Genomic DNA, 67,434 nt, shown 5'->3' with positions numbered 1-67,434 from the left:
GATATGGACGAAGGCTGTTTCGATCGATTTCATTTGTTTCCGCTCCTTCTCTCTCTCTCTCTCTCTCTCTCACTGCCTTCCCTCCTCCTCCCCCTCCCCTCATCTCTTTCAGATAAAACATCAGATATCACACAGTTTGTGGATTTGAATGCATCCTTTTAGGAATACTTCCCGGTGAAAGGGACACACTCTGGCAGGCATTCAGTCCTGACAAATGGCAGGTACTTTTCCCCTTTGGACAATATGCCCAGCTCTGAGAGCCACGGGTCATGTTACCCGGGGACATCCACAGCAGCAACTTCCCTGTGGCCTATTCTCTGAGGGACCACTATGGGAAATAAAGGGTGCCAGGCCACACGAGAAGGGGTAAAAAACATGCCCTCTTTGTTTGTTTTCTTGTTTTGTTTCTTGGTTGATTCACAGAAGTGGTGATGACCAAATGTATAGGCGAGCTGCCACGGCACATGTTCTCACGAATGTGAATAAGAAATAAAGCAATAATTCTGGGAACGTGGTTTGTATTATGCCTATTGTGCTTGGCTTCACATGATCACCACCGGGCATTGGCACGACTCGAGGAGGAGAAGAAGCCGGCCGGGGTGGGGGAGAAGGTCCCAGGCACACTTGGTTTGAGTGGCCCAATGCCCAGGCGCTGGTAGCCATGAGCTGTGCTAGGATTCCTTGTCCTTGTTTGTGAATCCATAGATTTTATTTTCAATCTTGTATGCCATCTAGCCTTTCTCTGTGATATTTAGGATTGCTTTTGTCGGTCTTGGTTAAATAGTTCGGAGTTTAAATTTTCAATAACGAAAGATATTTTTGAAATGCCTTTATTACTGAAAATCCTGCAAGAAAAATAATTTAGTTACGGTGAGTAAGACAGCTTCTAGCTTTTTTTTTTTAACCATCAAAACAATTCTTTTTTAATTTTGTTTTTGATGACCTGAGGCTTCTTAGGAATGCCGTTATAGCTTTGTTGCAAAATAAAGTGTACTGTGAAATCTCAGTTAACCAGATGTCATTTTCTTTTTAAGCAAGTGTTCAATGTACTATATGTACAGAGGACTGGGCTAAGGGTCAGGACACCTGACAATTAGGGCACCACTGCCGATGGAAATATTCCTTGCAGAGACTCTGTCCCTTTTGTTCTAATTCTCTGTACATCAAGTCACCACCTGCCCTTCTCTTTAGCACACCAGGATCCGCCCACTGGGAGGAAGGGCCTTGGGCAAATGACTGGCCCTGATTTTTAAGCCATGTTCCTTCAGTGAGAAATAATTAATTTCATGGAGAGATAGTCCCAATATATTGTCAACTAAAATATCAGTTTGGAAAACAGTAAAAAAAAAAAAATTGTAACAGGTACACCCTAGCCCCAGGATTGGATCAGGGAAGGAGGCTTGGTGACAAAAGGAGAAAGTACAATTGACAGTCACAACTATCCAGAGATGAAGGTGGCTGGGACCAGCACACTGAAGAGAGTGGGAAGTACACAAATTAATTGGATTTTGATTAGTTGGCTTACAGGTCATTGAGATTTTAATGAAGGTTTTAGTAAAAACCCTATTTGGCCTCAAGCACCCCACCTATTCCCATGCATGGACTAGATTCTATCCATCAATATAAGAAGGGGGGGAAGTCGGAGGGGGAGACGAACCATGAGAGACGATGGACTCTGAGAAACAAACTGAGGGTTCTAGCGGGGAGGGTGGTGGGAGGATGGGTTAGCCTGGTGATGGGTATTAAAGAGGGCACGTTCTGCATGGAGCACTGGGTGTTATGCACAAACAATGAATCATGGAACACTACATCAAAAACTAACGATGTACTGTATGGTGATTAACATAACATAATAAAATAAAATTTAAAAAAAAAAGGAGTGGCCAGTTTATTGTATCAGTCAGGATAGGCAAGGTTATATACCTAACAACCAAGCCCATCACCTCTGTTGATTCAAGAGGAAGCTTATTTCCCTCTTCTGCTCCTGCCCAGTCCAGGTCAGCTCAAGAAGAGTCACCCAGGAACCCAGCTGATGGAGGCTCCCCAGCAACACATGCCTCCATGATCGCTACCGTGCTGGGAAGGAAACTTGGTGAATTGTATCACTTTTGTTCACATTTAATTGCCAAAGCAATACCTGTTGTATCAATCAGTTTGGTTGGCGTGAGTCAGTCCCCTAGATAACATTTCACTGATACAGTCTATTTTCAGAACCTAAGAATTTGATGACTCCATTAAGGGAATGCCTCTAGCAAGGTTCTGCCTGCAGTAGGCAATGTCAAGGAACCCCTTAACATTCCATGCCACCTGTGTGTGTGTGTGCGTGTGTGTGTGTGTGTAGACACATAGGTACACCTGTAAAAACCATAGAAGATTCAGTTAAAATGTTTATGGACAACGGACGGACTCTATAAGAGAGTTTTCTGAGACAGAGTTGAGCAAAAAGAAACAGGGGCTTTGGAATCAGATAGTCTTGGCTGTTACTAGCTCTATGACTCCTCAAGAAAAGTTACTCAGCCTTAGCATCCTCATATGCAAAATGGATACAATACCTACCATGTGGTTATTGTAAAACTAAGTACGTAGAAGCATAATCGGCAGTCAGCAAATGGTAGACGCTGTTTAGTTCATTTTGTTTCCAAAAAAAAAAAAAAATAGTTTTGGGATTCTTTGCCTTGTCTTCTAAAACATGGCATATGTAAACATTCCAACTAATCCACATTTCTGATTAAATGGATGCTGATTAATAAACATTTTGTTTAAACTGTATGTATGCTAGCATCCAAGAATACCTTCTCGGATTTCCTTCTGCTGGGACAACTCTGGCTCTCCAGAGTAACTGATTTTATTGAAATGTGGAGGATAGCAGTTCTCCTATCACCAGCTAAGCTTTGGAATTGTGAACAAATTTCAATTTCAAGAGCTATTTATATGCTACCCTAAAGCATTTGACTTTGGACACTGAGTGCTGAGTCAGATCTTAAGATCAGTCAGCAGTGTGTCAATTTTCTACTCTAAATTGTCTAAGACATTAAAAGATTCTGTATCCTGTGGCACTAGCAACTAATACTTTCATTCAATTTCAATTAGTACTTTCTTAAAGTGTTAATACCCATTCATTCTATCATGCAAGCTGACCCCTCCATCCCTTATCACCCGCCCCCCTACAATTTGGTAAGCAATGTGTTTCGATTGCCAATTCCAATTTCAATCAGTCCACGGCTTTGTGGGTGGTAAGTGCCTAAGTCCATTGCATATGACTCTTCAATGCACTTACAGGAATATGGATTCCTTAATTCTCACAATGATACATAAGGAGCAGATCCAAATTTTAAAACTTCCTGCTCTAAGTCCCTTATAGTGTTAGAAGTGTTTGCCTCAGTTCCTAAAAATGCAAATCTAAATCTAGAATGAGCATTTATCTATCCCAGTCAAGATACATGGGTATCAACCTGGAGCCATGGATAATAGGCCAATATAATCCACCTGCCTGCTGTGGGCCATCCTGGATTTTCTCAGTAAGTGGTCCATGGCTGATTTTAGTCTCTGATGTTTTTGTTGACAGGCAGAACACTGTGAGTTCCATTTCTAGTTTATGAGAGAGATAACAGAAAACATATCTTTTCTGTCCTTAAGTGGTACATTTATGACTATGATTATCTTCATTTCTATCCAAAAATTCTTGTTACATTAAATAGGAAATGTAACCTAATAACTGAAACAAACTGAAAATGACAATGACCATAACATTTATGAGTTCAAATTTCATGTGAGCACATGGAAATATTTAGTGAGTGTATACTGGCAACCTCCAAATTACACCTAATAAGATGGCCAAAGGACAGAAAGGTAATATAAGATGATTTATTTTTTTTTTAAAGATTTTATTTATTTTTCAACAGAGAGAGAAAGACAGTGAGAGAGGGAACACAAGCAGGGGGAGGGGGAGAGGGAGAAACAGGCTTCCCGCGGAGCAGGCAGCCCGATGCGGGGCTCGATCCCAGGACCCTGGGATCATGACCTGAGCCGAAGGCAGACGCTTAACGACTGAGCCACCCAGGCGCCCCAAGATGATTTATTTTTCCTGCCTAATGGGCCATTTTATTTAAGTCCCTGACTGTTCCCAATTGGCCAAATCAAGCCATTCTGTTCACTTGATAATTTTTGATAATGGCCGCCAATGTTGTCCGTTGGTCGTCAGTTGGTTTTCTTTGGCTGGTCAGAAATCTTGCAGGTGTGATACAGGGTCCTGTTCCCTTTGCATTCTTGTTGGTCTTCTGGGTGGAGGTAAGAAAGATCCCCAAGATAAAGGGCGTTCGCACTCATTTAGCTGAGTAGCACCCTGTGTCTGTACAGAGATGGGAGAAGGGCTCTTGGGTCAGCTTCTCCTTAAAGAAAGAAAGAAATGACTTAGGCTGGGTGCCTGGGTGGCTCAGTCGGTTAAGCGTCTGCCCTCAGCTCCGGTCATGATCCCAGGGTCCAGGGATCAAGCCCCACGTCGGGCTCCCCACTCATCGTGAAGCCTGCTTCTTCCTTTCCCTCTGCCTGCTACTCTCCCTCTCTCTCTCCTTCTCTCCCTCTCTCTCTCTCTGCCAAATAAATAAATAAAATCTTAAAAAGAGAGAGAGAAAAGAAATGCCTTAGGTTGACCATGGTGTGGGGTGATCCCCTCTGGCAAGGGTGAGGCTCACCATCTCGTCAGTACCCTAGCTTCTCCCCCCCAGGCTGCGTCCATGTAACACTGAGCTCATCATTGTTCTGTAAAGCTGGACGTTAGAATCTCCCGGCTGACATGTAGGACACCCACAGACTATACCCCTGCCATACAGATATCATCTAATGAAGAAAGTAAAATACTTTTGATACTTATGGCACTCTGTAGGATTCTATCATGAAAACAGATCTGAGCCTAAACTCCTCAACTGTAAACCGGGATGAGGAACGCCTACCCTGCCTACTACGGACAAGTGTTTTAAGGATCCAATCAAATGAGAGCAAATGTGAGCGGGCTTGAGAAACTTGTCAACCCTGCCCAGATGACAGTCAGTATTATTGAGGCTTGAAACACGCAGTATGCTTCAGCTGACTTTTCAAGCCAAATCTGCTATGAACATAGAGAAGATCTACTTGGCTGTGATCATGTGGTGAAGAGGCAAAGTAACAAAATTACAGGATGGGGGGCCTCAAGATCCCTTCCTTTGGCACCTGCCTCTCCAAGAGCCAGAAGGTCCTGCCTTTGAAAGCGTACAATGCCAAGTTAAACTGAGGACACTGCCACCTCCTCTCTGCCCACTGCCCTCTGCCCTCCCCTCTTCCAACAACACAGAGAGCCCATCCCAACCACAGACCTTCCTGTTCTCTGCTTTCCGCTCCTCTCTGCTTTGTAAGAGACCTGAGCAGTGAATCTGTGTCTCTTCACATAGGCATTTGACAGGTGGTCAACAAGGGAGCAGAACAACCAGCAGGGGAGAAGAAAGGAGAAAAGACAGCTCCCCCCAAATCACCAAAGCAGAATCGGGAGAGATTCTCCATATCTCCACATCCCCTTCCATCCACAGTCCCCACAAGGCCCTAGTGTGATGTTCCTGTCCTTAGGGGCAGTCTGGATTCTTTGGGAATTTTGAGACCCAACAAGGCATGCATGTCTGATACACAGCCAGGTACAAGGAGTGCATGGCATGGGAAACCTGCCTTCTCACCTGTCCTGTGCTTTAACCCTCAGCACCCCTGAAGAATTTGAGGCCATGGGGAAGACGAGCACGTTTCAGTCCTACTGCTCCTCAGCCAAGAAGAGGGCTTGACTCTAAGTAACATCGGCATTCTCTTCTCCGTTGTCTTTTGTTTTCTTCAGGCGTATAAGATAGGACTCAGACACATATGTCCCACTGTAAAATGTAGGTGACTCACCATTAGACAAGAACTGGTACTAATGCCTAACTGCTGATCCCGGATGAAGTTATAGACCCACATTTCTGAAACATCAGCCCGAAGAGGGAATGAAGCTTTACAGAGAGAACATGACACATAAAATGGGTCCCTGCCCAGAAGAGCTTACACACTAATACATACACAGGCAGGAGCAAAACATGTTTTTCCCATATGGCATGTTGTTGAGATCTTGCTCTTAATGGTATAAATCTTTGTAAATCCTCCAGATTGAAAGATGAATTGAGGGAAGCTGGTGTGTATAGCAGGAGGCATTTCAGGCTGCCTGTGGATAATGTGACAAGCCCAGAGACTCATGCTCAGAGTAGCTGCATGGAGGGTCCTGCCAGGAGGGGCAGGTGTTGCTACTGTGAAGGATGTCCTCTTAGACTGTCCTCTCTGAGAGCCACTAAGCCTAGGCAGCCACCTGGCCCAGCCCAGGCCACAGCCCACCTCCATGTATCTTCCCTTTCTAAGAAGAGCATGCCAAATGTGAGTTCTGTTGAGACCAGGCTTGAGTTATCATTGTGTTCCCAGCACCTGACACCAAACTGGGCACACACAGTTTGTGCTCAATAAATATTTGTTGTATGAAGAAATAAACTAATTAATGCATCTGCAGGAAATAGCCTTCCTCAGAGAACTTTCCTTACAGGACCAACATGAGCTGCATCCTTGGTCACCTTTATAAATGAGTGTCTTAATCATGGCACACTCACAATGTGTGATCACTGAGTTGTCATTGGTCAAGCGGAAAGAATCTTAGATACCAGCTAGTCTGTCCATTTCCTCTTCCACAGGAGAAACCTGATGGATTCCACCAAGCAAGGAACATCATTATTTGCCAAAAGAGGACCTTATAACCTGAAGGCAAATGATGTCCACAAGCTAGAGTAAGGACCACCAAAAATCTGGCTAAACCTGTTGATGGTCTTTGGTAAGAGGTTTTTCCCAAGTCTTTACGTTGTAAATCCCTGTCTTGTGGTAAATTCTACAAGGTTAGAGAGCATATTCATAGGTGAGAAAGAGATCAGTTTGGATTTTTTTATTTTGGGGGGTTATAAAGATATATGTAGCATCAAGCAATTCTTTTAAATTCCTTTTACTTTTTTTAAAAAGATTTATTTATTTGAGAGAGAGAGAGAGGGAGAGATTGAGGAAGGGCAGAGGAGAGGGAGAGAGAGAAGCAGACTCCCCGCTGTGTGGAGCCCTACGTGGGGCTCAATCTCATGACCCTGAGATCATAACCTGAGCCAAAATCAAGAGTAAGTCACTCAACTGACTGAGCCACCCAGATGCCCTTAAATTTCCTATAAGCTTAACATTTACTGAATAGCTGTTATGTGTAAGGTGCTCTATTAGGGACTCCAGAGGGATCCAAAGGTGGATTCAACATCCCTGCCCCCAGAGGCTCTTGATTTCATGAGAAGACAGACAAGTAGGTACAAATGATCCAGATACATCCTAATACAGGGTAGACAAGGGCAGTCACTATAACAGAGGAACAAGAGAGCAAACAAAGTGGATGGATATGGGCCCAACAGGTAGACAGGGAAGGTACCTTGAAGGGTGGACGGAAATTCAACAGACAGATGGAAGAAACCAAAGGTATTGCACAGGAAGGAATCCACATTAGCTAAAGCAACAGACGGAGGGGAGTATTTTTTATTTTGCACCAACTGTGTGTTGGGCACTTTAAAGTAGAAGCATTTACGCCTCACAGCAAGCCAGGGAATTAGGTGCTTCCATTTTGTTTTCCTTGGGAAGATTAATAATGTGCCAAGTGAGGGTCAAGATTATATAACAATATGGGGCAAAGCCAGGATTTAAACCCCTGAGTGGCTGACTCCAATGTCAGTGCTTTTTCTACCTCAGGAGGCCGGCTTGTAGGGGGGAGGGAGACAGTAGGCATATTCCAGGGACACTAGCTCAGCGTGGTTAGTTCCTGGGGACAAGGGGAGGAATCCCACTTGCGGGAATGAAGAAAATGATAAAGAAGGTTGGGGGGCAGGCAGGTGGAGGGCAAAGTCAGGGCTTTGTGACTGCTCGTTCCTTATGGCAAAAGGAATTAGGATGAGTCTCAAGACTCAGGGCCCAGAGGAAATGGGGGTTCAAGTTAGAAGACGTGATAGTGGAGCAAGATGGCAGAGAAAATAGATGACACAGTGGGGGGAGCAGGTGGAAGGCTCAGCCTTGGAAAGAATAAAAACTGGTTCTTCCCCAGAGCGGGGTGGGGGGGGGGTGCAGGAAGAGAGGGAGACATGATCTCTGTTAAAAGGCAGAAGGGAAGAAAGAAGTCCCTGCAGCATGCAGGGCCAGATTTCTCAGCCAGTCCGGGGAAGAGGCCTGTCCCGGGGAGGCGAGGCGAGCGGGGTCAGTCCAGGCTGGAGCCGAGTGGGAAAGATTCGCAGCAGCTGTCGCGGCAATCTGATAGGGAGCTAAAAATGGAGCGAAAGGAAGATGGCCGAGGGCACAGAGTCCGACGGCAGCAACAGGCTGTGGGTCCGATTACTTCACGAGCTCGGCATCTCCTCCACGGGACGCAGGAGTTTGGGATCCAGAGCGGATGAGAAGACACACTGGAAGGTCAAGTGGGGAAGGGAATGGGGTACCTTTGAGAACTTCGCCAAAATGGCTCACCAGGCCACCAGGGAATCCAAAGGCAACAGGGAGGGAGGGAATAGATGCAACCAGGGTGGGTCCAAGATGCCCCCCGAAAGAGGGAGGGCTCCCGGGGCCCCAGTGCCAGCCAAGAAGAGGTTTAGTAGGAGGGAGGAAGTGGGACCACAGAAGGACACAGGTCCTGGTGACAGAGGGCATTTCAGAGATGAAGACTCCAAGGATGGAGCCTCCTGCGGGGTGATGAGGTCCAGGATGTGGCTGGGCACTGCGGAGAGAGATGCAGGCGACAAGGAGGTGAGGGAAAAGGATGACCAAAGGATGCCCCACAGGCTGGGCAGGGAGGGAGCAGGAGAAGGACCGGGAGCCAGGTGTTGACACCATGTGCCAAATGCCCAGCAAGGGAAGTGGCTGAATGCGCCCTGGACAAATTCAAAAGGGCGAAAGAAAAGTCGCCTTGTTAAAAGGGAAGTTCAGTTTGATTTCTAGTGAAATAGTGTCATAACACCCCGAAAAGGGTAGGGCAAGTAAAATAGGCTTCCTAGGCGTCTCACAAAGCAGACGAGGTACAGTAGGAAACCACACAGTGCAAAGGGAGGTGAGGGGCAGTGAAGGTGGGGTGCAGTGACAAAGAACAGTACCGTGGGGGCCACAGGGGGGCAACCGCAGAGCTAAGGTTCAGAATTGGAAGGTATCCATCCACTCGTCTGACACTCTGCCTTAAACAAAGCCAACCCATCCATCTCTGTGGTGTCCAGAGCTCAACTGAAAGAGCCCAGAGGCATACCAGCAGTATTCCCTGCAGGCATCCCAGACACAGACCCTCCCACCCCCGTGGCTGGCTTCTCCATCAACTCCTGCCCCAAGCCTGCCTGGCCCAGCCTCACCTCCTTGACTCGAAAACAGGTTTGACTCCACCTGGTTTCACCTTGGTCCTCTCTTCAACACAGCTTTAGACTCACCTAGGATGTCCCCACCAACCCTGCACGTCCTCATCCACGGCAAGAGAACGTCCAATAACGGCTGACATTCGGTAGTGCTCAGGACATGCCAGGCACGGCTGGAGGAGGTCCTGGGGGGTCATGTAGTTCCATCGTGATTCCTTTTACAACATCTCCACCAAAAGCTCTCCCCCTCCTGCATGAATACTCCCAGAGTCTGGGAACTCACTCCCCATGACACAGTCCCATCTTGCTGCTAAATGGCTCTGTTGGAAACTTTCCGTTCCTGAATCCGTGTTCTTTCCTTCACAGTCATGCAAAACCAACCACATTCCTTTTCCATCTGATAGGAATCTGAAGACAACCATCATATTCCAACAAAGCCTCCTCCTTTTCAGGCGAAATAGTTCCAATTCTTTATATCTTTTCTCAGGTTCCCGCACCGTCCTGCCCATTCCACTTGAGACATGCTCCCCAGCATCGTAAATGGCAAACCCTTATAAAACCCTCAGTGCCTATTACCTCACTGAATCCTCGCACCAACACTGTGGGCTCCTGCGGCTACTGTTATTATTCCCACTGCACAGATGAGGAGACTGAGGCAGAGAGCAGTCCCTAACTTGCCCCAGGCTGGTTCCAGCAGCAACAGAGCCAACGGTCAAGTCCAGGCCATTGGATGTGCTCATAACCCCATGCCAGCAACTCTCAAACTTGGCCCCCATTGGAATGACCCTGGGAAGTTCTAAAATCTCCTGAGCCTGGGATCCCCCCCCAAAGAGTCTGCTGTTATTGGGCCATGTGTTATCGGGCACCTCGTGGTGCCTGGTGATGCCAGCGAGCAGCCGGGGTTGACGACTCTCCGCGGTGACATTACCGCACCCCGGGGCGGTCTGGCCGATTAGAGGGGAACGATGGAAACTTCCAAGTTCTCCTCATGAAGGATAACCCAGGGACAGGCCCAGACGTGGGTGACGAGAGCCAGCCTTGCAGGAAGGCTAAGTAAACAGTCACTCAGCTGGTGTGAGTTTGGAGGTACTGGGAGGCCCTTATTCTCAAAAAAAAAAAAAAACGACAAGGGAAAGAAGACACAAAAACCTCCCCTGACAGGACACTTGGCTTCAGGGGCTTCCTCTGGGAAGGACTTTGACCCATCACGAAGCCCACCTTGGGCACAGAGCCATCACTTTCTCAAAGGGACAGCTTCCTCCGCGGTCGCCAAACAACAACCCCTGACCTCCCTTCAAGAGCTGGAGGCTAGAGAGGGGCCGCCGGTCCTTCTTGCCCCCTACCCTCCCGTGCTGATTTCGTGAATTTGTTCAAGAAAGCACTGGGGCTGCAGGCTCCACAGGCTGAGGAAGAGCCTGACCGCAACCTCCGGCCCCTGCCTCCCAGGGCCTCACGGGCCACTCTGCACTGGGGCTCTCCTAGCCCTCCGCTCTTGGCTTTCCTGCCCCTCCCCTGGTACTCTCTGCTGACCCTGAACTTGGATCATTGCTTTTAAAGCATGAGGGGGTTTCACTGGTTAAAGACTGGCCTCCACATGTTCTCTGGTTGCTGCTCGAAACTTCCATGTCTTTCAGTTCCTCGGACTTGCTCTTGATGGTCTGGGCCACAGCGTGAGGGCGCAGGACGGGGGCCTGAACCCTGAGCTGTGTGCAGGGGTGTGGCCGCCCTTTTCCTCCCTTCCACCTGCCTTCCCCGCTCCTCCCAGAGCCAGCCCTGCAAACCCCAGACAGCCATGGCAACCTGAGTGGGAATAAAAGAGAAACTACCCTCACCCTCAAGCCTGATTAATATTTAATGCAAACATCTGAATGCAAATTGACGTCACTTTTGTTTTATGCCTTTTCCTCCACATCCCTCTCTAATGTGAACCGCCTTTCTTGCAGACGGGGCGAGGTGAGGTGCTTCCCTCTGCTAGAAACGGGGAGTCCCACCACTGCAGAGAGAAGCATAGAGACAGGGCTGAATATGGTTGGAGCAGATTCGGCAGCTCTGGACTCCATATTTTTAGAATATTTCCAAATGAGAGTGCATCTCAGGGACATTGATTCTCTGTGGAGGTCACAGTGACTCCTAGGAATCTCAACCCTGGTAAGGAATTATGCAAACAGGGATAGAATATTAGTAGCCTGGAAGCCCCTAAAAATAATCTACCCCCAAACCTGTAAATCCTCTTTTTCTACCGCTAAGAAACAGCAGATGGTTCAGCAGACAGCTTTGTTCCGAGCCCTCCACAGCCTATGAACCAGGCTATTTCCTGGTCTGTGTTGCAAGACTGAGAGAGGTTCACAGGGTTTAAAAGGGGGGTATTAAATTTTTAAAAGAGCGCAAGAGAGGCAAATGTTGATATAGACATATTTAATTGCTTGGGATGGCAAAAGAATAAGTAGGTGCCTGAGGAATAAGAAAATTGAACAGATGTGGAGTATTTATTAATGAGTTACTTCAATTTCTTGGGACTGGCTAGAGGCAGTATTTTTGCAGAGATGGGGATGACAACAAAGAAGCAGCTCTGGGCAAAAGCCTGTTGACTGTTGATGCGTTGTTTCTGCGTGTCTCTCTGTTTATGAATACACCTGCGCCTGCCCACATGCACAGCTCTGGGAGCTGAGAGACTAGAGCCTCTCTCATGTGAGGGGTGTGAGTTTGAAGAAACAATGTGCATAAGGAACAGAGACCAGATCTGTTAACAGAGTTCTTCCTACATCCTCACTGAACATCTATGGAGACAAAGAAGTAATCATTCTTTGGGAACGGCTTTCTAGATTTATAGCGGACGGGTACTCATAGCCAAGAGATTTAGCCAAACAGGCTAAATGGCATACCCAAGGTCACACAATGAGCCAGGGAAGTAAGCCACGGAGAGAATCCCTTCCCACTGACCCCTCACCCCAGCGGATGTGTTCACGCATTCATAGGAGGTGCTGATCACCCACTAGCATGAGCCTGGGATCGTGGTGGAAGACCTCACTTTCCAACGGTCCATCAGAATGGTTCCACAGCAACATGGAGCTAGGAACACAAAACCGGGCAAAGAGAGAGAAGGCCGGGAGAAGAACAAAATGAGGCAGAGGTAAAGAAGCGATTCTCAGATTGTTAGATCTAGATGCTCATTTTTAAATTAGAAAATATCATCAGTAACCAAAGCAACTTATGCAAATAGGAACTGAATGTACGTTCTGGATACTTTTTTTAAAGATTGGTTTTATTTATTTATTTATTTATTTATTTATTTATTTATTTATTTATCAGAGAGAGAGAGAGAAAAGAACACAAGCAGGGGGAGTGGCAGGCAGAGGGAGAAGCAGACTTCCCGCTGAGCAAGGAGCCCGATGCAGGACTCAATCCCAGGACCCGGGGATCATGACCTGAGCCAAAGGCAGACGCTTAACCTACTGAGCCACCCAGGCATCCCCATTCTTGATACCTTTTTAATGGGAAGTGAGGGAGAGAGAATAAAACCAAAACACCTTGACTTATAACCATAGTAGAAAGGTTTTCTTGGTTGACATGTGCAAAATACGGTCATTTCAGTGGAAACGAAATGATGTCTGAAAAAGGAGGCTTTCTAATGGCATCGAGAATAGATGCCATTTCCTTCCACGGGAGGCTCGTTCTACAGCGAGACCCAGCTGACAGGGTGCCTGACTCAAGCTCTGAGAATCATGGAAACAAACAGCAAATGCTAACCTTTGATGAGGACCTGTCTCCTCTGTGGTGTAGTGGAATCACACCAGGTCACCAAACATTATCTGAAATTCTACATTATCAAGGCCCTGCATCACCTCCACAGGTCCTTATAAGAATTCATGAATTTGGGGGCGCCTGGGTGGCTCAGTTGATTAAGCGACTGCCTTCGGTTCAGGTCATGATCCTGGAGTCCCGGGATCAAGTCCCTCATCGGGCTCCCTGCTCAGCGGGGAGTCTGCTTCTCCCTCTGACTCTCCCCCTCTCATGCTCTCTCTCTATCACTATCTCTCTCAATAAATAAATAAAAATCTTTAAAAAAAAAAAAAGAATTCATGAAGTTGGAAGGATTCAAAGAGAATTTTAAGTTTCTCACATGAAGATAGTGTGAGAACTACATGATGATAATCAGAGAAATAATTGTGACTTGGAAACAAAAGCGGCGGTAATCGTATGCGGTTTGAAATTCTTTTCCACACGATAATATTTATATCAGGAACACTAAAGGTATCATTTTTGGAATGCCTATTCTAAGAAAGGAAAATTCAGCCAGTTCTTTCTGGCTGGTAGAGATGCCCAGAAGATACTAGGATTCTCGACCAGAGGGCCAGCACTCTGTCAGGTGTGTCAGAATCCAGAGGCTGGGTGGGTGACAAAGAACATGTAATTGGCACATTTGTCAACAGCAGGTATGTTTTAAAAGGTGTAAAAAAATAAAGAGCAAACAAATAATCCCACTGATTAATTGGCTATTCAGAGGGCGGTCAAGCCCAGCAAAGTTCCCATCTTCTGGGATGTTGTTCAGAATTGGAAGTCTTAGGTCCCTCCCAGACCCAGAGCAGCAGAATCTGCATTTTATCAAGATCCTCCAGGTGATTCATATGCACATGAAAGTTTGAGAAACTTTGAAGACCCTTTGCTGTTGTGTCAGCCAACAAATTCCTCCCAAAACCCACCACAGGGTATCGGAAAAGGAGTTTCATTACCAACTAAGAAAAGCCAAGTGGCTTTTCCCAGCAGACCCCCCTAAAATAAGCTGTCATCCTCCTTTTGTATTATGCATTGTCCTAACTATTCTAGGTACTTCGCAGTAACATTTGTGACAAATTCAACCAGAACTTTGTTATTTTCTCTTAAATTCTGGGATATGACCTTTGGCCAGTGTTTCTTTCTTTCTTTTTTTTTTTTATAAATCACATTTCTTTTTTTTTTTTAGATTTTTTTATTTATTTATTGGACAGAGAGAGAGACAGCGAGAGAGGGAACACAAGCAGGGGGAGTGGGAGAGGGAGAAGCAGGCTTCCTGCCTAGCAGGGAGCCAGATGCGGGGCTCGATCCCAGGACCCTGAGACCATGACCCGAGCCGAAGGCAGACGCCTAACGACTGAGCCACCCAGGTGCCTCTTGGCCAATGTTTCTTAGCTATTGTGAAGGTACACGACTTTAATCTCTCCCTTTATAGGACCCGTCTACACTTTGTGACAAATTTATAATCAGCAGGATTGGCTTTTGTCACTTGTTATCCTGTGACCCCATTTACATGTGTAAACAAGAGCCCACCCACACGTCCAGGGCAACTTGCTGGATTCCTGCCCTACTTGGGGGCATTTCTAATCCTCCACTATTATAAATGGTGCTGTGAATTGCTGTGCACATTACTGACTTTCCCCCTTTTATGTTATTTCCTGGGGATAGATTCCCAAAGAGATAAGGCATGGTTCCCAATTTCAAGGATCTTTCGTGAGAGTGTGGGATGCACATATGCGGGGTCATACAGTTGGGCAGGGGCTGGACAGGAGAGGGCTAAATGCTGGACACTCTGCCCTCCAGGTGCACGCCCCTCCCCTCTTCACCCTGCTCTGAGCTCCAGGCTGCTGGCCTTTCGGAATCCTGCCCTTGCCTCCTGGCTTCCATGGTGCTGATGAGTGGGAGGATCCCGCAGGAGACAGGAGAATGAGGAGAGGCCACGGAGTGTCAGCTTATGTGCCCCCCTACCAACGCTTCTGTCAGGAGTCTTCTCTGCACCCCAGGAACCCCTTCTTTTCCTTTTTCCTTCAGGCTGACAGCCAGTTGTGGTTTCCCTTATGCTAGCCCGGAACCCTCTGCCTTCCCCTCTGGGTTTGCTGTCACCCTGAACGCAGTGACAGATACACCCTGTGTATCTGTCACTGCGTTCTCCTCAATGACCTGTTTAGAGGGCACCTTCTGTTTGCTGCCAGGAGCCTGAGTGATATTGCGAGAGTGTTACAGGACCACCGATGAGGGACTCGAATCAATGCGGGGTGGGGGTATGGCAGACTTGCCAGAAATGTCTGCTAAGCTAGACTCTAAAAGGCAAGGACAAGTTACTGAGGCGGGGGGCGGGGGGCAAGGACAAGGTACTGAGGCGGGGGGGCAATTTACTGAGGCAGGGGGTGCAAGGGGGCAGGGGGCGGAGGACACAGCAAGTACAAAACAGAAAGAGTAAGGAGAACCCGTGCACTCCGGGTCCTCCTAGACATTCAGGATGGTTGAGGCATGGGAAGACACGCAGCGGGGGAGGAAGATGGCCTCAAATGCTTCTGTAAATTAGGCCATGTCTGTAAGAACTTCGTGCAGCTATTCAAAGTTGTGCTCACAAAGACTTTTTAATGACCTAATTCACACTCATTCAACAAATAAGCTCCTTGTGTATCTGCCAGGCATTGTGTTAGGTATATTCCTGATCACATACCTTAATCACACAAGAAAATGCCTATGGCATGACAACGATGAAGAAGGCAAAATAATTACTTATCTATACAGATTCTATATGCTCTTGGATCATGGGGGGAAAAAAAGGAAGAAAATACACTAAAAAGTCAATTGGAGTTATCCTGAAGGGATGGAATTTTTAGTTGTTCTTACTTTTTTCTTTATATTTTTCTTTATCTTCCAGGGCAGATTTTTTTTTTTCCAGGTCAGATTTTTTGGTCAACATTTTGTTTTTCTTTTTAAAATGAGGATTATTTTAAAAATAATAATAAAAAATAAAAATTTAAAAAGAATTATTTTTTAAAACTTTGGCTTAAGATGATTCTTCCTTTATAAAAGATGAGAGCACCAAATAAGAATTGAGAAATACTGTGGGCGCCTGGGTGGCTCAGTTGGTTGGGCGACTGCCTTCAGCTCAGGTCATGATCCTGGAGTCCCGGGATCGAGTCCCACATCGGGCTCCCTGCTCAGCGGGGAGTCTGCTTCTCCCTCTCCCGCTCCCCCCTCTCGTGCTCACTCTCTCTCTCTCTCAAATAAATAAATAAAATCTTTAAAAAAAAAAAAAGAATTGAGAAATACTGTTGTGTATCTTATTCAGTAATTTTCACCCTGCTTATTATTCACAGGTGCCTATCAAATTCTGTCTTCAAGACAAACTAAAAGAAGACAAGGAAGCAAGTTCTTGGGTTTTTAACAAAGAGTGGTAAGCCAAGGGGATTACACTGGACCACCCATATCTGCTTCTCAAGCTCCATTTCTCACTACCTCATTCACCTGGGCTGGCCCATGACCTCAGCTGCAGTTTACCTCCAGATGCTGGTATCTGTTCCACAGGTTTCTACCCAAAGCCTGGTGAGGGATCTTACTGGCTTCCACTCTCAACCCCACCCTTGTCTCTCAGGCTCACATTGACATTTTGATTGATGACAACTGGTAATCTGCTCTCCTCACCCTACTTCCTGGACTCTACCCGAGTGCTCGCCCATATCCTTCAGAAATGACACGCTCACCTCCACCCCTCATTGTAAGGCCCCAGTTTCCGTCTTGCTGTGCCCTGCCCCATGGTGTATAAATGACATCTCCAAGCTGACACCCTCCAGGGCCTCCAGAGGATACAACAGGTTATCAAAGTTGGACATCCATGGTGAACTGTGGAATTTTCATTACCAGCTGATAGCAACAATTTTAAAGTGGGGCTCTTAAGGGGCACCTGGGTGGCTCAGACGGTTAAGCGTCTGCCTTTGGCTCAGGTCATGATCCCAGGGTCCTGGGATCGAGCCCCATCTCAGGCTCCTGGCTCGGTGGGGAGCTTGCTTCTCCCTCTCCCTCTGCCTCTCTCCCTGCTCATGCTCTCTCTCTCCCTCTCTGTATCTCTGTGTCTCAAGTGAATAAATAAAATCTTTAAAAAAAAAAATAGAATAAAATAAAAAATAAAGTGGGGCTCTTAAAAGAACAATCTGGTGGTTACGAGAGGGGAGGGGAGTAGGGGGATGGGTGAAATAGGGGATGGGGATTAAGGAGTGCACTTGTCATAATGAGCACAGGGTGATGTACAGAAGTGCTGAATCACTCTACTGTACACCTGAAAGTAACATAATGCTGTGTTAACTAACTGGAATTAGAATAAAAACTTAAAAAATTTTTTAAATAAATAAAATAAAGTGGGACTCTTAAAGAGAGGTTTATCTGGAGAGGGGCATATACTATTAATATTGGAGAAAAACAGGCAGTTGATAAAAATCAGGAGCTAATCCTAATTTTTTAAAGTGTGATAAAAACCTACTTACCAAAAGCCAACAACAAACATTGAAAACAATGAAATACCAAAGCTACTCCATTTAGATCTGGACTAAGACATACACATGCCTCCCTCAACAAAATTATTCAATTTACTTTTACAAGTTGTCACTAATGTAATAAAACAAGAAAATTAACTAAGGAGTATAACTATTAGAAAAAATAAGAATATATATAATGACTGTACACCTAGAAGGCCAAGAGTCAATTTTTAAAACCTATTATAAGTACTAGAATTTGACAAGGTAACTAGAATTTGACAAGAGCACAAAATTCAAAAGCTCTTAATTATGCTAGCAATAACCAGTTTAAAATGGAAATGGAGTTGCAGGATATAAGATTAATATACAAAAATCAATCATTTGCCTATGTACCAGCAATGAATAAGTGGAATTTGAAATTAAAAACACAGCACCATTTATATTAGCTCCCCAAAAAGAAATACTTAGGTATGAATCTAACAGAATATATGCAAGATCTATAGGAGGAAAACTACAAAACTCTGATGAACAAAATCAAAGAAGAACTAAATAAATGGAATGATATCCTATGCTTGTGAATAGGAAGACTCGGTAGTATTAAAATGTTAGTTCTTCCCAATTTGGTCTATAGATTCAATACAATCCCAATTAAAATTCCAGTAAATTTATTTTGTGCATAACAAAACAGATTCTAAAGTTTATATGAAGAAGCAAAAGACCCAGAATAGCCAACACAATATTGAAGGAAGAGAACAAAAATGGATGACTAACACTTCCCAACTTCAAGACTTACCATAAAGCTATAGGAATCAAGACAGTGTGGCATTGGTAAAAGAATAGACGAATAGAGAGCCCGGAAATAGACCCACATAAATATAGTTACCTGACCTTTGACAAAGAAGCAAAGGCAATACAATGGAACAATGATAGTATTTTCAACAAATGGTGCTGGACCAATTAGACATCCACAGGAAAAAAAAAGAGTCTAGGCACAGACCTTAAATCCCTCACAAAAACAAACTCAAAATAGATCCCAGACAAATGTAAAATGCAAAACTATAAAACTCCTAAAAGATAACATAAAACTAGATGCCCTTGAACATGGTTGGATGACTTTTTAGATACAATACCAAAGGCATGATCCATGAAAGAAAGAACTGATACACTAGACTTTATTAAAATTAAAATTTTTCAGGGCACCTGGGTGGCTCAGTTGTTAAGCGTCTGCCTTCGGCTCAGGTCCTGATCCCAGGGTCCTGGGATCGAGCCCCGCATCGGGCTCCCTGCTCCACGGGAAGCCTGCTTCTCCCTCTCCCACTCCCCCTGCTTGTGTTCCGTCTCTCGCTGTGTCTCTCTCTGTCAAATAAAGAAATAAAATCTTTAAAAAAAAATAAAAAATTAAATTAAAATTTTTCGGCTCTACAAAAGTGTCAAGAGAATGAGAAAGCAAGCCACGGACTGGGAACAAATATTTGCAAAAGACATATCTGATAAAGGACTGTTTTCCAAAATATACAAAGAACTCTTAAAACTCAACAATAAGAAAACAAACAACCTGGTTTAAAAATGGGTCAAAGACCTTAACAGACACTTCACCAAGAAAGATATCTAGTTGACTAATAAGCATATGAAAACATGCTCCACATCATATGTCATTAGGGAAATGCAAATCAAAACAATGACCTATGAGACTGGTCAAAATTCAGAACATTGACAATACCCAGTGCTGGTGAGGATGTGGAGCAAGAATTCTCATTCATTCCTGGTAGGAATGCAAAGTAATACAGCTACTTTGGAAGACACCTCGGCAGTTTCTTACAAAAGTAAACATATTCTCACCATATGATCCGGCAATTGCACTCCTTGATATATACCCAAATGAGTTGAGAACGTATGCCACACAAAAACCTGCACATGGATGTTTATAGCAGCTTTATTCATAATTGTCAAAAGTTGGAAGCAACCAAAATGTCCTTCAGTAGGTGAGTGGGTAAATAAACTCTGGTCCATCCAGAGTGGATAATAATGGCATATTATTCAGCACTAAAACGAAATGAGATACCAAGCCATGAAAAGATGGAGAAACCTTGGATGCATATTACTAAATGAAAGAAGCCAATCTGAAAAGGCTACATCTTATATGATTCCAACCTTATGATGTTCTGGAAAGACATCACTGGAAATAGTAGTACTGGAAAGAGTAAAAAGATCAGTCGTTGCCAGGTAGGGGAGGGGTGAATAGGCAGAGCACAGAAGATTTTTAGGGCAGTGAAAATACTGTGTATGATACTATAATGATGGATCCACGTCATTATACATTTGCCCAAACCCATAGAATGTACGACACTGGGAGTGAACCCTAATGTAAACTATGGACTTTGTGTGGTATGACTTGTCAGTGCAGGTTCATCAGTTGTAACAAATGCACCACTCAAATGTCGGGGATGTCCATGATAGTGGGGCAGGCTGTGCATGTGTGGGAGCAGAGTATATGGGTAATCTCTGTGCCTTCCTCTCAATCTTGCTGTGAACCTAAAACTGCTCTAAAATAAATAAATATATAAAGTCTTAAGGAAATGGAAAAACCACCTTATTCGTTGTAGAGAAGAAAACACAAGATATCTTTGAATGAAGGTAACAAGAAACATGTGCAGCTTAAACTAAATAAGCTACAGAATTTTATTTTATTTTTTTTAAGATTTTATTTATTTATTTGTCAGAGAAAAAGAGGAGATGGAGAGCACAAGCAGGGGGAGCGGCAGGCAGAGGGAGAAGCAGGGTCCCTGCTGAGCAAGGAGCCCGATGTGGGACTCGATCTCAGGACCCTGGGATCATGACCTGAGCCGATGGCAGACACTTAACCAACTGAACCACCCAGGTGTCCCCAGAATTTTACTGAAAGACATAAAACAAAATGATCCTGGATGGGAAAACAATGAAATAATATGTATCTTCCAAAATTAGTATAATGATTTATTAAGAATACCCATCAGAACACCAAGAAAATGTTTACATGCTAGATAAATCATCTTAACATTTCTGTGGAAGAATACATGTACAGAAATTGCCAAAAATGGTTTGAAATAAATGGTAAGGGAGCTTGTCATTCCATGTATTAAAACTAATGATTAAAGCCATTACAAACACTGTAGAATTGGCACAGGAACAGATAAATCAGTGAAAGAGAAGAGAGGGCACCTGGGTGGCTCAGTCAGTTAAGCATCTGCCTTCAGCTCAGGTCATGATCCTAGGGTAGTGGGATCAAGTCCCGCATTGGGCTCCCTGCTCAGCGGGGAGTCTGCTTCTCCCTCTGCCTCTGCCCCTCCCCCTGCCCCCTGCTCATGTGCTCGCATGCTCTCTCTCTTGCACACATGCAAAAATAAATAAACTATTTTTTAAAAAAATGAAAGAGAACAGAAAGCCCAGAAGCAGAGTCAAGGGGTATATGGGAACTTACTATATGATAAAGAAAGTACATCAATTCAAATGGGGGGGGATGGATTATTTCATAAATGATGTTGGCATAACTGGAAAGCATCTAGAAAAAAATTTAATTAGATGCCCCTTTCTCCACACCATATTAAAAAATAAATTCCAAGAGGGAGCCTGGGTGGCTCAGTTGGTTAAGCGACTGCCTTCGGCTCAGGTCATGATCCTGGAGTCCTGGGATCGAGTCCCACATCGGGCTCCCAGCTCAGCGGCGAGCCTGCTTCTCCCTCTGACCTTCTCCCCTCTCATGCTGTTTCTCTCTCTCTCACTCTCTAATACATAAATAAATAAAATCTTTAAAAAAAATAAATTCTGAGAGAGAATAGAATTTTAATTTATTGAAAATAAGCAATAAAAGTTTTAAAATCAAATACCTACAGGGAAAGTTTGCTTGAATTAGAGAAGGTGTTAAGCAAAACAAAAATCTCAGAAGCCAAAAAAGAAATATTGAGAGATCTGACTATGAGAAAATTTTGCCATGGCGTCTGCATGACAGAAGACATCACAAAGTCAAAAGATGAACAAAGATTGGAAGAAAATATTTGTATCATTATGACAGCCTCAGGGTTAATTTCACTAATTTTTTTGATCATACAAATTAACAATAAAAATAGAAGCAACCAAAAAGTATGAAAAATAATATATAGGCACACAATTCACATGAGAGGAAATGCAAAACAACCCATAGTTGACAGAAAAAAAATGCTCAATCTCACTAGTAATCAGAGAATTCAAAATGGAGCTGATAATGAGATACCTCTGACAAGCCGGAACAGCATCAGTCTTTGTGAGAATGTGAAGAAGTGGGCACTCTTGTACATTACTGGTGGTGGTGTGAATTTCTCTATCTTTGGAAAATTAAACTGTTTCAGCATATGTTAAAGTTAAAATTGGGCATACCCAGCAATCCCACTTCAAGATATTTATTCTGCAGAAATAAAAGCTTCAGTACTTATATACACAGGATTTCAGTTGCAGTATTGTCTATAACAGTAAAAAATGAGAAACAACTGGTAAGTCTATCCACAAGAATAGATAAATCAAATTTTTGCATGTAATGTTATGCAACTCAAATGATTTAAGTCTCAATATACAGATCGGGGAAGATAGCCATGATATATTGCTAAGTGAAAAACAAATTGCAAAAATAATAGGTAAAATACGACTCCACTTCTTTAAGATAAAACAATCTGACAGATGATTTGCATTTCTATATAATCAGAAATCAAAAGGATTCACATCCAATTCTGTGATGATGGGGGAGAAACCCGAAGAAAGGGAGAGGATTAAGTTTTTTATGCTACTGTGTATTGTTTAAAATTGTCTCAATCAACATGTGGTACTTTTGTAATAATAAAAACAAATTCTAAAAGGCGTAGAGGATTGCGTGGCAGGTAGAAAGAGGACTGCATGGTTTTTATACCAATGGCACAAAGCAGCAACCCTGAACAGAGGGTAGCCCCAGCTCTGGTGTGGGAGAGGGAGGGACTGAAAGCCCCTGGGCTGCTGTGAGGGTTCTGACTTAGAGATGGGAAGTGTGCGGTCCTGCGTGGTGTCATGAGTCAGTGCCCTATGGTGTCACACAGCACCAAGCCACCAGGCCACTAGGCCACCAGTCCCAAATGCACTATTATCTCCGAGGTCCGTAGGGCAGGGAGGGAGACCCCAGACCAGCACTTGAGATCCTGCTCTTCACTCCAAGGTCACTTATTCACTCCCAAGGTCACATTGAAGCCTATGCCTTTGGCCTCCTACTCTACCTTTCCCATAACTTCTTTAAAGAAAAATTAAACCTGGGGCACCTGACTGGCTCAGTTGGTAAAGCATGCAACTCTTGATCTTGGGGTCATGAGTTCGAGCCCCACATTGGGTGTAGAGATTACTTAAATAAAATAAAATACCACCTTATACCCGTCAGAATGGCTAAAATTAACAAGACAGGGAACAACAAATGTTGGCGAGGATGTGGAGAAAGGGAAACCCTCTTACACTGTTGGTGGGAATGCGAGCGGGTGCAGCCACTCTGGAAAACAGTATGGAGCTTCCTCAAGACGTTAAAAATAGAGCTATCCTATGACCCAACAATTGCACTACTGGGTAGTTACCCCAAAGATACAAATGTAGTGATCCGAAGGGGCACCTGCACCCCAATGTTCATAGCAGCAATGTCCACAATAGCCAAACTGTGGAAGGAGCCAAGATGTCCTTCAATGGATGAATGGATAAAAAAGATGTGGTTCATATATATAATGGAATATTACTCAGCCATCAGAAAGGATGAATATCTACCATTTACATCGACATGGATGGAACTGGAGGGTGTTATGCTAAGTGAAATAAGTCAATCAGAGAAACAATTATCATACGGTTTCACTCATATGTGGAACATATAGAATAGTGCAGAGGACAATAGGGGAAGGGAGGGAAAATTGAATGGGAAGAAATCAGAGAGGGAGACAAACCATATGAGACTCTTGACTCCGGCAAACAAACTGAAGGTTGCAGAAAGGGGGGTGGGTAGGGGGATGGGGTAACTGGGTGATGGGCATTAAAGAGGGCACATGATATGATGAGCACTGTGTGTTATACTTAACTAATGAATCATTCAATATTATATCAAAAACTAATGATGTACTATACCTTGGCTAATTGAATTTATAATTTTAAAAAATTAATTAATTTCAAAAAATAAAATAAAATAAAATATTTTTTTAAAAGAAAGAAAGATTAAACCTTAGGATCTTACAAACTACCCTAATAAACTCAAACCCATGCTATGAAATTCCCTTGGAGAAATAAATAATTAATATGTTGAGACTTGGAGACATTTTGTTTACCCAAAGCTGTGTGTTGGTTAATGACCTTTGGCTTATCCTTGACTTGTTTGAGGACTTGCCAGTTAACCTACTATAGATACAGCTACTCATAAACTGAGGAGGGAGATCGGAATTCACAATAGCACTCACTTAAAAAAAAAATACATATATATATATATATATATATATATTTTTAGTATTACAATTTACCTCATCCATTTGATTATTCACTTGTTGAATTTTAATTGAAGGGAAATCTGAGACTTGCACAAAGAGAGGAGCCTTCTATGGAGACTTCCATCTGGGGAGCAGATTTATGAGGCCTTTTGAGACGCAGAATAACTTTACTGTGATGAAGAACAAGGCAGGGCTACCCGTCCTCTTCCACCCCAACAAAGCGCACTGCGGAACGATACCCAGATGGAAGGGTTCATGAGGCATTATGGTTAAGACCTGAATAAAGCCAAAGTTTTTAGAGTGAGTTCAACAGAACTGAGCTATTCTCTAAGTACTGATTTCTCTCTCTCTCTCCCTCCCTTTTTTTTTTTTTTTTTTTTTGGTTTAATGACTTCTCAACCAGGCAGCTGCTCAGGGCTTTGGAAGCTCAATCTGAAATACAGAGAAGGAAGTGACAGAGCGTGATAGAGCAGGGCAATTGCCAGGCTCAAGCGAACATGTGCAGAATGTTATAAAAGGAGCGAAGAGCCAGGAGCCCCACATCGCACAGGAATGGGCCACTCCACCCTCCACAAACCACATGGTGGCAAGTAAGCAAAAAGATCAATGGCTTGATGTGCCCTGAAGTGGAATTAAACGTGGACAATTAAATTGCAAGATTCAAAGCAGGATACAAAATAGCTTTTCCCACAAGTTTATTATCAGAAACATTTCTCCAATCATTTTTTTTGTTGGGCTTTACAAGAGAGCATTGAAAGAGGACACCCCCCCCCCCCTGCCAAGTGCTATTCCAGGAGACTGGAAAGAGTAGGAATTCTCAGGGCGAACGATGAAACAGGATATGAAGATAAGCAGACAAGATGGAAAGCGGGGGCTTGAGCAGATATCTGGGCACCCACATCCATAGCAGCATTATTCACAACAGCCAAAAGGTGGGAACCCCCTGAGCGTCCATCAACCGATGAGCAGATAAACAAAATGTGATGGGTACATACAATGGAATACGATTCAGCCTAGAAAAGGAAGGAACTTCTGGCAAGCACTACAATGCGGATGCATCTTGAGGGCATTACATTCAGTGAAATAAGCCGGCCACAAAAGGAGGAATACTGGATGGTTCCACTTCTGTGAGGTCCCTATGGCAGTCCAATTCGTAGAGGCAGAAATTAGCGTGGTGGTTACAAGGGGCTGGGAAAGGAAGAGAAATAGGGCATTAGTGTTTGGGATGATGAGAAAATTCTGGAGACAGATGGTGGTGATGGTCATACAACAACGTGAATGTACTTCATGCCACTGAACTGTAAACTTAAAACCGGTTAAAATGGTATATTTTATGATATTTTAGCACCATAAAAAAAAAAAAGCAGGCAAAGTGACATTCTTCAGGAGTTCAACAAACCCAGCTTGATCATCTATTCCATGCTAAGCACATGTGTGTGAATAAAGCTCTACATTGAGGAAACAGGATTAATGATCCAATTCAGGTTTGCCTCCCTGCAGCCAAACATCCCAATGAAAACAGAAGAAAGTAAGTACACTCAGGTATTTGAATATCTCTATTCCAAGGTCCGGAGTCCCGAAGACAGGTTATATATTACAAAACTCTGACTTGCTTCTGCCTTAACTCAATATCCCCGCTCTCATCGCATTTGCCTGTGGCCAAAAACATGTTTGCAAATAATCACTTCAAACGTTTTCAGGATAGCAAGCTCGTACTGTATTAAATATAACCTTGACCCTGAGCACCTTCAGAAGACGCCAAAGTGTAGCTTCCTTGAGCCCTCCTACTGTTCAATCCCAGGGAATGCGCCCCCAGGCGAGAGGGAAAAACCAGCAAGAGACTGAGAAGGTAAGACTCAGCTGAGGGTGATGCCCTAGCCAAAAGTGAGGTTAAAAATCAACCCAGTTCTCTTGAACTTTCAGTGCACAAAACAGCGTCTGGTGGTATCGGGAAGTGGGAAAAGCCAGACAAAGGTGAGTTTCAATCCTAACTCTGCCATGGAGATAATTATGTGATCGTGAGCCAGAGCAAGGGTCTGACCTTGTACTCTCAGACTTCAAGTGGGGGAAATCACTGTAACTGCATAGGGCAGAGTTCTCAGTGGAGAAGACTTGGGGAGGGAGGCTACCCTCTCACCCTCCCCGCCCCTTCACAGACTCCTGCTGGGGGTGGAGGGACAGATCACAGGTGACACAAGGGTACTTTTTCATTGCCTCTAGTAATTATAATACACTCTGCATCCAACAGAGGGCCATTATCATTGTAGCTTTGGGAGGCTTTAATAAGGAAAAATGTTGAACTCATCTGGCAGATTAAGATGCAGTCAATATTATGAATATTAGCTTCCCTCAGGCCTCTAAACAAAGAGGTTTTGGGGGTGCCGGGGCGGCTCAGTCGTTAAGCGTCTGCCTTCGGCTCAGGTCATGATCCCGGGGTCCTGGGATCGAGCCCCACATCGGGCTCCCTGCTCTGCGGGAGGCCTGCTTCTCCCTCTCCCACTCCCCCTGCTTGTGTTCCCTCTCTCACTGTGTCTCTCTCTGTCAAATAAATAAATAAAATCTTTAAAAAAAAAAAGAGCCTTTGATTTAAGTCCGTTCAGATCAGGGTCTATAATTTTTTTGCATCCTTTGAAATCTTCGTCTTCAAAACTCCTACATATAACACGTAAAACACGGAGCTTTGCCTTTATCTTGAATGCATTCACTCTCGGATGCTATTTCCTGATTCCTGAGCATCTTCTATGTGCAAGGGAGGTGGGCCTGGCAGGCTGCTGTTGGCTTCTGAGGCCGTGGAAACTAGACCAGGAGCAAAAGGACTTGCTTCCTGGGGGGGGGGGGAAGGGCAGGTGGACCCAGGTGTGCAGATGTGGCCTAGCCCCCAGCCAAGTAGGTGGAAGATTGCTTACTTGCTGAGGGCTGAAATGACCCCAGATCTGAGGGAAGAAGGCCCTGGGAGCTTGTCCACTGACTCTCTTGTAGCCACAACTCCTATTTCCTTTCAATTCTTGCATGGCCTGAAAGTAAGCCAAACTGTTGGAAAGTTACCCCAAGTAACTCCAACAGAGTCTGAGAAGTCGTTCCTGCCTGCCTTTAGATCCAGCGCAGAGCCTAGGCCCTATAGGGAGCAGAAGCACGAAGAACCTGGGGAGTAGCTCAGCATAACGGTGATAAGCACAAACATAAAGGTTAACAAGACGTGGATGTGGCTGTGTCACTGAACAGAGGGCGACCTCCATCAAGAACCTCACTTCTCTGGGTCTCCATTTCTTTTTTTTCTTCTTTTTTTTTTTTAAGATTTTATTTATTTATTTGAGAGAGAGAATGAGATAGAGAGAGCATGAGAGGGGGGAGAGTCAGAGGGAGAAGCAGACTCCCTGCCGAGCAGGGAGCCCGATGCGGCACTCGATCCCGGGACTCCAGGATCGTGACCTGAGCCGAAGGCTGTCGCTTAACCAACTGAGCCACCCAGGCGCCGTCCATTTCTTTATCTATAAAACAGGGAAGAAAAAAAAAACAAAAACTTGCAGTTTTGTGAGGATTAACTGGGCCAAAGCAGGTAACACAAGGCTTACCACACAGTAATTGCTCAATGCATAATAATGAATAATATCACGTGGGAGTAAGTCTCAGGCTTTCTGTTCACAGTAATAATGCCTACCATTTACTGAGCATTGGCTAGATGAAAGGTACTGTGCGAAAGGTTTTATATATATATATCAATCATACATATTCTCTCAAGTCTCACGGTAACTGCATGTTTTCGTAGATGAAAACCCCGGGTGTGGAGAACCAAAGTACCCTGCGTGCAGAAGGCCATGGATGGAGCGGCGAGCGGTGCTGGGATCCCAAGCCGCTGCAACATAGAGCCCAAGCAAGGAGTTTAATCCATACCTACTAAATGGGTATATAACAGCACAGCCCACTTCGCCTCCCTCCCAAAGCGTGAGGGTCCCCCGGTGTGATGTCTGTCTAAGAAGATGGCCAAGTACAAGTCAAAGTTATTATTAAAAAGCACGGATCCTGGGGTGCCTGGGTTCCTCAGTCGTTAGGCGTCTGCCTTCGGCTCAGGTCATGATCCCAGGGTCCTGGGATCGAGCCCCGCATCGGGCTCCCTGCTCAGCGGGAAGCCTGCTTCTCCCTCTCCCACTCCCCCTGCTTGTGTTCTTTCTCTCTCTGTCTCTCTCTCTGTCAAATAAAAAAATAAAAAAATAAATCTTTAAAAAAAAAAAAAAAAAGCACGAATCCTGCTTAGAGACACTGAGCCCAGCGGGGAAGACAGCGGAGTATGCAAATCACTATAACCCAGCATAAGAATTGATCCTCCACGAGAACAGTACCACTGCGGGACAAAGGGACTTTAAAAGAAGACATTTGCTTGGCCTTTAGTTCACTTCGGTATGAGAGGTCATATGAGAAATAGCTATGACCTACACATATAATTATGTTGCATTCAGACAATTGTGCATCCTAAATGAGTTGCCATTTACCTACAAGATAGCAGGGAACTCACCAGGACTCTTGTGAGGCCCCTCCTGCTCCTGGCAGCCTGGGAATGGTAGGCCTGGTAAAGGCAGAGGCCAGAACCTCTAAGCCATATGGTGTCAGACAGAGGAGGGGCCTCCCAGACCCCAGGGTCCAACCCCTACCCTGCCTGCAGCCAATGCTTGCCACCCCTGAGCAGGACGGCTGCTCGGGGACCCTTCAGCCTCTGCTGGAATATTCTCAGGGGACTCACCACCCACAGGCACCCCCTCCTATATTGTTATCCTATGGCTTCTGACGATGAACCCCAGTTAAACCCCCCGGGAAGGAGTCTCCTCTGAAGTGGCTTTAGGAATACGTTCACAGATCAGGTGCTTCTGCCAACACTTGGGAGTTTACAAGTGAGAATGGGTCCCGAAAGCATGTGGTATGTGTGAAGGCCCCTTCTCCAGGCAGACATGGTGGTTTTTGTGGTTTGCTGCATGTGGGTCCATCTGGACTTGTCCCCTGTGGCCTCGATCAGCCCATCATGTCCCTGGCCTGCCTATTGTCACAGCTGAAGCCTGCAGACCCTTCCCTGCAAGCCCAGCCCAGCCTCGGTATCCAGGAGCAGGACCGACCCCAGCAGGAGGGGGTTCGGGACAGTTAGGCCAGCCATCCGACACGTACCACCGTGCCCCTCGACCTTACCGACTCCACCTAACATGTCACCCAGCTATGGTCTTGTGGGTTGCTCCAGATACCACACCCTGACCCTGCCTTTCATGTCTGGAAAATGAAACCTCATCTCACTCCCCATGTCTGGAAATCCTGGCAATTTCTGGAAATCTGCCTAGTATGTCAGTTCTTCTCCAATTCCCCTAGGACTGGGGGGTCTGCTTGGCTTTTGCAAGGGATGGGGCGTGCAAGGGATGCAGGCCCTCTGAGGGTCGACCACGCCCACAGGCAGCTCCAACACCTGCTCGGCACCAGATCGCCTGGCCACCTGGGTTTGCTGGATTAGCCTGAGAGGTGGATTGTGACTCCAACCCTTGTGCCCATGCTCAAACTAGGTCGTTATTTTTAAGAATGCTTCAGTATAGTACACATGAGGAGCATCACAAGGAGTGGAGCAATACGTAAAGTCAGGGCAGGAATCAGGAGCCACAGGGCAGCAGAAAGAAGGGCCAGTCTTAGGCAGCGAGAGACCAGAGGCAGACACAGGTGGAGCACCATAATGGTGGGAAGTTGGTGGAGGACGCCGGGTTCCCAGCCCCCTCCCCATTTTCAAGGGGAGAACAACTGGTTGCTAGAGTAACACTAGACCTTGAAGAGCCTCCCTGTTCTCCTTGAGGCCTATGGAAACGTTCCCCACCTCTCTTCCTTCTCTGGGTCCTCCTCCACCAAACCCCCATCACCTGAGGCAATGCACCTTGGTCTCCTCTCTTCACCGAACTAACTCAGCAATGAGCCCTTCCAGGAAGCCGGTCCCTCCCTGAACCACGGCAGGGCCTTTCCATCCCGCTGCATCCCCTGAGTCATGCCCAGGCCTGTCCTCAAAGCAAGACAACCTGAGGCCCTCACCAGCTTCCAGAAACAGCAGGAACCCCAGAATAGTTCTGCCTAGTTCTGCAGCTTCCCCAGTCTCTTCAGGCAAGTTATATAATTTTCTCTGTGGTTATTTCCTTATCTATAAGCCTGAAGTGAGAGTACCTTCTCCACATACTCACAGGGATGCTGGAAGGGCCAAATGAGGTAATAGAAAGAGGAGTTATTTGAAAGACCAGCAATTATAGGCAAGTGGAAGGAAGCATTACATTTGTGATCACTTACTAGCCACCTGTCAGTAGGGAGTGCTGGTCTACCCATGCTGGAGTCGTGCTCTGTGCATCTCCTTCTTATCTTGTCCTCCCCGCTGCCCTCTCTGGGGCTCCTGTCCTGCACCTTGGACCCACAAGGCCAGCCCATCCCGCCCTGGTGTGTGCAGGCCCTTCTGCGGCTGCCTTTTTGGACAGTAACCCCTGCTCCACTTCATCAGGGCAAGATCCCAAACCGTGTTTCTCACTGCATCCCTTTTGCAGAAGCTGACCTTTCCCCAGAAAAGTCTAACTTCCCTGGGGTCATCACCATCACTCCAAGAGCTAGCAACTTCTCCCACTCCCGATGGATTCAAAAGTGAACAAGAGGACAAGGACTCAGACTTTGCCAATTTATACCACACTGAGCCCATCAAACTACCTTTCCCCTCTTTTAAACTTTCACTCCCTGGACTTCATCACAAAAGGCTCAACAGCCCACTCTGGCTCTAACTGACCTCATTGACTTTCAGGGGATCTATAGCCAGGGAACTGCTCCATTGTTTCTCAAAGCGGGGTCCTGGCACCAGCAGCATCTACATCATCTGGGAACTTGTTGGAGATGTATATTCTTGGGCCCCACCCCAGATCCCCTAAAATTCAGAGGGCGGGGCACACTCTGTGTCTAACAAGCCCCCGAGGTGATTCTGATGTTCACTCAAGTTTGAGAACCCCTGTCCTAGATTATAAACTTTCTCATCTCCCTGACTGCAGGAAGTCCACCCATGTGCCTTCTCGGCTTGCATTTAGGGCACAGTTGGAGCCATCCCCTTAATGGAACAGAGGATCTCATCCACTGCTGACTTAGAAGGGCCAACAGCAAGTTGGCTGTAATGCCTGCCCAGCCTCTTTCCCCATCCCTTGGCTGATTTCCTATAACAGTGTCTCCAGATGCCCTTCTTTGTCCCTAAGCTCCTATTCCTACTCACTCTCCCTTTCAATAATAACAATGTTCTTTTATGTCCTGGAGAAGGCTGATGGAATGCAAAAGATCAGGCGCTGTGCTTGGAGTCAGAAGTCCTGGGCTCACCACTTACAGGTGTGTGGTCTGAGGAAATTGGTTAAGTGAGGAGCAGGTGTAAAGTATGTAGCCCGGGGCTCAAAAGGATCACCAAACATCACTGCTCAGGGCCCCTCTCTGCGCCTCTTCCCTTCTCTTGATCTCTATGTCCTTGTCTGCATAATGAGGATGCTAAGTCCTACCTGATATGAGCCTCATATCATAATTCATCTGCAAAACAAGATGGTCAACACTTCGTAAACCTTATGCCTTGCCAACCAAAGCGTGGTCCAGGAGCAGTGACATCCCCTGGGAGTGTGTTGGAAATGCAGACTCTCGATCCCCAGCCAGCCTTACTGAATCAGAATTCATATTTTACTAAGATCCCCAGGGGATGCATCTGCACTTTAGAGTCTGAGAAATGCGAAGAAAAGAACTAGAAAAATACATGATATTATGTACATATTACTATCTTCAATTTTTCCATCAGCCCTCTCTTCCTCTCCACCTCCACTGGAAATAGCAGCCCCTCTCCTAAGCCCAAAGCTGTCTTTCTTAAGCAGCTGGTACATTAGAATCACTCAGACCAATACCTGGACCGAACCCCAGGCCAGTGGGTGAAAGGCCCAACATCAGTCTATTTTTAAATTCCCTAGATGACTGATGCAGGCCTGGGGATGAGACTCCTACGAGCCACCCACACTGCTCTTCCATATCTTCCACTCTATCATCTCTTGGGGAATTTGCTGTCACTCTATTTGCCTAACCTCTTCTCTTTGGAATTGTCCCTCTCTGCCTCTCTACCTGCTCCCCATGCCCCACTTCATCCACGGAGCTCCCCTTGCGATGCCCAGCCCCTAGCTTGCTTTTCCCTTTGGCTCCTGTCACTGTGCCCTGTGGCTTTCACTTCACCAGAGTTTCAAATATTTACTGACATGGGTTTTTAACCTGACAAAAGGACAAAGCCCTCCACCTGGAGGCAAAGTCTCCCCTTGATCTCAACCTCCTTCCAACTAGCACTCTGCCCCACTCTCTGTATTAGCCAATCCCACAAACAAGATGTCTCCTCCTGCAGCCTCCATCTCCTCAAAGGGGTGACACCCCACTCTAAGTCAGAGAGCCTCTCCACCACCTCTCTTCTATGCTGGAGAACTCTGGTAAGAAGTGTTTTTTTGTGAAGAGTTCATTGCTATTGGGTAAACAAGGGAGGATTCTTCAAGGGACATCCAGTATCCATGAAACAATAGATCAAAGAGGAGCCCAAATATGCCAAGGGAGGCCAAGGAAAGAAGAAAGGGTTGGTTGTGTCCCACCCGGGAAACACCTGCCCTAAGAGGAGGGATCTGAAGGGACCTTTCTCTTTCCATGGCAAATGAGCTAGAAGGGGGCTCTGCCTGGACCTGAAGCAGAAGCCAGACAGAAGCAGAAGAACATACTTACTTCTCCAGGGAACATGGAGAAAAGCCCATAGGCTGGCCTCTGGCTCTGAGCCAAGGAATCAGGAACTTGCAGCTCTCAGAGTCATTGCCGAGACTAAACAAAGGTGCATGGACAATCGCCGCCCCAAGTTGTACCCTCCCACACACATACCTGTAGCCTGCAGGTGGTGTTGAATTCGGGAAGCCAGACTTGAAAATAAACCACTGTCCACTCTATGTCAGCTTTTCAATCATTCACTCATCAAGTATGTGTTCAATGCCTTCTCCGTGCTTGTTGAGAGAAACACACACGGTCATGACACAGCCCCTGACCTGAGGACCCCAAAATCTAAAGAGGAAGGGCAAAACAGATTACAAAGTGATGCCAGTGGTTTACCAATGTTGTGAGACACAGAGGAGGGACCCACCTGTGGGGTCAGGAGATAAGGCGAGGTTTATGGTCCTGAGGCCACCGAAACCTCCAGGATGAAAGCAGGGACTCCCAGGGGCTCCCGCCTTAGGAAATGTGATCTTTTTCACCTCTTTTTCTCCTTCCACACACAGTTCACTTCCCTGAAATTGGGAAATGAAAGACCACCATTTTTTTAATTTTTTTTAATTCAATTTGGTTAACATATAGTTATCATTAGTTTCAGGGGTAGAATTTAGTGATTCATCAGTTGCATGTAACACCCAGTGCTCATTCCATCAAGTGCCCTTCTTAATGCCCTTCACCCAGTTACCCCATCCCTCCACCCACCTCCCCTCCAGCAACCCTCAGTTTGTTTCCTAGAGTTAAGAGTCTGTCATGGTTTGTCTCCCTCTCTGATGACTTCCCATTCAGTTTTCCCTCCCTTCCCCTATGATCCTGTGTTCTGTGTCTTATATTCCATATATGAGTGAAACCATATGATAATTGTCTTTCTCTGATTGACTTATTTCACTCAGCATAATACCCTCCAGTTCCATCCACATCAATGTAATGGTAAGTATTCATCCTGCCTGATGCTGAGTAATATTCCATTGTATGTATAGTATCTATCTATCTATATATAGATATATATAGATATATAGATAGATAGATACTATACATACAATGGAATGTATATATATATATATCACATCTTCTTTATCCATTCATCCATCGATGGACATCTGGACTCTTTCCATATTTTGGTAAGACCACAATTTTTAAAGTTTCTCATCAGAACTGTGAAATGGTCATGTAAGAAGTTACATCGATTGCGCTGGAGAGCCTAAAAATTGTCCACTTCCCCAGACCCTTAAACATCTCAGGCACGCTCACTGAAATGTGAGAAAGTCACGCTGATTGGTGAAATGGAACCAAACAGTTGCGCTGGTTACTAGTAAAATTAAATCAGTTGAACTAAAATGTTCGTGTTCAATGGCATGGAATTCATCTTTAATTTGTTTCTTCCTTCTTTGTCTTCCCACTCCAAAGCCATGTTGTTTGTCCCTGTCTCTCCTTCTCTGATGTCCCCAGTCCAGTCCAAGAGACATCACTGCTGCCCTAGTTTCCTGGCCTGACTTGTCCCCCTGCCCCAGTCACCCCTCCAGCAGCCCACTGCGTGCATCATGCCTATCTTGGTAACACATCACTTTCACCAGAACACTCCCTCCCTTGAGTCCTCTGCTAGCTTTCCAAGTTCTCTGCAGAGGCCCCTCCCTGTCCTACTGACATCCTGCCACGCAGCCCTCTTCCCGTCCCTGACACCCCCGCCAACATAGCGCTTCTTCAGAGCATCATACTTCTGAGCGCCCCGCTGAATCTTTTCCTAGTTACTGGATGGGAAATCTACAACTTGTCTTCCTACTCTGCAATGTAGTCAGCCATTTGTCACTAAGAACCCAGAGTCCCATAGAAACATGTGAAATGTTGCTAGGCCACCTCACTAAAACAGCCGAAAACCAGGACAGAGCCGAACCACATCATTGACGGTCCTCCCTGACATTCAGGGTTCGGGGTGGGGTGGGGAAGATACTTATAGAAACAATGCATCACCTCCCAGAGTCCACAGCTCTATCACCCACTAGACCATGACCCTGGGAAGGCTATCTAACCCTGTAAACATTTGTTTCCTTGGCATCACAGGTTGGGGTTTCCAGGATGAAGATGCTCAGATGGGGTTTGGCTTATAGGGTATTTATTAAGTAATCAACACTTACAGAGGGGGAAGGTGGAGGAATCAAGGTTGGGCAGAGGGAGAAGCAGAACTGCAAACAAAGCCTCTTCCAGGGCGCCTGGGTGGCTCAGTCGGTTGAGCGACTGCCTTCGGCTCAGGTCATGATCCTGGAGTCCCGGGATCGAGTCCCGCATCAGGCTCCCTGCTCGGCGGGGAGTCTGCTTCTCCCTCAGACCCTCCCCCCTCTCATGTGCTCTCTCTCATTCTCTCTCTCTCAAATAAATAAATAAAATCTTTAAAAAAAAAAAAAAGCCTCTTCCAACTCCATGGGGAAGTCTGGAGCACGTGTGGCCCATCAGAGTTGGCCCTTGTTGGGATGTGTCATCAATGTAGACAGTGCAGAAGACACATGACATTGAACAAGAGGTCGACGGCTGGTGGTTCCCCACTGACAACACCCTCTGCCCCAGAGCCACAGCTTTTCCTTGAAGGAGAACCTCGCAGCTCATGCCTGCCACACTCGTTTGTAGAAGGCAGCTGATAATAGCAAGACCTGCCCTCTGTTACGGGCATGAAATAAGCTGAGCATTTAGCACGTGTCATAGCCGGTGGCCATGGCAGGTCTCAGCAAGAAGAGAAAATTTGAGGGACGCCTGGGCAGCTCAGTCGGTTGAGCGTCCGATTCTTGATTTCTGCTCAGATCATGATCTCAGGGTCGTGTGATTGAGCCCCGTGTTAGGCTCTGCACTGAGCGCTGAGTCTGCTTGAGATTCTCTCCCTCTGACTCTCCCTCTCTCAAACATATAAATTCTCAAATATATAAATAAATCTTTTTTAAAAAAGAAAGGGAACATTTGATCAAAGACTTGAAGGAGGTGAGAAATAGGGCACAGGTGGACAACAGCCCTTCAGAGGGAGCATGTCTCGAACATTTAGGGCCAGTGGGGCAGAAACAGAATGAGCAAGACAGACGGGGGTAGGTGAGGTCGGAGAGGGGATAAGACCACTTCCCAGCTGGGGTTGCGGGCCAAAACAGGTCAAACTCGAGTGTAACCGAATCTCACCGACTCAGAGGTTCAGGAACATAGGTAACAGAGCAGCGTCATAAACAACACCCCAGGGATGTAATCAGCAACGTTAAGAGTATGGGAAACTCCACAGGAAAAAAAAGACTTCATTTCTTCAAAAACAACCAAAAATTGGAAAATCGCAAGGGGGAAAAAAAAAAAGTAAAGGGGAAACCAGAGACTTAAAAAGACAGGCACTTCCACCAACCCCACTGTATAAACTTATATAAACCTTCTCAGACCCTGATTGAAAGAAAGTAACTGTATTATAATTAATAATCATCATCACCATCTTATAATTGAGAAATGGTGAACCCTGGGTGGATAGTTGATGATAATAAGGAATGACTCTGGATGGTTCTGGTGGCCACATGACTTAGGGAAGAGAGATCGGTAAGCTCTAAGGGGGCCTCCGGTCCCAGTGCTGCAGACACGTAATCAGATAATAACTCTGTCTTATGTTCCCAGATTCCTGTACGCTGTGTGCAGAAAACTGTGCCTGGGGCTACGCTGGACAGTATGGCCAACAGGCCCGGGAACATTCCTGATCTTGCCCATCTTGCCTCTCTTCCTTGTAATATTGTGTGAGAACCAAGAAAACTCGTCCACCTCAAATTCCAGCCATGCGGGCAGCAGAAAACCTTGCAGTGACTCTCTCTGCCTTTAATACCCCATACTTTTTCCCCAGCTCTGAGGAAGCTCTGTCCTCATGCTCAGGTCCTGAAGGGAAGTCCCTGCCTTGTCTCTAACTTGACTTGAAGACTGACTCTTCACGGATCCCTTCCTACATTTTCTTCCTTAAAAGAAGGTTCCCACTCAGTCTTCTCTGCAAGCCAAATTCATTGCATGTGGGAAAGCACACCCCCAAAATCATGTGTGGTATTTTCTCAAGTATTGTAGGAAGGTTTCTGAATCCGACAATTTCTATGGATCCTTCGCAATAGATTCTGAAAGCACCAGGAACCAGAATATACACAACCACTGGAAGCTTCCCATGCAGGCAATGGGCCTACCAGCAGCCTCTCTCCCTTGTTCAAGCAAGAATCCTTTTTCCTTCATCTGCACGTGATACCCCTTTTCCCACAAAACCTATTCACTTCACTCTCTTGATATACCTAAGAAACCATTCTTGGCTTTCTGCCTTGTAACATGGCTCTCAAAAGCCATTCCCATGTGGCTAATAAAGCTCACCCTCTCCCTCTTATAAACAGATTTGCATTTGCTTTCTGTTAAATTAATAAAAATTTACTTGGAAAACACAGTACCCAAGAAAAGAGGAACCAATAGTATTCTTCATAAACACTGTTTCATGGAGGGCAACAGGCAGGAAAAAAAAAAAAGAAATACTTGAACTAGAATCCATTTTCAGACCTGCCATGAACCAGCTATGAGATACTTTTTGCCTCCTGAAAATTTTCATTTTCTCCTCTGTAAAATAAGGCATTTGGACAACATAATCTCCGTGACCCCTTTTCTGCTCCAAAGCACTTGTGATCTTTCTGATTTACTGCATTGTCTCTCACTCGGCCTTCATCGTTTATTTCCAGCTCAGAGTTAACAGGAAGTTGGTGTGTGTTGAAAACAAAATAAGGTAGTAAATGATTACAATGAATACACAGTAAAGATTAAACAAACCAACTTAGAAAACACGAAGGATAAACACATGCATGGCCACGAAGAGGCACAAATGGCTGATAAATACATGAAATGAGGCTCCATCTCAGGAGCATCATCACCTGGGCAGGTGCAATGAAGGGAACGCTGTAGCTAGAGCAATATGGAGGTGAGAACTGACCACATGCAAAGGCATCTGAAAAGGGTTCAAAAGGTCATGGGAAGCCCCTGAGCCCCTGAAGGACATTAAGTAATCAGGAAAATTAAAATTAAATGACATGCCATTTTTCCTCCATCAAACTGATAAAAATGTAGAAGATTGATAATGCCAACTATTGGCGAGGACGTGGAGAAACAGGAATATAATTCAGCTCAGACTTTGGGGGACAATTTTGCATCATCCGCCAAAATGTCAACATCTAGGACCCTTTAACCTGGTTCTGTGAACCTATACCTACTTATGTTACATCATTGTGTGTAATTTAAAAAAAAAAAATGGCACCCAAACTAAATGTCTTTCTATAAAGGAGCGGTTAAACCCAGTACAGCCATGCTATGAGAGAGCAGCCTCTAGAGAGAATAATGCAAAGTTATATAAACTGAGGAAATTGTATCCAAGATCATTGTCAAGGGGGAAAAAACAAGTGACCAGGGGCGCCGGGGTGGCTCAGTTGGTTAAGCCTCTGCCTTCAGCTCAGGTCATGATCTCCGGGTCCTGGGATCGAAACCCAAATCGGGCTCCCTGCTCAGCAGGGAGTCTGCTTCTCTCTCTCCCTCTACCTTCCCCCTGGTTTGTGTTTCTCATTCACTTTCTCTCTCGAATAAATTTTTTTTTTAATTTTTTTTAAAAAGTGACCAAACAGTATGTAAAATATGGCCCCATTTCTATAAATCTCTTGATTCTCCTCTCTCTATATATGAGCATGCATGTCAGCATGTAAATATATGCACATGTACACATACGTGCATAGATAAAGATCTGGCCACCTCTGAAGAGGGGAGTGGACTGAGGGAGGCTTGCAGAGGCACGGTGGCCACATATGGAAGACTAAGCATGGGGACATTCCTACCGTAGACATCACAGATTTGCATGTGTGTTGCTAGGCAATTTTTTGGCAGACAGCAAGAGTGGCTTTTACTAATTCATGCAAACGTTCCCTACAGCCAATGACAATCTTATCGAGGGAGACTTCATTCTGTATGTTTGCGTATTATTTTTACAAGCACAAATCGTTCTTACAATTAAAGTAATTGGAAAATTTGAACACTGCCCTTGACTTCAATCAGCTAACAATCTACTGGAAAACTGAAGAAGAAAAGGACCCCAAATTAGAAATTAGACTCTAGTCTTCCAGTCTGATCACTCTTAGCGATCCACCTTGAAAATAACTTCTGCTTTCTGAAAATCTTCTCTTCTAGTTCTGGTAACTAGTGTGATTTTTCAAATCACAAAAACCCAAGAGAGTTCCATCTTGAAATTCCACATATTCTCACAGTATTCCAAAGTCTTCCCACATCGCTAGATACCCCTTTTCTTCAGGCTTCAGGCTGTCTTCCATTGCCCACCACCCACCTTCCCTCCTAGAGGCTCCCAGTCCATAGTCCTCCGTCAGTGACGAAAAAGCTTCCTTGAAAGGACTCAGGTTCAGGGACACCCTAGCTTGGGCACCAGCCAACCCAAGTAAGTACGCTTTCTAAGTTTTGGCAGGCGTACCCAAGGCACCCCCCATTCTAAGGAAACACTTTTACATTTATGAATGAATCCTCCCTTCCATGCTGCCCCCATCCCACCCCATTCACCGATCACTGATGCAGCACAAAATTATTGGTCACCTGCTCTGAACCAGACCTTCAGTTGAATCAGACAGGTCTTGACCCTCTAGTCCCCCAGCCTAGGTAGGGCACACAGAGGTGTCAGGAAAAAATCGTGAGTCGAGATAGTAATGCAGGCATGGTGTTACAGAAGCCCGGAGGAGAGACGCCCTATTTAGAAGACACAGAGGGCTTCAGAGAAGAAGGACTGCATCCTGAAGGGTAAGTAGGAAGGCAAGAAAGGGGATCCTTGGCAGGTGCAATGAAGGGAATGCTGCAGCTAGAGAAATATTGAGGTGAGAACTGACCACATGCAAAGGCATCTGGAAAGGGTTCAAAAGGTCATGGGGAGCCCCTGAGCCCCTGAAGGAGATTAAGTGGAGAAAAACACAAGAGGCCCTGGTTTGGGGGAAATATAGCTCTGGCAGTGGTTCAAAGATGACCTAGAGGAAGCTGGACTAAAGTCAAGAAGACCAGCTAGGAGGCTGGTGCGCTAGTCCGGGCACACAGCCCTTAAAAACTGACGGGCTCGGGGCACCTGGGTGGCTCAGTTGTTAAGCATCTGCCTTCGGCTCAGGTCATGATCCCAGGGTCCTGGGATCGAGCCCCGCATCGGGCTCCCTGCTCAGCGGGAAGCCTGCTTCTCCCTCTCTCGCTGTGTCTCTCTCTGTCAAATAAGTAAATAAAATCTTTGAAAAAAAAAAAAACTGACGGGCTCAAACCGGAAATGATGCTCCCAGGTGAGCCAATCTCATATAGTCTGAAATAAACTGCATTATATTGAATTTCCAATGTCCTCTTTGAAACCAAGTGTGGGTTTGAAGAGCATACAGAAAGTTAAAATGCTGGTTCCATTTACACATCCTTAAGACATCTACCAGAAGAACAGGAGTTGGCTTTATTAGGCTTCCTCCAAAGACTGATGAAAGGCACTTAGCTTCCCTTTAGGACTCCGCACACTGGACTCCAGGATTAAAGAGAAAAAAAAAAAAAACTGAGCTTAATTATTCTCACAGCCACAAACTATACTTTGCATTTGGCATCAGTCACTTTAACCTCTTTCCTTGCATCAAGCACACAGCTCAGTTTTACAGTGGAAATTCATTTCTCCTCCTTCCATGCCATTCCTCAGTGAGATATAGGAAGGAAATCAGAGAAGCAAAAGGAGAAAGCCCATGGAAAGGCTCTCTGTCTCTCCAGGTTAGAAGTTTCTTTCATGTCTGCAAAACAAACCTGGGAGTCAGCCTGAGAAATAGAACATCCGAAACAATTAGAAAATTCAGTATGTCCTGCCTACAGGTAACTTCAGGCTTTACTATGTCCTAGTGTCAACAAATCCAGAGCAGGGACACCTGGGTGGCTCAGTCAGTTGAGCATCTGCCTTCGGCTCAGATTGTGATCCCAGGATTCTGGGATCAAGTCCCGCCTCGGGCTCCTTGCTCAGCGGGAAGACTGTCTCTCCCTCTGCCCTGCTTGTGCTCTCTCTCTCTGACAAATAAATAAACAAAATCTTCAAAAAAAAATCCAGAGCAGAAGGGAGGAGATGCAGGTCAGCTGTAGCAGGAGGAAGCCTGGCCAGAAAACCAGTCCATTGGGACGGAGGATGTTAGTGGGTCTTGTGTTTAAATAAGACCCTCGCCCTTTCAAAAGGGGCACCGCCTGCTGACGAAAGAAGCTGGGGAACCTCAATAGTTTTAGGAAAAAGTGTTTCAAAGAGAAAGGGAAGGGCATTCAAAGAGTTTTTGAGATGATACATACTTCTCAACCAAAACACAAACTCTTTAGCTGAAAATGCGTAGCTTTTCCAAGTACAATTAAAAATTAACCTAGAAGAGTGGTGTTCGGCCCATTCTCTTTATATTTGAGATGTCTTGTGAACCTGAAGTTTGATCTAGAGAATGTGCTATTCTCTATATAAATAAAATAGAAGAAAGTCTTTATAAAAGCAAGCTGCAAGTATTTTTATGGAAATAAATTAAATACAGATTCTAGGCTGAATAATTAACCATTAAGTACACACACACACACAGCGTAACCAGTGACCACAGCCACACCAACTAAATGCCTTTAACAATCAACATCCTGGAGGTTTGAACTTTTCCTCCAGGAGCCCACTGTTTTCACAAACACCATCTTGTTTCTCTACACAACATCCCCAGGATGTGCTCAGAGGCAGAGACTATCCCCATTTTGTAACTATAAAAAAGTGGGGTGCCCACAGGGGACCTGGCTGGCCCTGGGTCACAGGGTCGTTCATCAGCACCTCTGTGCCAGGCAAGCCAACCGAGTTCAAGAGGAAATCAGCTGTGCCTCTCTGGGCTGAAGCCATCAACACTAAGACTGTGTTTTAGTATTTCCACAACCATTTTGGACCCGATCATTCCCCCAACAACACTGTAGTAGAGTTGTCGCTTCTGTTCCAAGAATGCCTTTTCATGGTGAAGAGCTCAACAAGCTCCTTCCTTGATCCAGACTGGTTTGCCCGGAACTCCTTGTTCCACAGGTGGGAGGAAGTACAAATCTGGGAACGGGGAGCTGCACACAGAGCCAACTCCACACAGCATCCAACCACCGCCACCGTGAGTTTCCCCAACCTGGGCCTAAGGCAGAGCCTTGACACGCGCTGTAGATAGCCACCAAGCAGGGAGACCCCTAAGACATGTTCTCGGTGTCCCCAGAGTTGTTCACTCATCCCCGCAAGGCCTTCGGGATTGGGGCCCCTTCAGCAACTGTAACCATACATGCTCTCTCTCACCTCTGGGCCTGCACCTATGACATGCCTTCACCACTCCTTATCTACCCCACTCGCACCCCATGCTATATGTCACTTCTTCCAGGAAGTCTTCCTGACCTCTCTAGGTTATGTGTTCCCCTAGCACCCGGTCCCACTCCTAGCATAGAATGTAAGACCACCCTCTGCATGGGAATTACCTACTAATTTGCCTGCATCCCCTATTTAGACCATCAACCCCATGAAGGGAGGGGCCGGGTCTGTCTCCTTCGCCAGAAACTCCAGCAGCCGGGATAGTGTCCAGCTGCGAGTAAATGAGCGAGCGTATATTTGAAATCAACAAGCATGTGGGGCTTACCATTACAGCAAGCGTGTGCCAGACACCGAGATAGGAAGACAAAGCTATGTCGTCAGCCCTGGGATAAATTACAATCTAGGAATCTGCGACGGCTTTGATCCTTATTCCATGTAGAGAGAGATTTGTACAAAAACACAACTACCCAGGGGGTGACTGGTAAGAAGGGGCCCAAAGAGCCAGGGGAGCTGGTTACAACTAGAATAAGAATGTTCTTCTCTTTGGTGACAGTGATGTTTCCGAAATGTTTCGACTGAGGTCTGGCCTTTAAATTGCTGCTTTGTGAGAACTAACAGATGAGAGTACTCTCGGCCAGAGCAGTGCCCTGTCTTCAGGCCAACTGGACAGCCAGCCCCCCAGGGCAGGGAGATTCCAAATGTTGATCGAGTCAGGGACAAAAGCAGAGTGAGAGGTGAGGGAGACCAAGTCTTCCGTTTCTTTGCAGCTGTCCCTTCTACAATATAACAAAACAAAACAAAACAAAAAAACCCGCAGATAACAACCAGCCTCCATCCTCTCTGCCCCCAGCTGACTAAAAGGAACTCTGACCCCATCTTCCTGAGTGCTGTTTCTAAACCAGCCCCCACCCCATCCCTTCCTACCCAGAGGGAGTCAGTGGTTCTCCAAGTGAGGTCCAGGGACCGGCAGCATCAGCATCCCCTGAGAACGCATTAGAAAGACAAATTCTCTAGCCCCTCCCTGGACACTGAACCAGAAACATCGAGGATGGCGCTGGGCCATCTGTGTTTTAACTGGCCTGGCCAGTGAGTCTGAGACTCGCTCAGGTTTGAGAACCACAGCATAGTTCTTCATCATCCCAGCTTACTGCCCGCCAAATGCTCTTGTTTATTTATTTAAACACCTGTTTACTTCTTGTCCTCCCTCCGTGAAATGAGGCTGCCTGCAAACAGGGAACCTGTCCGTTCAGCTCAGGGCTCTCTGCATCTTCTGTGGTTTAGAACAGGTCGTCACATAATGGTGCTCAGTAAATATTTGCCAAGAAAATAAACAAATCTTCCTCTTTTTTGTGTGTTCCCCAACTTCCTAAGAGCTAGCCATGAACCATCCCAGAAGGAGTTAAAACCACCCTTGTGAGTCAGCTGGCTAAGACTCTGGTTATCTGTCAGTGGATGATAAGCCTCCAAGGACAGGAGATGCAATGCCCGACTTCATGACCCTTTTGCCCACATCCCCGAGGCTGCGCAGTGCTTGTTCACGGGCTTTCTGAACTCACCTTTCCAAATGCCAGAGGTCCGATGACATTCCATAATCAAGACATCTTGGGCCCACGAACGGATTCAGGATCACTAAGGAAATCCCCACTAGGGTGAATCAATGATTTACAGCCCCCACCCCAGCACCTGTGATGAGTCAGTGCAGCCCCCACCCCCTGCGTGGTTCCCCCCACCTCTGTGCCCACGGTCACCCTCCTCGGATCACTGAGGGCCCCAGAAACCAGCTGCTCCTCGTGGTGCATAAAACCCCAGCTCCAGGTTTCACAGCAGAATCGTTTGAGAAGCTTTCCTCTGGGCTCTTGTGGCAGGAAAGCCAGAACCTGGGGGAAGTGTCAAGGGAAACAGCCATTCATAAAAAAGAAACTAACAGGCGCCTGGGTGGCTCAGTCAGTTAAGCATCTACCTTTGGCTCAGGTCATGATCCCGGGGTCCTGGGATCGAGCCCCACGTCCTGCTTTTCCCTCTCTCTCTGCCTCTCCCCTTGCTTGTGCTCTCTCTCTCTCAAATAAAATAAATAAAACCTTAAAAAAAAAAAAAAAGGGAACCTAACAGCTGCCACTTACTCAAGTTCTCTCCCGTGAAATGTACATGCAATGAGGTCTTTTTTCCCCCAGCGAGGAGAGCAAGACTTAGAGGGCAACCCTTCCACAGTCCTAGAGCCATCAGCGGTGGACCTTGAACCTCTAATCCAGCTCTGGCCACAAAGCCCTTCCGAACCTCTAAAAACTCACGAGTGTGCTGTGGCCCTCGGCCCCCTCCCTACATGGGCCACACCAGTTGCAGTATCTCACCCAAACACACGGGCGGTAGGGTAAGAGAAACCAACTTTCAGGAGGGGGATAAACTGGGCAATTTGAAGGGCCCAGGTTAAGAGGACTCTTGGCTCCTCCGCCAGGTCCATCCACCCTGAGGACACCACGCCTCTCTTCCTGGATTTGCCTTGGACCTGCCTGGACAGTTAATATTAACCCGAGGTGATGAGCACCCTTGCGGCGTTCCCAGAGCCTCTTAGAAAGGTGGGATGCTGACTCACTGCCGATGTGGCAGCCACGTGTTCCCACAGTTCCCAGCCAGCGGGCAGCCTCCTGTGCTAAGCAGAAGGGCCCCTTCATCCAGGCAAGGAAGGGGAAACGCGGCTGGTTCTCAGTGTTCCTCCCTCGGAGGAGGAGGAGGAAGGGTGGGGGTGCGTTAGCACTGGAGGGAGAAGGAAGTTCTGGGCAGCTGAGCAAGAAGCTTCCCCTGCCTGGCACCCTTCTGCTCTGTCTGCCTTCTCCCTTTCCCGGGTGTTTACCACTCTCATCCCAGCACGCCCAGTCACGTGCAACAGGAAGCTGGGGGCTGCGGAATGAAGATGTGCAGAAAGATCACAGGCACACACGGGGAAGGGTTAAAGGCTACCTGTGAACACACGGCCTGCAGAGTGCTTAGCCCCTCCAACAAGCCCCTGCGGCTCCCACGCCAAGGCCAGTTCTCCCTGTCTCTCCGCTCCGCCCCCACCCGCTAGCCCACATGCACCTCTGCCCCAGAGACAGAGGCACCCGCGGCTTTCGCCCACCTCGAGTGCTAAGGATAGAGAAGCCGGGCTTGGCACACCTTTCTTTCTGGCCCCGTGTGCCTCTCAACAAAAATGAAATGAAAAAGGCACGGGCAATTGACACTTGCAGCCGCGGACAACTATAGACTCGGCACACACACGTGGAAAGACTAGGAGAGAGCGTAGGACCTACAGATTTTAAATTCCATTATTCTGAATGGAAGTGCTCTTGCCCAGAGGAAGCTCGCCCTGCTGTTTGTTTCTCTTGACACCTTCAGCCCTAAAAACAGTGTGACGACGCTAAGACAGATTTGGGTATTCCGGTGAGTGCGCATCGATCCAGCCTCTCAGCTCCGATACCCTCAGGAAGGCTTGAAACCCCCAAGAAAGACACTCTCCACCCCTGAGCGCTTGGATCTGGGGAGCTGGAAACGTGGCCGTCCCAGCAACAGCAAATCCAGCCCTTGGCCACAGCCCCGAAATAAAGCCCTGTTGAGCTGAAGCATGCCTGGGTGCTACATGCTTGTGGGTGCTGGCTAATCACCCTCTCTGATTCACACCATTATTAAACCGGCAGCCGGGGCAAGAAGCCAAATCGCCCAGGGTCCAGCGCTCTGGGCAAGATCTGAAGAGTGTACGCAGAACACACAGATGAGTAAGTCAAGAAATGGGGTCCCTGCGCCAGACGGGGCTACTCCATTTCCCTTCCCAGGGGGGGAAGAAAGCCTTGAGTAGAGCAGCATCACCCCTCTGGACCACATCGCCCCCGGCCGTCACACCCCGTGTCCACGTAGCAGAAGCAGCCCACTGGGCGCAGACACCCCTCACCAGCCCGAGCCCCTTGCGCAGCTCGGAGCGCGCAGGGGACATCAGACCCCAGTCGGCCTCGGCAGCGCTGGGGGCCCAGATCCCATGGCTCCTGCGCATGACGCCAGTTGCAACAGCGGGTTAAAGTGCACAAGCCGCCTGGTTAACCCATTGGCGGTGATAAGCTGCACCCTTCTTGGCAGATAAGCCCGGCAGGAGAGAACACATTTTACAATACCTCTGAGCTGTGCTTCCAGTGGCCTGGCGTTCAAAAGGCCCCTAACCGGTCGTTCTGGTGCTGACCCCTGATTACACGGCATTAACAGAATTTTAATATTTTTCCCAAAATAAACAGTGAACCCAGTGCTTGGCGTTTCAACATGCTGCTTCAACATCCAGCTTGTTTTTAGCAAAATAAACACCCGGTTTTCCAAGGGGTGTTTTCAGAGGTGAGGCCAAGGAGGTTCTTCTCCTTTCGAGCCGCACGTGCAATCGGGTTTGGGATCCACCAAGCAGACCCGAGAAATGTTGACTCAGTGAGTCAGCCCTGAGCCCCAGGCACCGGCAGGAGGGACACGGGTGTAGGGCTCTTCGAGAACTGAACTTTGTCCTCTAGTGGAGTGTGCAGCTGGACCGAGGATCTTCAACCAAGGATCCCAGGGCCCTCTGAGTGGGGATCGTTACTGGATTGAACTGATGTAGAGTAAGGTGGGGGAGAAGATACAAAAATGGAGCCCTTGCCTGAATGAGCTTACCGTGGAGTCAGGAAGACAAGAGAGAAACACAGAGACATTACCAGAAATACAGAGACTTGTCAGACCCCAAATGTTTCCGGGATGGTGACTGTTTAGCCAGGGGTTTTGACTGCAAAAGGAGGGCTGGGTGGGAGGCACTGTCGGTGGGTTGCAGGTTTGGAAAGGATGCTGGGGGAAGGGCACGCGAGCAGGATTTGCAAGGAACGGAAAACAGGATTCCGTCCTATGAGCTCCATTCTTTCTACACACCCCCCTGGGTAATCTTACCCACAGCTCCAAGCACCACCTCAACACAGTGACTCACAGATACATGTCTGCAGCCTGGTCCTTTCTCCCCAGCCCCAGATTCCAATGGTCCAAGAGGTCATTTCCCCGCCGTCCCAACTAGGGACTCTAGCCATCTTTGTCTTCTAGCTGTACCTGCATTGGTTCTTCTCTTAGCTCCCATCTCTGGGCACCTACAAAAGGGAGATACCCAAACCAGACAACCCCGGGTTTCTCCTGCACCGCCCCTTCGCCTTCCCGGGCTCCCGGGCAAGCCTGGCCAGTTATGCCTTCGATTGGCCCACAAGCCAGCATCCCCTTTCCACCCTGGGTGTATTGTGTCTTTGTCTCAGGTCTTCGTTGTTTCTGTTGCCTTCTGTCTGGTCTCCAGACTGCAGCCTCCGTGCCCTCCGATGTTTCTCGGGAGGTTGTCTTGCTATGACAAGGGCCTTCTCATGCAACCTTCCACGCTGGCTCCTAGCGAGAACACATGAAGTCCTCCCTCCAGAGCATGACCTGGGCTTTACCCCAAGGCACCAAACTTTAGGGTGCAGTATTTTAAAATGAGGATTTTTAAAGCTTCGAGGGTACTTAGCAAGACACATTCGTTGTAATAGGAAGCTGCCAGATGGTGCATATTGTTAATGACACCCATTGTGGGCTACCCAACAACACCTCTAGCTGACTATGTAGTCCCGTGCCCTGTTGCCAGAGCAGAGTTTGTGCTCTGCCGGTGAGACTTTCAAAAACAGGCCCATTTATCTTTTAGCCTCCGGGTGTACGGAGTTCCACCCAGTTCCGAAGCACTAGAGGGTGCCTGGATGGGCCGAGCTCTCTCCCACCTCCGTGCTGTGCACAGGAAACCCTTTTCCTCTCAGATTCCACTAGTGACTCCGTGAATCTCAACCAGGGGCAATCTTATTCCTCAGGGCACAGCTGGCTGTGCCTGGAGGCATTTTTTTATTGATACAACCTGGAGAGAAGAGGGTTGCTACGACCGTCACCCGGTAGAGAGGCCAGACTCCACATCCCACCCTGTAGAGGACAACGAAGAATGATCTGGTCCAAAATGCCAACAGTTCCAAGGATGAGAAACCCTGGTCTAGATTCAGCTCAATCCTCATTCGCCCCGCTTCCCAAACGCTGTCCTTTCCTCCATGAAAGAGAGAGAAGCAGCCTCCCCAAATCTCGTCCGAATCTGTACAGTAACAATTATCACTTTGCATGTAACTATTCACTTCTCAGCCTTTTCCCGAAGCTTCTTGAAGGCAAAGAATTTGTCTTCTTCTCCTTACGCCACCAGGACACGGTAGGAGGGCAAGGTCTCAGGGAATGATAGGCCAAAAGAGATCCGAGTCAGATCCAGGCCACAAAGTATTGTACAATGCACCAGAATGATGTCTACCCCGCCTCCCCAAGAGTCACATCATCTCTTATTGACACCACCATTAGTGGCATTTGATATATAAACGCCACAGTGCGCTAAGTATCACAGAGAACTAGAATGTAGACATGGGTTGTTTGCTTCAGCTTACACAATAGAATTTGCTGGCAAACCAGTACACCAAGGTCAAAAGAGTATTTTAAACACCAACAATTACCCTCAACCAATCACAAAACTATATACATGTGCACTCTGGGTACTTGGGCTACCTTCTGAAAAGTGAAGAAGTAGAGGAAGGAACATCAGTCAGAAGAATAAATTCCTGGAGAGATTGTAAAAACAGAAAGAGCCCTCAGAAGCCCAGGACGTATGACCCTCCTTCTCGGCCACAGAGCTGTGAACACTTAGGTATAAAATGTGTGGACAGAAAAAGGCAAAATCTCCTTCAAGCAGAGTTCCTCCACCCAGCTAACTCACCCAGATTCCAGAAAGCTAATGAAAGTCAGTTGGTAGAAAAGCAAATGTGTGAAAATGTATGAAAAAGCAAGGAAAACATTTTCGAAAATCTGCTTTGGTCCCACCCAGCTCAACCAAGTGTCTTCTGGATGCCACCCCGAAGGATGCTCAAGAGGCCGGGCACCCACACACCCCCATCACAGACACTGTCATTGTCGGAAGGTTCTTTATCCAAGAGCTGGGCAACCGCTCAGCCCGCTGGAGGAATGGAGCTCACAATAAGAAAATACATTAATATCAAAATGTGAAGCCAACAGGCTATAAGAAAAAGAAAAACAGACTCGATACCAGAGAAGCTCATTGGAGATCATGGACCCCTCAACTTTACCGCAAATGGATTTCCTGTTCTGTTTGCAAAGGGATCAAGAAAGATGTCCATGCCGAAAGTGTGTGTGTTGAGAGCCTCAGGGTCACTGCTGACTCCAAGTGGCCCACATGGGAGCACACAGAAGGGCAAAGAGTGGGGACACATGCTCTCCTCCCTGAGGAATGCAGCTTCTTCACAGAACTCTGCTCCTATGGTAACCACCACAGACCACCAGGAGTCCCTTCAAGATGAATGGATGTGTTAGCAAGAGATTGATGTTGTGCTGCGACGATTGTGTTGGATAGAGTGTCACATAGGAAGACTGTATCAGATAAGAATATCCCTTGTGGATTAAAATCGTAAATGAGCAGGGTTGCACCCAGCATCAGGGCTGCATGGAGAACAAGCCCATGCCCAATGCCCGGGGCGGGGCAACAGGTGCGGGGAAGGGTTGCCCTGCTCCTTCTCCCCAGCAAGCCCAGGATTAGTGTTTGTTCCTCATGGGTCTTCAGTCCTCTCCCACTGGCTTCTAGACTATCTTGTCAGGGTACAGAAGGGTCCCTCTTAGGGGCTGGGCCTCCCCAGGGCTCAGCCAGACAGGACCTGCCAATCTCCATCTAGTCCAGGAGGAGAGTCAGCTGCTTCACTGGACCATAAACATAGTCGGTGCTCTGGGCAAAGCAGAGAGTCACTGTAAAGACTAGCGTTCTGCTTGTCACTGGCAAGTACTACAGCAATCACACTTCAAAATCTAAAACAGCACATGGAAGTAAATTCTCCCGCCCCACACCCTGCCCAGATTTGCAAGGGGGAGAGTAGCTGATACACCAGTGGTTGTCAAACCTAGGCGGAAAGCATCTGTTTCATTCGGGAAAACACTTACTGAGCATCTTCTATATGCTACTCTCCAAACTTGGCACAGTTTATAGAATTTTAAGTTAAAGAAAAAGGATATACTTATTTGATTTCAAGCACAAAGAGAAAAAACTTAAGATTTAGGAAGAATTTTCCCTAATAAGCTCAACAAACTCTTGTGGAATAAATCAGGAAATAATAGATTTTGTTCCTGGATGTGTAAATGGAATATCATGTTTGGGCATAAGGACACAGTCTTTCTTTATCAGAAGAGAAGCTCACTTTCAATAGAGCATAGAGTTTGGTTGTCTTTGATCAAATATTTTTTTAAATTTAAATGCAATTAGCCAACGTATAGTACATCACTAGTTTCAGATGTAGTGTTCAATGATTCATTAGTTGCGTATAACATCCAGTGCTCATCACATCACGTGCCCTCCTTAATGTCCATCACCCGGTTGCCCCATCCCCCACCCACCTCCCTTTCCGCAACCCTCAGCTTGTTTCCCAGAGTCAAGAGTCTCGTATGATTTGTCTCCCTCTCTGATTTCTTCCCCTTCCAATTTTCCCTCCCTTCCCCTATTGTCCCCTGCACTATTCCTTATGTTCCACATATGAGTGAAACCGTATGATAATTGTGTTTCTCTGATTGACTTATTTCACTTAGCATAATCCCCTCCAGTTCTATCCATGTTGATGTAAAAATATCTGTATATTTACGTATTTGATTTCCTAAACCCAAAACTATTTTACTTCCTATCTGGTTGGATGTGAAAACAAGAAGAAAATACATCTTTCAGGGCGCCTGGGTGGCTCAGTCAGTGAGGCGTCTGCCTTCAGCTCAGGTCATGATCCCAGGGTCCTGGGATCGAGCCCCAAGTCAGGCTCCGTGCTCAGTGGGGAGCCTGCTTCTCCCTCTCCCTCTGCGCGCCCCCATGCTCTTTCTTGCTCTCGCTCTCTCAAATAAATAAATAAATAAAAATCTAAAAAAAAAAAAAGAAAATATATCTTTCTACGGTGCATAATGGCCCATGTGCTGTGGTATTTTTAGAATGTGTACCTGACATTTAATTACAGCTTTAATTGAGCATCTGAATGTGCCAAATAAATCACCACACCCATGACAAAGATGCCTAGTATTGCTGGTAAGAAGATAAAATGATTCAGCCACTGGGAAAAAGTTTGGTGGTTCCTGAAAAGGTTAAACCATCGAGGTTCCCTATGACCCAGCAATTCCACTGTTGGGTATCTACCCAAAAGAACTGAAAGCAGGGACTCAAACACTCATACAGATTTTTATACACCAATATTCACAGTAGCATTACTCACAACGGCCAAAAGATGGAAACAACCCAAGTGTCCATCCACAGAGGAATAGATAAACAAAATGTGACATACACATACGATGGAACATGGTTCAACCTGAAAACAGAAGGAATTTCTGACACACGCTACTACATGGATGAACCTTAAGGACATTATGCTCCGTGAATAGCCAGACACAAAAGGACAAAGCTTGTCCTTTTCCCACAGATATGAAGTACTTAGAAGAGTGAAATTTTCAGATTCATAGAGACAGAAGATAGACTGGTGGTGGCCAAAGACTAGAGGGGGAACAAGGGGGAGTTAGGGTTTAATGGGGACAGAGTTTCAGTCTGGGAAGATGAAAATGTTCTGGAGACAGTGGTGGTGATGGTTTCATAACACTGTGAATGTACTTAAAGCCCCCGAAACATATACTTAAAAATGATTAAGATGGTAAATTTTATGTATGTATATTTTACCACTAAAAAAAAGAGAGAGAGAGAGGAAAAATGGTGCCTACCCTGAGGATAATCCTCCCTCCCGTTGAGAACAACCCACCAAACCATTAATGCCTGTGGCCACACTGGCCCTCATCTTCCCACCCAGACCTTTAAAACCGTCACTCTCAAAGATAGGTGACAGGTCAATGCTCAGAAAGAGGATGAGATCTCACCCCAGCTAGGTCAGATTAACATATTTCATCACGGAAAGAGAAAAGACCAGAAGAGGGCTCATTTTCCATCACTGAATTAGTAACCCCAGCAGCGCTGGTAGAAGCCAAAGTGCTTGAATACCTAGTATAGACCACCTCCAGGACAAAGGGGATGCTCTCTTCCTAGCTTCCCAAGGCCTTTCTGGGTTAAGACAACATGAGGCAGTCCCTCTTGACCTCAACTGTTAAAATTACGAGGGAGAGGTGGGGTGTCGGTGTGGGGCTGGGAGAGGAAAGGGGTTAGCAGGGAGCGAAGAGGAGAGGCAGAAAGACAGATAAACTCATGTCAACCCCTGAGAACAACAAACTGGAAGCAGAGCATAACCATTGTGTCCGTGACTTACTGGTCCAAGAAGTCAGGGTCGCAGGAAGGAAGGAGGGCATTCGTGTTTCTCTGAATCCTTTCCACAGAATTGTAGCCTCTTATCTTCAACCAGCATTGGACACCACTTATCACAGCTGGGAAAAAAAAAAAGTTTGTATCAGCCCCAGAGGCTCTAACAACATATAGGGAGAACGGATGGGTCAGTTCAGGGTGAGAAGTACAAGGAGTTTTTTCCAAAGACTACCCATCGTGGTGCACTTGTACCTTTTCTGCTGAACTCTCTGGCATTTCCACCTGCTTCTAGAATGCAAAGCAGCAGGAAGACAAGACCCAAGCCTATTCTCCACACTTCATGATGCAAACAAATGTGTGCACTTAATTAAAACAAATTTCTACACGCTGTTTTTGTTACCCCTTCAACAAAAATATAAAAATTTAAAACAAGAAGATGCCCAAGAAAGCATTCTCTAAGTTGTACATTGCCATGTAAACCTTGATTTTCTTCTGTACTGGTCTGCTGGAACTGCCATAACAAAAGACCGCAGACCAGATGACTTAAACAACAGACATTTCTTTTTTCCGCAGTTCTGGAAGTCCAAGAGCAAGGAGCCAGCAGGGTTGGTTTCCCATGAGGCCTCTCTTCCTGGCTTGCAGATGGCCACCTTCTCACTCTGTGCTTAGATGGCTTTTCCCCGTGCTTATGCAGAGGGGGAGAGAGATCTCTGCTGGTTCTCCCTCTTCTTACAAGGACACTAGTCCTATGGAATTGGGGCCCACCCTCATGACCCCATTTAACGTTGATTACCTCCTTAAAGGCCCTTTGTCCCAATACAGTCACACTGGGGGTTAGGGTTTCAACATCGGAATTGGGGAACATAATTCAGTCCAAAACAACTTTGCATAGAAGTCTACCACTTTCAAAGCACTTTCGTGTACATTATCATTTTTAACCCTCACCACAAACCTGGAGATAGGCAAGGCAGGTGTCACCCCATGGTACGGAGGAGGAAGCTGGGTGTTGGGGGTTCCACACCTCACCTGGGGACATGAAACTGCTAAGTGGCAGAGCTAGAATTCAAGACCAGGGCTGCGGGACTCCAGAATCCTTAACTGAAGTAAAGAATTTCACTGGTTCAATTAAAAACATATATATTTAGTGCTTTCTACGACACTTTGTTGGGGCAAAGTCCAAACACGAGAGGCCCCTCATAGAACGAAAAGCATGTGGCCTTGGAAGACAGAAATGTGTGCATGTGCATGTGTGTCCAAGGTGTATTTCACTTTCCTGCCCATTCACCTCCGTTCGTATACTACTTTTCCTCCTGGACCTACTTTATGTGACCTCTTCTCCCCCAAAGCCTTGTAGCCCATGCTGAACTTGCTCTCCTCTGAGATATTGGTCTCTAACACTCTTTTGAGAACAAATCCCTTTCTGTCTAGAAAGGGATTCTAATTTGCACGTCTTTATAGCCCGTTTCCCCAGCCTCAGCCATTCCCACCTGGATGTAAGACTGACTCTGCTCTGCAGCTTGCCTGATCACAACAGTGCAGATTTGTTTTTAAAAGTTTTCCCTGAGGGGCGCCTGGGGGGCTCAGTCGGTTAAGGGTCTGCCTTCAGCTCAGGTCATGATCCCGGGGTCCTGGGATCCAATCCTGCATCAGGCTCCTTGCTCAGCAGGGAGTCCGCTTCTCCCTCTCGCTCTCCCTCTGTGGGCTCGCTCTCTCTCGCTCTCTCTCTCAAATAAATAAATAAATCTTAAAAAAAAAAGTTTTCCCCGAATCTCAGATATCTGCTGAGAATAAATTATTTTATTGCTAACAGCCTAAATCTCAGTGACATAAAAATGTCCTTCTCCCAAGGTCGAAAAAACACAAAACAAAGGGCTATAAATCCCCACTGTCCCTGAATCAAGATGCCACCTTCTCCACCATCCAGGACATGCACTCCCATATGAGTGTTTTTGCTTTCTTCTAAGAGATTTTCCAGAATGAAGAGTTCCTACAAGCTGGAAGCTCCTGAGTGTGCACAGACAGAGTAAATGTCCCCTCCCATAGTGCATTATTGTGTAATTATATACAGTCCAAGAACAAAGTGCCTGAAGCATTAGTGATCTGACAATGTGTTCAATTCCAGACACGAACACATGAATCCCTGCTCTCCTCCAGGGAGGTAAGCCCTGTGTGCGCTTCCTCGCTCTGGCCTCTACCAAACGCTGGAGCGCTGAAGAAACAGACGTGCAGTTAGCTAATACTGGAGTTGGGCATGCTCTATAAAAGCTATCTCTAAAAGTTTATCTCCTTTGGGTTAATAAATGCTCTTTGAGAGGGACGCCTGGGTGGCTCAGTCGGTTAAGCGTCTGCCTTTGGCTCAGGTCATGATCTCAGGGTCCTGGGATTGAGTCCCGCATCGGGCTCCCTGCTCAGCGAGGAGCCTGCTTCTCCCTCTGCCTGCCACTCCCCCTGCTTGTGCTTTCTCTCTCTCTCCCTAATAAATAAATAAAAATAAAAAAATAAATACTCTTTGAGATTATAATATCATCAGGTAAACGAAATGCAACAGGTTCTTCTGATTAAAACAGGTTATGTTTTCAAAGTTGTTTTTAAGTTTTAGGTAAGGCAACTATCCTGGTTTGCCTACAACCGTGGAACATCCCAGGATGCAGGAATTTCAGTGTTAAAACTGGCGAGAGTCCTGGGCAAACCGAGATGGTGGATCACCCTATTAAATGATGTGAGACTGGGAACCTATTACAGAAAGCATAACCTTTGTGTGTGGTCGGTGGGGGGGGCGCTTTGTGGTTATTTCATTTTTCTGTACTCATTCCTACGTTCGTCCTAAGACAAGGACACTATCAGCAGCTTCGTAACTCTGTAGTGAGAGCTTAGGTATTCGGTCTGAGTGTATAGTCAGTGGAGTGTTAGGAGGCGCACCAGGCAAGTGACCCCTGGGGTCAGAGCAGAGGGGAATCTGGAGCCCAGAGACCCAAACTGTGCCAGAGGGTACAATCCAGGAGCCATTCCAACATCTGGAACATGGCTGAGAACCTAGAGATATGAAGGGAAATAAAAGACCTCGGGGGAACCAAAATCAGTATCACAGTCTCACGTAAAAGAGCTCCTGCCAGACCATTCCTTAGAGCCTGATTCTAGGACAGTTGGTTTATCTATGTTCCCCTGAAACACAGAATCCAAAATCAGCAACAGAAATGCCACAAAGTAGGCACAATGTGGGCAGAAAGGTGTGTCTACCATCAATCTAATGGCAATAGAGAGAACATAACGGTAAAAAGAAAGGATCGGTCTGGTGTCATTTACCATAAGTAACGCCTTGACCTTGTGGGTCCCTGATAAGAGTCAAATGTTCTGCTCTCACAGATGCCACCCTCCAAGGTCACAGGATGCCTTAATGCCTCTCAGATTTTCAAGGTCACTCACTCATACTTGGAGAATGGATGTATGAATTGTCCTACATTAGAATACTTCCGGGCAATGAAAGGAACAAACCATTGCTAAGCGGACGATCTCAAAAACATTATGACATGAGGGGGGAAGGCAGCTACTGAAGAGTTCATACTATATGATTTCATTTATAAAAAATTCTAGAACAGGCAAAGTTAACCCGTGATGATAGACATCACAAAGTGGGTCATTCTTAAAGGCAATGGGCCTTTCTTTGACTGGAAAGAAGACATGAAGACTCTTTCTGAGGTGACAGAAACATTCTGTCTTGGTTGGGGAGGTGGTTACACAGGTGTATACCAATTGTCTAATGTATCAACCTAAACGCTTCAGACCTGCACATTTTATTATTTATTAAGTATACACCATTTAAAAATAGTTTCTGAAACACATTTATTGATAGCATTTTTTCTAAATCAAAAGTAACACATACCATGTCAACTATCTGCTTAAAAATCAAAAATCAAAACAGTTTCTTAAAATAATACAGTCAGGGTGCCTGGATGGCTCAGTAGGTTAAGTGTCCGACTCTTGATTTCAGCTGAGGTCACGATCTCAGGGTCGTGAGGTCAAGCCCGGCATCAGGCTCCATGCTGAGCGTGGAGCCTGCTTGAGATTCTCTCTCTCCTTCTCCCTCTGCCCCCTCCCCACTTGTTCTCTCTCTCTCTCTCTTTGAAAAAAATAAATAAACAAAAATAATACAATTACTCAAGGTTCATTCACAAGTACATAGTATGTCTCATCAGCCCCTCCTACATGCCTGGCATTGTGCTCGCCCCTGGGAATACAAAGAGGAATAAATATTATCCCTGCCTTCCTACTACTGACAGGTAGATGCAAGGCCAGATGCTCCCAATATAACGTGATAAGGTGTGAATAAGAAGAGAGAGGTAGGGAAGGAGGTAGTTGGGAATCTGGGAAGACTTACCAGCACCAGCGACATTTGAGCTGAGATGTAGAGAATGCAGTTACCACCAAGAGGATGGAGAAGTGTAAGATGAAGAATTGCAGGCAGAAACGGCATTTGCAAAGAGAGGCACAAAGGGTAGTTTTATTGGAGAACAGGGAACCCAGGGCAGCTGGTGCATGGAGTACAGGAGAGAAACAAAAGATGAAATTGAGAAGACACAATGGGGCCAGACAGTGAGAGGCATTTGGACTTTATCCGATGGCCAACAGGGAGCCCGTGAGAGTGAATGATCGGGATGGTTTTATCATTAGATCACTCTCTGCAGCAATGTGGAGGGTAGCCTGGAAGGGGCCGATGATAGGGCAAAGACACTGGTTACCCTGTGCCTGGTGATGGATATTAACTGGACTAACTGCGGTGATCATTCCAAGGTGTAGACAAATACTGAATCATTATTGTTGTATACCTGAAATTCATATAATATTACATGTCAATTGTACCAAAAACATAAAAATAAGATTATAAAGGTCCCCTCTTTTTAACACACCAATTAAATTTTGTAAATGTAATTATAAGAGAGAGTGTTACTGACTGAAAACGCCAGAGACACACAGAGATGAGTGTGTGTGCCCAGTGAGCACTGCTGTGAACTCCAGGAGAGCTAAGGGAGGAACACACTAAGGCAGTAGGTAAGGGGATGGGGCTTTTCTGGCAGAAAACAAAAATCCATAGGATTTAGCAACATCGAGAATAAGAAAAGGGGAACAGCTGGAGACAACTTTAAGACACTCGGCTAGAGCATTTAGCCCAGAGGTGACTTTTTTTTTTAAGATTTTGTTTATTTATTTGTCAGAGAGAAAGAGACTGAGCACAAGCAGGGGGAGTGGCGGGCAGAGGGAGAAGCAGGCTCTTTGCTGAGCAGGGAGCCCGACATGCAGGGCTCGATCCCAGGCCCCTGGGATCATGACCTGAGCCGAAGGCAGACACTTAACCTACTGAGCCACCCAGGCGCCCCAGCCAGAGGTGACTTCCTTTAACGAGATCACAACTACGGGCAGAAGGGTTCGCCGTGAGAGCGAGGAGGGCTTGAAGTGCCTGCAGGACTTCAGCTGCACCTGTCTGGCTGATGTCCGGAATAAACATCGGAAGGAGTTTGGAAGGCAGTGATGGACCAGACGAGAAGCTGGAGATCCATCCCCCCAAATGCCACCCAGTTCAGCCAGAGCTCAAAATGTTGATGAGGGTGGGGTGAATCTGGCCTCATCAAAGTCTTGCTGGGGACGCCTGCATGGCTCAGTTGGTTAAGCATCTGCCTTCAGCTCAGGTCATGATCTCAGGGTCCTGGGATCGAGCCCCGCATCGGGCTCCTTGCTCAGCGGGAAGTCTGCTTCTCCCTCTACCTCTGCTCTCTCTCTCTCTCTGACAAATAAATAAATAAAATCTTAAAAAAAAAAAAAAGAAAAAGAGAAAGACTTGCTGAAGCATTTGGAACTGAGAACACCTGTCCGTGCACAGGTAGGGCTAGCAAGGAGAGCATGGGCTTTGGAATCAGGAGACCTGGGCTCCAATTCTAGCACTCCACTGGGAGTACGGGGAAGGCTAGCAGAACAGGGGAGGAAGGGAAGAGCAGACAGAGAGAAAGGAGAAGGGTAAAGCCATCCCCGAGAGGGGTGCTCCTTCCACCACTGTCCTCCACCTGAAACCACTCCTCCTCCGGATGCAGGAAACACAGCAGAGTGGCCCCGCCAGCTTGTTGAGCACTAGGGAGTTGAGAGCAGTCACGGGCCCAGTAAAAAGAGACACGGGCATTGGATAAGCCCAAGCCTTAGTGCTTTTGAACAAGAAAAGTTGCCGAATTTCTGGGATCCGCTACAAAAAGAAAATGTGAGGCTTTCTGTTAAAAAAAAAAAAAAAAACAATTCAGAATTTCAAGCTGTTAATAGTGCATTAAACCAAACACGGGGCTTTTCTAAGCTCAGAGATCAGTGCAACCGCACAGACCACACATCCATGAACTTGGACAGTTTAATAATCTCTCTGAACGTTAAAATACCCCTCTCTACAGCAAAGATAATGGTCCTTACTGCACGACGTGCTGAGGGGGGATTCGATGTTAACCATGTGTGTGAGACGAGCCTGACCCCATCAGTGCTCAGTACCTGGTGGGATTTTTCTCGCCACTGCTCAGCTCCATTTGCCCTCAGAACCAACCGTGGTCTCTAGGCAGCAGGCTTCCTAGGGCACTTACCCCACATCTCCATAGAAAGTAGTCAGTGGTAGTCCTGGCTTGCCTAGGGAAAAAAGTTTGCAGACGAGGCCCTCATTAAATGATACGCGTCAGACACTCTTAGCAAATATAACTGCAAAAACAGGAAACAAGGCAATGTTCAAGGAAGCTTCCCTCCCCGAGGAGACACCTCCATTTGTCATGTTTCATTGCCCACACTGTATTGCCAGGCCCTTGTGTGTCGTGCTATAAATAACATATTCTACCAGGAGCCCTTGGCTGGGACAGAAACGAGGAGTCCGTTTACCGAGAAGAGCAGACAGATGTCGTACATCGCGAAATTGTCCGCTTCCGCTGCTGATTCAATCCTCATGCGACTCGGGCCACGCAAGGATGGAAGAGAACGGTGTTCTTTTTTTGGTTTTGTTTATGTTTATCATCTAGAAGGTTATTGTTTTGTCTTTAACACTTAGGATTTTTTTTGGCGGGGGTAGGGGGGTGGTGGAGGGTTATGGCAAAGGAGGGATCTAAATTACATTTTTCTGTGTAGATATCCTGCAGGCCCAACCCTATTTATTGAAAAGACAGTCTTGCCCTGCCCGGCAGGAATCCCAGTTTTTATAAATTTGAGCATTAATTGAATCTTGGGTTGGATGTGCTAATATATTTTTCTCCTGTGATCTTCCAGGAGTTTTATAGTTTCCTGTTTCACATTTAGTCTGTGATCCATTTGGAGTTCATCTTGGAAAAGGGTATCAGGTCTGTGTCTAGATTCATTTTTTTCTTTTTTTTGTATGTGAATGTTCAGTTGCTTCAGCACCATTTGTTGAAACGAATTTATTTTTGTAATATATGTTAAAATAAACATATTCTGGGCACCTGGGTAGCTCAGTCGGTTAAGCATCTGCTTTCGGCTCAGGTCATGATCTCAGGGTCCTGCGACTGAGTCCCACATCGGGCTCCCTGCTTCGCGGGAAGCCTGCTTCTCCGCCTCCCGCTCCTCCTGCTTGTGTTCCCTCTCTCGCTGTGTCTCTCTCTGTCAAATAAATAAGATCTTTAAAAATAAATAAATAAACAATGAATCATGGAACACTACATCAAAAACTAATGATGTAATGTATGGTGATTAACATAACAATAAAAATTTAAAAATAAATAAATAAATAAAATAAACATATTCTTATGGAAACAAGACACATTTAATCAGCATTAAACCACTTAAAATCATGTCACATTCCAGGCTTTCGGATCCTCGCAGCAGTATGGCAAGGGAACAGCAGTGAATAAGGGAGGTTTATCTGAAGGAGTGAGTTTTCTTAAAAATCTTCAAGAATTTATTATATAAGAAGTTCTTAGGGGCACCTGGGTGGCTCCATCAGTTAAACATCTACCTTCGGCTCAGGTCATGATCCCAGGGTCCTGGGATAGAGCTCCCTGATCAGTGGAGAGTCTGCTTCACCCTTTCCCTCTCCCTCTGCCTCTCTCTCTCTCTTTCTCTCTCTCATGAATAAATAAATAAAATCTTTAAAAAAAGAGATTTATTTAAAAAAATAATAATAATCCTGTTTTGTACTTTTAATTTTTACTTGATATGTTCCTAACAGCTCTTTGTGTCAATAAGTGATATTTTTACATCATCATCTTGATGGATGCCGACACATGATATGCTAACTGGCCTACACCTCCTCCCTTTCCTGAACACAGATTCTCTCCACCTCTTTAAGCTTCTGCCTTCCAGATTCCTGTTTTAATGGTACCCACCACTATGGCTTAAGAAATAAATCCAAAGTCCTCCCTTTGTGTTTCCTTTCCTAATCCCATTTCCTTTCCTACCTCTGAGTAACCATTATTCTAAAGTTAGTGCTGCTTCTCATTCCCCATGCATGAATCTACCCCCATTACTATCTCCAACTGTATCCATTTAACAATGTATTGTATGGCTTTGTAGGCTTTAAATCTATCCTACTGTATACATTCTTCTGCAGGTTGCTTTCTTCACTCACAATGATGCTGCTAAGTTTTATCCATGTTGTTGTATGTAACTTTCATTTATTCATTTTTAACTGCTATCTGGTATTTCATTATATGAGTTGACTCATTCATTTCCTACTGATAGTAAAGATAAAGAATGATGCTATCTTCTGGTATAATCTGTAGGAGTTTCTTTAGAGTCCATACCCAGGACCAGAATTGCAGGGTTGAAGGGTGTATGTATCTTTTTTTATTATTCAATTTAAACTAAAACTAAAACCAGAAAAAAAAACAGTTCACCCATTTCTCCCACCCCAACCTCGTGCCTCTGGCAACCACTCATCTTTTCTCTGTATCTATGAGCTTAGTTTATTACAGACCTATTTTTTTCTAGATTCCACATGTAAGAGAGATCATATGGTATTTGTCTTTCTCTGTGGTAGCTATTTCGTTTAGCATTATGCCCTCAAGGTCCATCCATGTTGTTGCAAATGGCAAGATTTCATTCTTGTTTTGTGGCTGAGTAACATTTCATTACATATGTATATGCCACAAATTTTTTTTATCAATTCATCCATCAATGGACACAGGCTGGGGGTGCCTGAGTGGCTCAGTCAGTTAAGCATCTGACTCTTGATTTTGGCTCAGGTCATGATCTCAGGGTCATGAAATTGAGCCCTGTGTCGGGTTCCATGCTCAGTGCAGAGTCTGCTTGAGATTCTCTCTCTCCTTCTGCCCTTCTCCTATTCTCTAATATAAATAAAATAAATCTTTAAACAAAACGGACACTTAGGCTGTTTCCACATCTTGGCTACTGTAAATAATGCTGCAATGAACATGGGGGAGCGTATATCTTTTGGAGTTAGAGTTTCCCTTTTCTCTGGATAAATACCCAAAAGTGGAATTTTTGGATCATATGGCAGTTCTATTTTTAATTTTTTGAGGAAGTTCCATATTGTTTTTCATAGTGTCTGCCCCAATTTACCTTCCCACCAACAGTGTGCGAGGGTTCCCTTTACTCCACATCCTCTGCAGCATTTGTGATTATTCTAGTCTTTTCAATACTAACCAATCTGACAGATGTGAGGTGATACCTCACTGTGATTGATTTGCATTTCCCTCATAATTCGTGATCCTGAGCTTCTTTTCATATATTTTTTGGCCATCTGTATTCTTCTTTGGAAAAATATTTATTCAGATCTTCCACCCACCTTTTAATCAGATTGGTTTTTTGCCATTGAGTTATATGATTTCTTTATATATTTTGGATATTTGCCCTTTAAGAGATACATGATTCACAAATATTTTCTTTCATTTTGTAGGTTGCCTTTTCATTTTGCCAAGTTTTCTTTACCGTGCAGAAGGTTTTCAGTTTGATATAGTCCCACTTGTTTATTTTTGCTTTTGTTGCTTTTGCTTTTGGTGTCAGATTCAAAAATCATTGCCAAGAACTATGTCAAGGAGCTTACTGTCTATGTTTTCTTCTAGGAATTATATGGATTCAGGCCTTGCTTTCAAATATTTAACCCATTTTTAGTTAATTTTTTTGTGTGGTGTAAAATAGTGGGTTAGTATCATTCTTATGCATGCAGCTGTCCAATTTTCCCAACACTTTTGAAGAGACTGTCTTTTCCCCATAGTATATCTTGGGCTTCTCTGTTGTAAATTAATTGGCCATTTTTGTGTGGACTTAGTTCTGGGCTCTCTATTCTGTTCCATTGATCTACATGTCTGTTTCTATGGCAATACCACACTGTTTTAATACTATAGCTTTGCAATATAGTTAGAAATCAGGGAGCATAATATCTCCAGTTTTGTTCTTCTTTTTCAAGATTGCTTTGGCTATTCCGGATATTTTATGGTTCCATACATATTTTAGGATTATTTGTTCTATTTCTGTGAAGAAATGCCACTGGAATTTTTATAGAGATTGCATGGAACCTGTATATTGTTTGGGATAGTATGGAACATTTTAACAATATCAATTCTTCCAATCCATGACCATGGATTTCCATGTATTTGTGTCTTCTTCAATTTCTTTCAGTAATGTCTTATAGTTTTCAATATACAAACCTTTTACCTCCTTTGTTAAATTTTTCCTACACGTATGTTATTCCTTCTGATGTAATTGTAAATGGGATTGTTTTCTTAATTTCTCTTTCTGAGAGTTCATTTTTACTGTATAGAAACACAACAGATTTTGGTGTATTGATTTTGTATCCTGTAACTTTACTGAATTTATTAGTTCCAACAGTTTTTTGATGGAGTCTTTTGGATTTTTTTTGTATATAATATCATGACATCTGCAAATAGTAATAGTTTTATTCCTTCCTTTCTCATTTGAATGACTTTTATTTCTTTTTCTTGTCTAATTGCTCTGGCTAAGACTTTCAACACTATGTTGAATAAAAGTGGTAAGAGTGGGCATCCTTGTCTTGTTCCTGATCTTAGAAGGAAAGCTTTCATTGAGTATGTTAGCTGTGGGCTTATCATATATGGTCTTTATTATATTAAGGTATATTCTCTCTATACCTGCTTTGTTGAGAGTTTCTATCATAAATTGATGGTGAAGGGCACCTGGGTGGCTCAGCCAGTTGAGTGTCTGGCTCTTGATTTCGGCTCAGGTCATGATCTCAGGGTCATGAGATGGAACCCCACATTGGGCTCTATGCTGGACATGCAGTATGCTTGAGATTCTCTCTCTCCCTCTGCCCCTCCTCCCACTCACACTCTCTCTCTCTCTTTCTCTAAAGTAAATAAATCTTTAAAAAAAATAAATTGATGTTGAATTTTGTCAAATGCTTTTTGTGAATCTATTGAGATGATCATATGATTTTTATCCTTCATTTTGTTTATGTGTGTATCACATTGACTGATTTGCAGATACTGAATCATCCCTGAATCCCTGGAATAAATCCCACTTGATCATGGTATATGATCCTTTAATGTATTGTTGAATTCAATTTGCTAATATTTTGTTAAGGAACTGTGTTCTTTAATTAATGGGCAGACATGTAAAGATTTTAAAGCTGTTTTGTTTTTGGTTTCTTTTCCCCCAGAATGCCTTGATTTATAAGCTGTAAGAGTTTCCTCCAAAATACACTAGGATCTCTGTGGCAGGCCAGTGGGGAAGGTAAACAAGGTGGGACATGACAGAAAATGGTCAAAATCAATTGAACTGTAGTAATATCACAAAACATGGTGCTCAACAGTATAATACATAACACGCTAAGAGAGGTAGCAGACTGTGGCTTCTTCTCACTCTATAGAAATATCCAAAATGGCACAACAGTAAATTTGGTGTGCTTCTGTTGAGTTCTGGAATCAAAAGCTCCATGCACACACACAGCCAGTTCATGATGATGAAGTCAATCGAAAAAACCAGTAGTAATTCAAATGACTGGTTTGTGAGATAAAACAACCAGTTGTCCAGTCCTCTGATCAGATAAACCGAATTAAACTCCCACATATCAGAGCTTTATGATTAAAATGAAATTTGGAGTCTTTAATAGACAATCTCTCTATCCTAAAAGTCACTCTAACGCCCCTCATTTCTGGCAAGTCCTTATGATAAATATTTCAGGCTGTTGAGACCTGTGAAGCCCTTGAAATGACATTGCAAAGGCATCAACCTGGCTTATCTGTGTAAAAGCCAGGCTTTAGCATGTAGATCCACAGTGGATATAGTTCACGCGATATTCTTCCTATGTTAGAGCATTTGCAATCTTATGAGTTCCACGTTCCCAAGGATAAAGTCAGAAACGACTTTCCCAGCCTCCTCTGCAACTAGGGCAAAGACACGTGACTTAACCCCAACCAATCACGTGCACCTTCATGAGATTGTTTTTTTTCACTTGTGTTAGGAAAAGTCTCGAAAAGGAATGCGTATAGAGGGAATTCTGGAAAGATGAAGGCATGGCAGTTTTTTAATCCCTCTGAATTCTCATATAAAAAGATAAAGCAGCTAGGTAGCAAAACCACATTGTCATGGACAACATTTAAACAAAAGTGGATGACAACATTTCCTTCTCAAACCCCGAAATATAAAATCATCCACTGTCACACGGTCTACAAGTTCTCAACACCTGTGCAAGAGGAAGCAGATTGAAGCAAAAGGGTGTCTGCTGGACTTGAGAGTTGGAAAATTCCCAAATGCCCAGCAGGTATGCAAAGGAGAGCTCAGTGGGACAACTTGAGACCAGCAGCTGAAATCAGAAGGGCTTTGCCCAATCCAACAGTGAGTGAGTACAAGAGACTTTCAGTAAGGACTAATGGGTCTGGAGAAGTCAAGCTCCTGCGAACTCCTGAAACCATTAAGGTGGGGCTCCCTTTCAGGACAGGCCTCCACACTGAGGAGAAGCTTCTGGAAAATGAATCAAAATTGAGGTGGATAGAGACAGACAATCCAGTTAAAAGTGAGGGAGAAGAACAGAAACAACACTGTCAACCATGCCTCCTTCTAAAACTTCAGGAGAATTGATTTTTTAAATAAACTACATAAAAATATCAAGATGAAATCCCATATGAAGTTATTATAGGAAAAAAGAGATAAAGAAGCTGAAAAAAACCTCTATAAATCATGAACACCCACCAGAAAGGCATGTGTAAAACCTGTAACCTTCTATTAAAAAAAAAAAAAAACAACCTAAAATAGATTTTTAAAGGATACAAGCCATAAAAGAAAAACATAAATCAAAACTAAGAAAAACTCAGAAATGAGATGCCAGAACTCTGGAAATAGTGTATATAAAGGAAAACATCATCTCAAAAATTGGAAATGAAGAGAAAATTGAAATGAGTAAGTACAATAGCTAATGCTTTAAGAAAACTAGAAAATGTTTTAAAAGGAAATTTTAAAATAAAAATTTTTAATTTTAATTTTAATAAAAAACCAATTCTTGGTTTTGGCTCAGGTTATGATTTCAGGGTCCTGAGATGGAGCCCCGCATCAGGCTCTGCGTTCAGCAGGGAGTTTGCTTGAGGATTCTCTCTCTCTCTCCCCCCACCCCTCCCCCTGCTCTTTCTCTCTCTCAAAATTAATTAATTAATTAAAAAAGAAATGAAAAATAAAGAGGATATGAAAGAAATTAGCAAATATGGACAATATGCAAAGAAGATCTGAAACGGGATAATAGGAGCTGCTGAACAAGAAAACCAAAGCAAGGGAGCAGAACAAATACTAAAAACTTTATTTCAAAAACTATTCAAGGGGCGCCTGGGTGGCTCCGTCGTTAAGCGTCTGCCTTCGGCTCAGGTCATGATCCCAGGGTCCTGGGATCGAGCCCCGCATCGGGCTCCCTGCTCAGCCAGGAGGCTGCTTCTCCCTCTCCCACTCCCCCTGCTTGTGTTCCCTCTTTCACTTTGTCTCTCTCTGTCAAATAAATAAATAAAATCTTTAAAAAAAATTTTTTTAATAAAAAAAAACTATTCAAGAAAGAGGAAAAAGTCATTGAAACTACATATTGAAAGAGCCCACGGAGTAGCTAAAAATACCAACCCAGAATAATGACCAACACCAAAATGTATTCTAGAAAAAATTACTGAAAATGAACCAGTGGCGAGCTTTATGATAAGGAAATTTTCTCATCAGACTTTTTGACAGCAAGACTCTATGCCAGAAGAAAATAAAATAATGTATTAATAATGTAATAATTAATGTATTTTATTTTTAAGATTTTATTTATTTATTTGACAGAGAGAGACAGAGCGAGAGAGGGAACACAAGCAGGTGGGGTGGGAGAGGGAGAAGCAGGCTTCCCACTGAGCAGGGATCCCAATGCGGGGCTCGATCCCAGGACCCTGGGATCATGACCTGAACCAAAGGCAGACGCTTAATGACTGAGCCACCCAGGCGCCCCATAATTAATGTATTTAAAACTGACTTTAAAGTATAAAGGGCACAAACTGTTAACATGCAAGAAATCAGGGAATACCGTTGCCATCCACAACCCTTTCTAAAGAATCTGCTAGAGATCAAGCCTCAGACAACCAAAATGGCCAGAGACATTGACCTAAGGATTGATGAAGAGCATTCGACATACTGTTATTTGTAGAGCTAAAACTCAGTAAGGCTTACGGGGAGAGTGTAGACTATTTGACGACTATATGCTCAGGTCAAGTGGATAGTACAGCACAGCTACTTAAATGGGGGGAATGAGAACATCTGAGAAAGTAATTCCATTTGTTCACAACAACTCCATTTGTTCACAGTAATTCCCTTTGTGGTGGTAATAGTAGTAGTA

The 67,434-nt window shown here is 45.2% G+C and overlaps 2 long non-coding RNA genes across 2 annotated transcripts; both read right to left on the bottom strand.

The window, feature by feature from the left end:
* Positions 1 to 24,839: 24,839 nt before the first annotated feature.
* Positions 24,840 to 59,430, bottom strand: LOC115937626 (uncharacterized). Its single transcript, XR_014147535.1, has 3 exons — positions 59,243 to 59,430; positions 52,645 to 52,759; positions 24,840 to 25,356 (listed from the first exon to the last, which is right to left on the bottom strand). It is a non-coding gene; the product is annotated as an uncharacterized LOC115937626 (long non-coding RNA).
* Positions 42,712 to 44,024, bottom strand: LOC145722957 (uncharacterized). The gene is made up of 2 exons (XR_014147536.1): positions 43,861 to 44,024; positions 42,712 to 43,080 (listed from the first exon to the last, which is right to left on the bottom strand). It is a non-coding gene; the product is annotated as an uncharacterized LOC145722957 (long non-coding RNA).
* Positions 59,431 to 67,434: the final 8,004 nt, after the last annotated feature.

The sequence above is a fragment of the Leptonychotes weddellii genome, chromosome 8, assembly GCF_054177405.1.
Source record: "Leptonychotes weddellii isolate Sample4059 chromosome 8, ASM5417740v2, whole genome shotgun sequence".
In the NCBI taxonomy this organism is placed as follows: Eukaryota; Metazoa; Chordata; class Mammalia; order Carnivora; family Phocidae; genus Leptonychotes; species Leptonychotes weddellii.
The sequence above is the reverse complement of the archived record's forward strand: the minus strand, read 5'-3'. Positions and strand labels throughout refer to the sequence as shown.